At 53.5% G+C, this 61,847-nt stretch overlaps 5 protein-coding genes across 20 annotated transcripts; 3 read left to right on the forward strand and 2 right to left on the reverse strand.

Moving 5' to 3' along the window:
* Positions 1–422: 422 nt before the first annotated feature.
* CIMAP3 (ciliary microtubule associated protein 3) lies at positions 423–14,229 on the forward strand. 5 transcript variants are annotated; one of them, XM_065698267.1, is made up of 6 exons: positions 423–833; positions 10,589–10,731; positions 10,906–11,004; positions 11,502–11,635; positions 11,898–12,024; positions 13,293–14,229. In XM_065698267.1, the coding sequence occupies exons 2-6, from the start codon at positions 10,633–10,635 to the stop codon at positions 13,497–13,499; spliced, it is 666 nt and encodes a 221-aa protein (XP_065554339.1). In that variant the 5' UTR covers positions 423–833; positions 10,589–10,632; the 3' UTR covers positions 13,500–14,229. The 5 variants fall into 5 exon arrangements, with proteins under 5 accessions (XP_065554339.1, XP_065554338.1, XP_065554337.1 ...); XM_065698266.1 differs by lacking the exon at positions 13,293–14,229 and having other exon boundaries at positions 427–583; positions 684–833; positions 11,898–12,633; XM_065698269.1 differs by lacking the exon at positions 13,293–14,229 and adding an exon at positions 12,352–12,633 and having other exon boundaries at positions 439–833.
* Positions 13,390–20,377, reverse strand: TAF8 (TATA-box binding protein associated factor 8). 3 transcript variants are annotated; one of them, XM_065698251.1, is made up of 8 exons: positions 19,917–20,377; positions 18,193–18,349; positions 17,535–17,633; positions 17,232–17,294; positions 16,694–16,818; positions 16,358–16,505; positions 15,511–15,653; positions 13,390–15,087 (listed from the first exon to the last, which is right to left on the reverse strand). In XM_065698251.1, the coding sequence occupies exons 1-8, from the start codon at positions 19,974–19,976 to the stop codon at positions 14,944–14,946; spliced, it is 939 nt and encodes a 312-aa protein (XP_065554323.1). In that variant the 5' UTR covers positions 19,977–20,377; the 3' UTR covers positions 13,390–14,943. The 3 variants fall into 3 exon arrangements, with proteins under 3 accessions (XP_065554323.1, XP_065554325.1, XP_065554322.1); XM_065698253.1 differs by having other exon boundaries at positions 20,270–20,373; XM_065698250.1 differs by lacking the exon at positions 19,917–20,377 and having other exon boundaries at positions 18,193–18,553.
* On the forward strand, positions 19,798–54,466 carry CCND3 (cyclin D3). 10 transcript variants are annotated; one of them, XM_065698255.1, is made up of 8 exons: positions 19,813–19,898; positions 20,578–20,690; positions 28,076–28,165; positions 29,350–29,449; positions 45,231–45,446; positions 50,193–50,352; positions 50,573–50,715; positions 52,837–54,466. In XM_065698255.1, the coding sequence occupies exons 2-8, from the start codon at positions 20,605–20,607 to the stop codon at positions 52,996–52,998; spliced, it is 957 nt and encodes a 318-aa protein (XP_065554327.1). In that variant the 5' UTR covers positions 19,813–19,898; positions 20,578–20,604; the 3' UTR covers positions 52,999–54,466. The 10 variants fall into 10 exon arrangements, with proteins under 10 accessions (XP_065554334.1, XP_065554327.1, XP_065554332.1 ...); XM_065698254.1 differs by having other exon boundaries at positions 19,877–19,968; XM_065698256.1 differs by lacking the exon at positions 19,813–19,898 and adding an exon at positions 20,378–20,424.
* A 1,092-nt stretch (positions 54,467–55,558) lies between these two features.
* BYSL (bystin like) lies at positions 55,559–57,936 on the reverse strand. The gene is made up of 7 exons (XM_065698249.1): positions 57,618–57,936; positions 57,402–57,537; positions 57,193–57,331; positions 56,866–56,999; positions 56,594–56,754; positions 56,291–56,393; positions 55,559–56,153 (listed from the first exon to the last, which is right to left on the reverse strand). Exons 1-7 carry the CDS (start codon positions 57,865–57,867, stop codon positions 55,805–55,807), a joined length of 1,272 nt encoding a protein of 423 aa, XP_065554321.1. The 5' UTR covers positions 57,868–57,936; the 3' UTR covers positions 55,559–55,804.
* On the forward strand, positions 57,605–60,304 carry MED20 (mediator complex subunit 20). The gene is made up of 4 exons (XM_065698270.1): positions 57,605–57,992; positions 58,083–58,237; positions 58,546–58,799; positions 59,703–60,304. The coding sequence occupies exons 1-4, from the start codon at positions 57,979–57,981 to the stop codon at positions 59,916–59,918; spliced, it is 639 nt and encodes a 212-aa protein (XP_065554342.1). The 5' UTR covers positions 57,605–57,978; the 3' UTR covers positions 59,919–60,304.
* Positions 60,305–61,847: the final 1,543 nt, after the last annotated feature.

A 61,847-nucleotide genomic window follows, 5' to 3' on the forward strand; every position in this document is an offset into this window, starting at 1 on the left:
TGCTGAGACACTGGCACAGGGTGCCCAGAGAAGCTGTGGCTGCCCCATCCCTGGCAGTGCTCAAGGCCAGGTTGGACACAGGGGCTTGGAGCAAGCTGCTCCAGTGGAAGGGGTCCCTGTTGCGTCCAGTTGGAGCTGGATGAGCTTTAAGGTCCCTTCCAACCCAAACCAGGCTGGGATTCTATGAACACTGAGGTTCCAGTGCCCAGGCAGCTCTGCCTCCTGTATCGGTGGGTGCTGATGTGCAGTTACCAGCCAGCTCCTGGCTCCTGTTTCTCCTCATGAGGATAGAATGACACCAGATTGAGAGCCAAGATGAAGAGCAGGATACGGCTCGGGCAGAGAGGTCAGTGTCCAGGCAGTGAAGGGACACGATGGCTTGCAGGAGGCCAGGAAAGGGGTAGAAGAAAGCAGAGCGCTGCCTTTAGTCTCAAACCAACAGGAACTAAGGGAGGAACCTCCCGGTATGTGCAGAACTCCCATTCCCACCACTGCCAACAAAACACTCGGAGGAAGTTTTGTCACGTCAGCACCATCGGGAAGGTTTCTGGGAACCAGGCAGGAATTCCTCATCAAGAAGCAAGTGAGCATCTGCTTGGAGACCCCACGCTCCTCCATGGAGCTCTTGAGGTCGAGCCCTTCTTGTGGCGGCTCCCAGCTCACTGTGGGTCACTCGCATCCAGTCTCAGTTTCAGCCTGGTCAGAACAGAAACAAGACACAAAGCTCCTATTCCATAAGAAGGAAGAGAAGAAAGAGCCCTTCTCCATCCAGATGCGCCTCAGCAGGAGCAGAATGTGTCCCCTTCAAAGATGCCACCCCAGACACACCTAAGGTGAGTGCTTTAGAGGCATGTAAGCAGGTACATCATTTGAAGGGCCACCTTCGGCCCTAGAAACGCCCTTGGGGATGCTAAAACTTGGCCACAATTACTCTGTGGGGTGCTTACCGTCCATAATTGCCCTAATTACACAGGGCTGCCTAATGACACTTTATGCAGCTTTAACTATGCAAAGAAAAGGCCTCACACATGGGCTAGAAAAGCTTCTGACCAACAGGAGCCGAACACAAGTACTGCCCATGGAGCCACTTTGTGTCTCGCTCTAGGACCCTGCCAGGCAGGTTCCTATCGCCGCTGATAAGGTGAGAGATTAAAGAGCTGGGTGTGATGCTCACCTATGGCAACGCCGCCCTCCCGAGAGCTCTGGAACCTCTCAGCTTGGTTTTGTGAGTGGTTTATCCCTTTAACCCATCCCACATAGGCGCAGGACAGAGCTTATCTCCCGGTGAGGCCATTGTGGAGCCATGGAGCAGCCGTGCCAGAGGTGCTGCTGGGAAAGATGCCTGTCTATGGATGTGTCTAGCTTGGGAAAGGCACGAGATCCATAGAGGACAAAAGAATCCCAGAAGCCAAGGAGCAGTGAGGCAGGGATTGCATTCAAGCCTATCTAAAAGACTCCTTATAAACCATCCAGATATGTGTGCATATATATATATGCACACACATATATATTTATGCACACACATACATATATATGCACACACACACATATATATATGCACACACATATATATGTGCATACACACACACACACACACACATATATATATCAACCACCCTGAACTTCAAGTATGCTTTGATCCAGGTCTGGTTCATCCCTTTCCCAGGCGCTTGAAAGCTCTCAGGCTGAGCCAGAGCTATGGAATGGTTCTGCTTTGCCCCTCCAGTTCTCTTGCTCAGCAAACAGAGCCTTTATGAACCCCTAAAAGCTCCCCCCTTCAGGTGCTGCCTCGGGACATGAAACTGAGGTTTGTGGGTGCCAGATGCCTGTTTCTCTTCCTAAAAACACAACGATGCAGCTGCATGAGAGCAGCTGGAACGGGGGCTGCTGTCCGAGAAGGAAATGAGCTCTGGACCAGCATTACCAGCACTGAAATGATGCCTGTAAAGGGGAAAGGAAGCTCTTGTGAGGAGCTGAGAGGAAGAGGAGCTCTGCCAGGCCTGAAATTCATCTCTTGGAGCTGAATGAGCGCCAGAGCTCAGCTCTGCTCACGCTGAGCCCTCCCCTCCGCTCGGGCCAATAGACTCTGCTGTAGTCTGCACCCATAAAAGGTCCGTGCTTCCCTTTCCCTGACGTGGTGCGTTCTGCGCACGTCAGCCAGGATCAGCCCCGCAGCAGGATGCGGGCCAGAGCTGCTCGCAGAGGTGACGTGGGTGACGGGCACCCAGCACGGAGCCACGCTGCCAAAGAAGGCAGCACGGACGCTGCTTCCCTTGGGAGCAAAGGCAGGACCACAGCATCCCCAGCCTGCTGCAGGGCTTGTGGGGTCCAAGTGGGCGCCGGTGGGTTCTGAAGGCTTTATAGGGGTTGGGGCGGCACTAAAGGGCTCCTGAAGCACATTCAGGGGGCTGGATGCTTGGAAGAGTGAGCCCGTCCAGGCTGTGTCTGTGTTGGGAGGTGGCTGTGTCCCAGCCGTGGCTCTGTTCATCTCCCTGTGGGTGCAACCAAGGCTCAGCAAACCCAAGGGAAGTCCCTTCATCCCCCTCACCGTGCCTGATTGCTGCTACAAGAGACTCTGATGCAGGCGCTTCCGCTTCCTCCTCTACCCCCAAAACCACCCTGGCAGCGTTTCAAGGCTCTCTCTGCCCTAGATCAGCCCCAGGAAAGTCCCTGTGATGAAAGATATGAACACAAGACGCTGCCCTTCCTCCCAGTGCCCCATCCCACGCCCCAGTGAGCTGGGCCCTGGCGTTCCTCCCCTGCAGCATCGCCCTGGGCAAGTCAGTGAGTGCGGGTTGCTTTGATGCATTTCACTTTTGCCTCTTCCAAGTCCTCATCCTCCCTGGGCTCCCAGTCCCGGCTGCAGCAGGCAGAGCTATGTGCTGGATGCGCTCGGAGGGACACCGGCCAGCACAGAATGGAGCTGGATTCAGATAGGACAGGGCAGGAGGCAGCCGCTCCAGGGCTCTGCACTGAAGCACAGCTCCTGCCCTGCAAGCGCAAGTTGAGAGCACACCAAGCGACACAACCCCGGTGAGATGCTCTCCCATCCCCAGCACACAGGGGTTCTCCCATAACCTGCTGACAGCAGCGCTCCAACCCTTGGAGCAACCTGGTCTAGTGCAGGGGGATGGAAATGGATGAGCTTTGAGGTCCCTTCCACCCAAACCGGTCTGATTCTGTGCACCAGGGGCACTGGTACAATGTGCTTGTCCTCCATGTGTACATCCTCCAGTGTGTACATCCTCCGTCTGTACATGGGCCGTGCATGTACACCCTCCATGCGTGTTCACCCTCCATGCGTGCACACCCTCCACGCGTGCACCCTCGCTGTCCGTGCCCTACATGTGCATCATCGGCCGGCAGCAGGGCTCCATCCGTCGCTGATCCCATTGCAGACCCCAGCCCCACCATGGGGGGGGGGGATCCAGAGGGGGATCCGTGGTGGTTGTGGCTCCTCCTTGTGGCTCCGAGACGGAATTACCGGGAAGGGGCCGCCGAGCCCCCCCTTGTCCCCCGTGGGCCACAGCTCAGCCCTGGCTGCTGCGGGAGCAGGGGGGTCACCCTCTTCCTTCCTATGGCACCGTAAAGGGATTTAAGGTACGGCTCGACCCCTCTTGGTGCTAATGGGGCTGCATTGGAGAAGGCTTTTGCTCCCTGTGCTCCCCAGGGATGGAAACCTTGAATGAGGTAAACCCCGTCCTGGCGAGAGTTTGGAACAAAACTGCCCCTTCCAGGCACGGGCAGCAACCGATGAAGGCTGGGCACAAAGATAACGTCTGTGCCGTGAATTAAGGCCGCGTCTCCCCCCGCTGAGGAAAGCTGAGCAGGGGCCAGGCTGCTCTCTGGGCTATTTGAAGCAGCTGAGATTGAACGGGATCTAAAGCCGCTGCTCCAGCGCTGGATGCTTTATTTAAGGGCTATTTGGTTGCTAGAACCTGTAGGGGCTCTTGAATTCTTCCAACAGCCTTTATCACGCTGATGGAGCGAGAGCGGACGGCAGCGAGAGGAGCGCGGCCCCTTTGGGATGCGCTTAAGAGCCATCTGTTCTTCCCATTGGATTACAGCGTGGAGGCCGCTCCTCCCCGCCTGCATCGGCTCAGCAACAGTTGCTCAGCGCCCTCCTGGTCGGTGTTCCATGGGAGTTCATCTCCTCCCTGCACAGATGGCTCGGGATGGAGAGCTTGGGAATGGGGCTGGGGCAGATGCGGGCTCAGCAGGAGAGCTTAGGAAGGGATTAGAGGAGCGGAGGTGCTGAGCCCCCTATGGAGGGCTCAGGGGAACAAGGAGAAGCTGGAAAGGAAGGTCCTGTGTCCTGCTTGAGGTTAACGGTGATGACCATGTCTATGGCTCTGTGTTAGCACCCAATGCTCTCAGATAGGCTCAGCTCCCAGTCCGAGGCATCCGGGGCTTTCCTCATGGATAATGGGGACTGTTGGGGTGAAATAGATGGGGAAAACAGGTCCTGTTGCACGGAGCAGCATGATTGAACCTGCCAGTGGGAATCCTGACTGCAGGAAGGTCAAGATCGAGTGCTCGGTGCTGATGTTTCACTAAGGAATAGCTTAGGACACTTTAGGCATTGGCAATGTGAAGTGGGGTATTTGGAGATTATATCCTTAAATAAATCCATTTTTGAATGGATTTATTAAATTTATTAAATTTTATTAAATTAATTTTTTTAAATTTTATTAAATTTTATTTTATTAAATTTATTAAATAAATCCATTTTTTAATGGATTTATTAAATTCATGGATTTTATACGAAACCCACGTAAAATGCCTGTAAAAGGGCCACGTAACATAAAAACCGAGGCCGAAAACCCCAGAGCAGCCCCAACAAAGGGCTCTTCATGTGGTATCTCCTCAGCTAAAGGCACGCCTGGGTGCGTGCTCATCCCTCTAACCCGTTTGCAGCAGGCTTTGCCCACCTGCACACACCTGCAGTGGGGCAGGCAGGCGGTGAACCTGTCCCCTGTGCACACAAGCCCCTTTCCAGGGCCTGTCCTCACTTGCTCACCAGGAAAGAATTCCTGGGACCAACACCTGGATCCTGCGGGGCACGGAGCGCGCTCCCCACCGGCAAGGCTGAGCTCGCTGCCTCCATCCCGAGCGGCAGGGGACGTCAGCAGGATGCCTGCAGTGCCCAGTCAGGGGTTATTTGAGGCACGGGGCGGTCAGAAATCAAGTCTGAGCCTTTCACAACATCAGAGGAGCTTGAGATTTGTTTAGAGAGCCTAATTATAGCAGAGCGGTGCCAACGGCATAAGGAAGATGAAAGATGCGCTCGGAGGGAAGAATATGCAATGGGCGCTTGCAGTCGCTGCATCAAATCCCTCATAAAAGAGCATTGCGAGCCCTTGGAAAACATACCTGGGACCAGAGGTGAATCAGTGATGAGGCTCAGGAGAAGTAGCGGGGGAAATGGCTGCTGCGTTTCGTAACCAGGGTGAGTCAGAGATGGTATTTCTGGGAACGTACACGCAGAAGGCAAGAATTTCCCTGGGGAGGCAGGGACTGGCTGGGATCTGAGCATCGGCCCCGCTCCAGTTCCACTCGCCGAGCAGTGGGGAGAAGGGAGATCAAATGCCAAAGGGAGGATGGGGTGAAGCAGAACAGATCCAGGCTTTGTCCCAAGGAGTTAATGGTTAATACTGGGGAGCGCAGGCTGAAAACTAAAGACCTTTAAACAAATGAGCCAGGGGCACAGGAATCAAAGGGATCCAAGTCTCTCCTGGCTGTCCTGAACAGGCAGAGTGCCTGCCCGAGGCCTGCTGCTGGAGGAGGGAATCTGAGGAGCTCTGAAGCTCCTCATTTCTTGCCATGAATCCAAACACCAACCATTTCCTGCAGAGCCTGTGCTCCTGGATAGACCATGTTAGGCTGCAGGTAGCAGCACTGGCTCCGGCTGCACTTCCCAAGGGATGCTCCTCCTGGCAGCAGCATCAGGACCGAGGGATGTGTTCAGAACAGAAAGGGACTGGGACCAGCGACCTGCTCATGCCCAGGTCCTGTCACCCCAGGCACCGCCAGCTCTGGGTGCTGCACAGGGATACGTGACTTGGAGGCAGGAGAGACCCGTTTTCATTGCCCCGTTTACAGGCATCAGAGTACAGTGCAGTGAGTTCAGCAAGCGCACACAGACCAGACTGGAAGTGGAGCCCGACTGTCACACCTTTGGTCCATGCCATCGTGGGCATCATTCCTTAATGCTCCGTCACACTCCCAACCTAGGGATGTGCAGAGCAATAAAGCTGAGGCAAAGATGGTCCCAGTTATTCTTTTGGGTCCAAGACGAGCAGACTGCGGGTACCCTTCACCCCACTTTTGACGGGAAGAAACTTCACCATCCCTTTGTCTAGAACAGGAACCAGAGGAAGAACGGGTTATTTCCTGCCACCTTCCAAACTGGGCATTGGAAGCGGCACATCTCAAAGTAGCATCAGGGATTCCTTGCTATTCTTCCCTTAGAACTGAAGCCAAGTCAAGCAGGGAACCCTTCGCCAACAAGGCAAGGTAAGAGCTAAGACCTTGTAAGACATAAACCCACCCCTGAGTGAAGTGAAGATAAAGGATTACTGCTTGCTGCAGGCTTTTATGCACAAGAGAGTCGTTGGGTTTGTTCTGCCTGCTTTCAGCTGCTCCCAAAGGTTCAGTATTTAACACAGCACAGTTTAGGCAGTTTATAGGCCACTGACATGTGCTGGCATCAGCAGGACATTCCCTTCTCCAGGCATTGGAGCAGGAGCTGAACCCCAGAAGGCTCAAGCATTAGGGAGGAGTTTGAAGCTGTTGCTATGGCCGGGAAGGAGGTGGCTGCGTTCAGATGTAGTTTGCCAGGAAGGAGGAGATAACAGTGCTCTGATCTTCATGATAAAATGCTTATCAAGTACATTGAGCTCTGAGGCAAACCAGGCAGTGGTTAGGACCTGCTGAGCTGCAGTCAGGATGTGACATTCACCACTGCAGTGACTCATCCGTTGTGGCTGCTTTGTCTCATGTTCTGCCAGTGTGAAAACCAGGGCTTGCTCCACAGTGCCCAATAGAGAAAGGTTTGGGAACCATACACACAACAGAGGTGGTTCCAAATCCCCTTTTCCCAGCAGATTAATAAGGGACTTATGCCAAGGCCACACAGGATTTAGGCGTGCTTTACCCAAAGCCACTTGTATAGGCACATTACATGCACACACGTAACATGGAGCCAGGGAAATTAATGTTTCTAGCTATAAACTGACTATTCCAGCACATTTCCCCCTGTAGTAAATACTCACTGTGCTGGTAAGGAAAGGTGAAGGAGAAAGTAGCCTAAATCCTTTGTTAGAGATACAGGGAAACAAAGTTAAACATCTGCGATAGCCCAAAAGCATAGATTTAGCATCCCTCTGCAAGGCACTGGGATGCTCTTTTATAGGGGATGTGATTCCTGAGCTTATCAGCAAAATGACTGCTCAATAGCTCCTCTTTCACTCTAACCCACCCATGTCCTATGGAGGTTACGCAGCTCTGGAGGGATGAACTGAGCAAACCTTTATCCTGGTTGTTTCCCTGCACCCAGAATGAAGCATCCATTGTATTGGGAAGTGCCACCAATGGGCTGTGAGCCTCAGCTCTGTATTTGACATGGAACAGAGAGGAGCAGCTTTGTGGCCTGCAAGCCTATCGCTTCCCGAAATGCCAGCCGAAAGCTGCGAGGGGAGAATTCCAGCTGCAGGGAAGAGCGAGCAACATTGACACCTACCGTTGGGTGTTGTAATTGCTGAGAGTACCCAGCCGCTGAGCCTCGTGAAGCCGGAGGAAGATGCTCTCCTTAGTTAAAACGACATTAACGTTGCTTTTATTTGCCTCCTGCAGTGCTTTCGGGGTGAACTTCCCTGCTGCATGTGCAGGGAAACCTCTTCCTTTAACTCAGTTTCTTCATTGGATTCATGGAACGCTTCTCCCAAAAGGCAAAGAGTAGGAAGCCGCAGAAGGAGCTTACCTCTGTTTTCCCTTCAGGATTACACATTTCCCCCACAGAAGCTTTCAGCAAACAAGCTTCAGACATTCCATAATCCTGAATAGCTTCTTATGAACCATTTGGGAAAGAAATGAGAGAAAAAGGCTCCAGAGCTTTCATCATTAAGGGGGAAAACGTCTAACATAGGAGATAGCGATGCCCGTACTTGCTCCCAGGTTACTCCAACAAGTACGGCTTCTCCATGCCACTCCCAACACAGGCTGCATGTATATAGGTAGATGCAGGCATATCTGGAGTATAATCCCATAGGAAATTCCCAAGGAGTTTCCAGGAACACCACTCCACACTAAGGAGGACCATTCTGGCAGCAGAATGGTGGTAGCAAGGTGCCCTCCTGCAGTGAGCAACATGAGACCTAAACCAGGCACAGCTCTCCCCAGGTTTCCATTGGCAACATCCCAGAGCTTCTCCCATGCAAAACCTAAACCCAGGATACGTTTGTGATGGATAGCTCACTGACCTGCACATTTGTCCCCTCCACAGCAAGGGCAGGGAGAATAAAACAACCTCCCTAAAGCAGTGGCTTGTGCACACAAGGTTGGCAGGTCCAGGGTGGTTCAGGTTTTGGGGGGAAAACAGCAGGTTTTAGAGAGTTTGCTGAGAGCCAGCTAACAAATGCATCTCACAGGGGATGGGAGAGTGCCATGGGAAAGCTCTTTCATCATTCCCTATATATCACCCACTCCAGACCCAGAATCTCATCCTATGAACATCGTGCAAACAGCAAAATAAAACAAGCTGCTACAGGAGAAAAGGATCCTATAGAATATATGATATAGGATCCTATAGGATAGATATCCTATAGGATAAAAGACGGCTCAGGTCACAGGGACTCCTGGACCTGCAGCACCTGAGCCCAGTTCCTGTGTCCTCCCCGATTCTCTCATGATGCTCACACTTGTGCCCAGGGAAGGGCCTGTATCCACCAGCTGGTCTTAATTCCAGGATGGCATTTCCCAAGGGTTTCTTGGTGCCCTCAAATGAGAGCAAGGCAGAGGGATAAAGAGCAGCCAGCGGGGCAGAGGGGGCTGGATCACAAAGGAGAGCACAGAGAAGAGTGGATTGAAGGGAAGAAGGCAGAGAGTTGTGGTCAACGGGGCAGAATCTAGCTGGGGGTCTGTGACTAGTGGAGTCCCTCAGGGGTCGGTGCTGGGACCAGTGCTGTTTATTTTCATCAAGGACCTGGATGAGGGAACTGAGGGTACCCTCAGCAAGTTCGCTGATGATCCTAAGCTGGGAGGAGCGGCTGACGCACCAGAGGACTGTGCTGCCATTCAGCGAGACCTGGACAGGCTGCAGAGTTGGGCAGGGAGAAATTTGATGGAATTCAACAAGGGCAAGTGTAGAGTCTTGCATCCGGGGAAGAACAACCCCATGTACCAGTACAGGTTGGGGTTGACCTGCTGGAAAGTAGTGAAGGGGAAAGGGACCTGGGGGTCCTGGTGGATAGGAGGATGACCATGAGCCAGCAATGTGCTCTTGTGGCCAAGAAGGCAAATGGCATCTTAGGGTGCATTAGAAAGGGAGTGGTTAGTAGGTCAAGAGAGGTTCTCCTCCCCTTCTATTCTGCCTTGGTGAGGCCGCATCTGGAATCTTGCGTCCAGTTCTGGGCCCCTCTGTTCAAGAAGGACAGGGAATTGCTTGAAAGAGCCCAGCGCAGAGCCACAGAGATGATGAAGGGAGTGGAACATCTCCCTTATGAGGAGAGGCTGAGGGAGCTGGGTCGCTTTAGCTTGGACACTGAGGGGTGACCTCATCAGTGTTTACAAGTATGTAAAGGGTGGGTGTCAGGATGATGGAGCTGGGTTTTCTTCAGTGATGCCCAGTGACAGGACAAGGGGCAATGGGTGTAAACTGGAGCATAGGAGGTTCCACGTTAACATCAGGAAGAACATCTTACTCCGAGAGTGACGGAGCACTGGAACGGGTTGCCCAGGGGGGTTGTGGAGTCTCCTGCGTTGGAGATGTTCAAGGCCCGCCTGGACAAGGTCCTGTGTGATGTACTCTGGGTTACCCTGCTCTTGCAGGGGGGTTGGACTGGATGATCTTTTGAGGTCCCTTCCAACCCTTGGAGAAGGGTCCTGACTGCTTCCCCCCAAGACCTCTCCCCCATGACTTTACAGTGTGAAAACAGCAGCTCCTCAATGGAGTCATCACAGCACAACCCACAGGGACATCTTTCATCCTCTTTCCCCTGCACCCCTCAGGCGCTGCCATCACCGGCATTCCCTGCAGCACTCCCTGCTCCGTGCCTATAGCAACCGGAGAGTACACACAGGTCCTGAGCCCGGCAGCATGGCAGCAGGGGGGGGACGGAGAGGTGAGCCCTGCAGGCACCAGGGCTCCTTTATCCATGGTGGCATTGGGCTTTCCCACAACCAGGCTGCTAAGCTGCTCTTTGCTCAGGCTGGGATCCAAGGAAGCCTTTGGGGCAGGAGGGAACAGGCATCCAAAGGGTGCACTAACAGCTCAGGGGAAATTCCTATGTGGGAGATAAAGGGATGCTCAGCCTCAGGGACCTAAGAAGGGAATAAAAGCAGCGCATGGTTTTATCTCCTGGTCTCACAGACGCGCAGAAGCCGATCTCATTTGGAACATGCCAAGAGAGGAAAATGTTCCCTCTGCACGATGCTCCAGACAGACTGGGAATCCAACTGAAGTCCATCAGGGGAGAGCCTTCGCTCGGGCCAGGCTGCTACCTGAGCCAAGAGGTGAGTTCGGTTTTCCTGCTCGGAGCTTTTCCTTCATGGAAGACACCTAGGACAGGAGCACTAAGACCATGGCGAGGAGAGGAATCAATGGGAATAACGTCTGCTGCTCATGTCCTTCTGCCCTTCCCCTAATGGAAATGGTGTCAGCAAGACACTGGTGCTTTTGAATTGCAGGGAAGCAGCTTCAGGCACTCCTTGGAAAACAGACCTCTGAGCAACAGAGGCTATGTGATAGGAGCAAGGACAGCCCAGCGCTCCCAAATACAGCCACAGGTAAGAAAGGCACGGGGTGAAGTGGCAGAGCTGCAGCTTCGCAGGAGGCTGCTCCCAACACAGAGATCAGTTTTGGTCCCATTTGCTGGCATTGCCTCCAGTACAGTGGCTACACATCTCCTTACACAGTGTGGCGGTAGGTGTTGAGCCTAGGGACTGATCACTGAACACATGAGCTCCGGCAACATCCACACGTGCACTTGTATGAACACATTCCTTTGTATCACATACGCACACACCGAAGTGGACATATGGAGGCAAAATCAGCTCTCCTGCCTGAACAAACACTTGTCTTCTGGTCCAGCTTCCCTAAAATAACCATTTATTAGGAGAGACATCATAGGACACGCTGGGTAAGGGATAGGGAGTATAGAATTCATCTATTCTAGGGGGTTTATGCCATCAGAGCATGCACTGAACAGCAGGTCTGTGATGCCCAAGCTGCTGCTCACAGCATACAGGAATGATCTTCCCCATAGAAATCTTCTCTCTTGCAGACTGTGACTCCCAGCCCAGCAAAGTACCAGCCATTCTGGAAGAAAGAGAGGGAATGCCAGCCTGCCTATGCTCCGTTTTCCACCAAGACACCACGATTTCCACATAAGCCTTCAGATAGAGAATTGTTCCCTGGGTAAAGTAACTCATTTTCTTACGTTTTCCACAATAAGCAGAGAGAAATAGTAAGACATAAACGGGAGATGGGTTCCTGAGGTCCCAGAAATGCTCTTTTTAACTTCAAAAAGCTTCCCTGCTTTAGTCTTTAGTCTTCTGCATGACTGGAATACCACAACACGCATTTCTCCCATGGATCAAGGTAGGGTGGGTAACTTCTGGTACTGCAACCATCACATTCCAGCTCCAGAAACAAGCTACTTTGTGCCTGTTTTCTTTAGACCTGGAACTTACAAAGCAGACAAGCAATTACACAAAAGGGTCACTTGGCCAATGAAGTTTGGCTCCCCAGACTGGTCTTTAGTGCCAATGCCACCGAGGAGGATGCTAAAACTGGAGGTACAAAAGGTAAGGACAGGGATAAGGGGATGTTATTCCTTGCTTAATGCTTCTGACAGAGAAAATTGTATGGTTATATTGTGTTTGCACGGTGTTTCGGCATCATTTCCTCACTGGGCTGCTGGGTACATGGCTCTATTAGCCTGGGGCACAAGATATAAAGTGGTTTTCTATCTGAAAATGCTGGCCTGCGAAAACAATTACTGTCCTCCAAAATAAACCCCTTCCGTTAAGACATTTGCTCTGGAAGTTTCCATCCACAAAGAGAAGAAACCAGAGCACAGATTTATCCACGCAGCTCTACTGAAAACAAAACCTTTCCCATTCGAAACATAGGTTTAAGGTTCTCGACACCATCTCACACCTTCCTGTGCTGTTCTGAAGCACTTGGCATCGCCAATAGCTCATAGTTGTCTTTTAGATAACCATAGACAAAGAATTCAGGAGGCACCGGAACCGAGTGGCCTACCTAAGTTTATACTTCAGCTGAGGAGCCAGAGCTGCTGCCACGTCCCCCTCTTCCAGAGGGGCACCTCAGACCTCACTTTTGCTTCCCATCTCCCTCTGAAGACGCTCATCTGCACTACGCAGCCTCTCCAAATAAAAGCATTGCAGAAAGAGAGGTTTCTTGTCACTATTTGTGCTTACCTGGTGCTGCCACAGGTACGTTCAGGCTCTGTGCACAGCCAGCAGCTCTATTAATGAGCACTCATCCGGGGGGTAAGAGGATGGGAAGGGTCAGACCCTGTATGATGTGCTTCTGCATTACCAGCTTTTTCCTTCTTGACATGAAGATGCTCTCAAGCAACATGCTGCTAATTAAGCTAAATTTAGCCCGAAAGGTCCTGGCATTCATCATCATCTGTTTCTGTAATGTACAACTCAGACCCCAGGGATTGCTATAAACCTTTACAAACCTCCACACGCAGACTCGGGCTGTGTGATCACAGGCTTGATTCAACCTCAGGGGAAAGCTCAGGGCAGGCAGCATTCGTTCGCGTTATCACTCCCAGTCACGATGCAGGCTTTCAGCTATTTTGGGTCTATTTATGAGTTTCTGTAGCAAATTTTACCTGTAGTCCAGGTTCAGCTATAAAACCAAAATGTACTCTTCCCATTGCCCACTTCTGGTGTTCAAGTGCTCTCACATCTGCCCTGCAACAGCTGCTTGTCTTTCCTAGGCACGTTGGCCCCTTCACAACCACAAGAGACTGCTTTGTAGCAACAGCTGTCACAAAGGGATTTACTTGCTGATGTGCAGCTGCCATCTCTTGCAGGAAGGGGTACGATTCACTGGAGACTGCACTGTGTCAGACCTGGGGTTTATGCCATTCAGATGCTTTTCCACTCTGAAAGCTTCAAGGACTCAGCCAGTTTTGCTTGTAGGAGATAAAGTTTCTTTTATTATGAACATAGAAATCACAGGTTTCATTCTACACTCTCCCCCTCCCCGGAGGGGCTTTCCCGTTACCAAAAATGCTTAATCCAAGTAAAAAAAGATAAACATTTTTATATATACAAACATACACAACATCTCTTTACAACCAAGGCACCGCAGAAGTGACAATGGCACACGCAGGGCTTCTTTTGCTAGAGATCCAAGTCCAGAATGTTCCTCACTGAAACAATCGCTCCTTTTTATCTCCCTCCTCCATTGGTGGTGGGGAAGAGGGAGGCTTGGGAGGATGCCTTAACATGTACACACAGAACCCTGATCTCCCTGGGGGCTGCAAGAGGCTCCTTGCACTCAGCTACTCCTCTAGGAAAGCAAGAGCTGCCTGGAAGCCCCTGCTGCCTCTCCCTGCACCATGCTCTCATCCAGAAGAGATGCTCTGGAGACTGGACCAAACTACAGGAGTCTTCTGTCAAAGGAATTTAACTTCTATTTTGCCTAAGAAAAGGTTGAGGAAAATGAAAGCAAAGCCCTCCAGAAGGAGCTAACAATTACAATACTCCCATCACCAGTTATTTTCACTGCTGAAATAAAGTCTTCTGCTCCAGGGAAATAAAGAAGGGGGGAAAAAAAGAGCAACTCCTATTGATAAAAGCTTGTGTTTTGGACAAAATAAAGTGCCATCAATAGAATGGCCTTGTGGACTGCTTTATCCATGCAGCTTTATTCCATATTCCAAATTTTTTAGCACAACATCTTTCAAACCAACTGGTGGAGGCAGGAACTCTCCAAGGAGTTGTGCTGTGTTGAAACTAACAATAGAACTGAAAAATAGCCTGAAGCAGCTGTTGAATCCTGCCATTCACACTGCTGGAAAATAACCTCAAAGCAGAACAGGGTAAACACCACACTTAAGCACTTTGAAGTGCAGCTGCAGACAGAAAAGTGGGAATAAAATGCCATCCTCACTCTGTACACTCTCTTGCCGACGCGCCAGCCACCTTTAGTTTAGAAAGGAAAAGTCTGTTTGCTTTTACCTGCCAAGAATCCAAAGAAAGAAACCTCTCTGGGATTTTTGTGCCTCTCTTAATACATGCTCCTTAGATTATAGGGCCAGGCAGGGTTGCTTGCAGAAGTTGCTTTTCTAGCCTGCCAGCCAGCCACAAATGAATGATGCCTTTGTATCCTGCCGAGCCCATCAGGAAGCACTGAGCAGCAAGAACCTTCCATGTCCCCCATCTCTTCCAAGAGTAAATCCTATGACAGTGAGAACAAACCGAAGTAAACCAGAAAATTCCCATCTGGAACCCAATGGCCTTCAATGCTTTTATGGCAATTGACTGTTCCAAGTCAGCAGGAGAGCAGAGGGAGAAGAGGGAGCATTGTAGACCAGGATGAGAGCGCGGTTCACTAGGCAGAGAGAGCTCATTCTGCTTCTGCCTCTCCTGTCTTGCTCCACGCCTCTCACCCACTGCTGTGCAGGTGAAATCCCCTCCGGGTTTCTCTTCCTCTGAGCAGCCAACTGGCCACACACCTCACTTCTTTCTGCGGATCTTGGGCTTCTTCACTGGCCGGAGGTAGGGATTGTCGATCATGTTTTCCTCCCCGTTCCGACTGCCTGACAGGGAGGTGTTCTGCTGTAACACCGAAGCGTTCTCCTTCTCAGGTCCTGAATCATCCTGCCAACATATGTGTAAACAACCAAAGTTGGGTTAAACAAGACTTAGAAGTTCAAACCATATAACCTATGGGCAAACCAGATCAGCAACAGCAACAGCCAAGACAAACAGCAGCACACGGAGCTGCATTAAAGGTGAGGACTCGATTTCTACCACAAGAACCACCCTCTTCAGGAACAGTGTGGGACAATCATACTGAAACCAAGGTTGTACTGAAAGGTCATGATCCAAGCTCATTTTGCATTGCACCCTGCAGGAAGTTAACCATGACAGTGTTTTGCCATTTACACCTGGTAAAACACAACCCACGCTGCCCATTTCCACCCACTCTGCCCAGCTGCAAGGAAGACAGGCGATGAACCAGGTTTCATAAGCCGAAGAAAGTCAGGCCCCAGGGATCTCAACCTCTCCGGCTGAGCATACCGTGCTCATGTGCAGGGGCAGGTTCTCGGTGTCTGTCTGCTCGTCTTGCTCAGACGAATCTGTTTCTTCCATCTGCTGCATCTCCAGCTCAGAGGGGAGAAGAGCTGTCAGGTAGGGAACAGTGAAAGGCCTGGCGGCAATCACTAGGGTGAGGGCAAAAGACACAGTCAGCAAGTTGAGAGAAGACTCCTCAACACAGGCATCATGAAGCACAAAGCCAACCAATTACTTAGACCAAACACTGTCACTGGTTCTGGTTTTAAACACAGACACGCTCTTTTCCTGCTGCTCCCAAGGATCAGGCATGAAATATCCCTGTCCCTAAGAGATGGCAGCCTCTAATTTTCTCTTTTCTGAGGCCCCTTTATGATTCCAGCCAAGGACAAAGCATTATAGCAACCTAAAAAGTCCTTCCTGACCTTCGTATCGTAAGCATTACTTAGTTCCCCTTAAGATAACTTTGGAATCTGTGCCGCCAGTGAGCCTGGGAAAGTGGGAATTCTCATCTCTGCTTTATGGACAGAGAAACAGGAAAACCTTCACTGCCTACCACAAGAATGTGAGAGAGAAGAAATCACTTGTCCAGAAGTTACAGAGGAGCAGAGACAGGATTGGGATGAGCTTTGAGATTAGCACCTATCAATCAGCCACGAGAAGAAAGCGAGCCTTTGGTGAGGGTGGAAGCCTACCACTTGCCTTTGACTCTCTTGTTCCTCCCCATTTTAAATAGAGAATTCCTCATTTCCCAGCCTTCCTGTGCCTTGGAAGGGCAAACACAACATGAGCACTCACCTCCTGCAGCAGCAAGACCTTTAAGGGAGTTACGCTGTCATTTACAGGTACTCACGGGGGAACGTACTGACATCATCTTTGAAGAGACTCTGTGTTTCTCCTGTCTTAGCCATGAAGCGGGTCAGGGCTCGCTCCACATCGCGCCGCTGCGATGCTGCCTTCTCCCGCAGGACCTGATAATCAGACACAGGCTCCCGGTATGTCTGTGGAGGGAGGGAAAGGTAGAGAGCACCATTAGACAGCTGAGGTTCACACCACCACCAGCACTGACCTCCAGTGTGCATGGATTGCCAGCGAGCTACAGATGTCAGTCGGCCAGAAACCTAGAGCAAGTGCTGTCATTGACTTCAAACAGGCCCCAAGTGGCATAAAAATCTTTGTTTTCACTCACCGGTGTCTTGATGTAAGTGTGAGGATCCGGAAACTCCGGGAAATGGCTGGGAATGTGGGATGGATGTGGCTTGTTCTGCCCGGCTGTCAGGGCTTTGGGAGTCACGGGCTGGTTTGTCACAGGAGCTGCAGTAAAGCACACACACAGATCGGTGGCTTCACCCTGCCAAGAGAGAGGCATGAAATGCCAGCCCCCACCGAGCTATGACCTCCCCTACAGCACATCCCACAGGCAGTAATTCCCCATTGTGTTTCTCATTCCAGAAGGGAACATGCATTACTTGACCCCTCTCTCCTACGCAAGGAGAACAAAATCACCTTGGGGACTCTCATGTGCACTGAGAACACTAAAGCAAAGGCACTGACTCAGCAGAGGCTGCCTCCCTCCACCTGCAGGAGCTCTTAAACCAACCAGCACTTCCAGGAGCACCGGCCTGCATCCCCCACCAGGAAAGCTGGAGCTCTCTGGATGCCAACAGAGGGAAATGCCAAATTACTTCCAGTTTCCTGCATAAGAAAAGAAGGGATGTCCCACATACGGGCAGTGATGACCATCCTCTGGGAGCGCTTGGCATATGCGGGAAGCGTTTCAACATTGAACCCTAGGACACAAAAGAGGAAACAGGAATCACACCAGGAGTTTATCCTGCCTGGAATCACCCCTCTTGAGCTTCACCACGCTTATTTACAAGGGTTCCAAATTACATGAGAAAGAAGATGACGCACTCTGTATATATTCATACTGCATCCAGTTATAGGGAGCCCACAGACACCAGAATGGGGGGAACAGAGCTTCCTACCAGCGCAGCTACTGGAATCAGGGGGTGCCATCAACCACTCACCCATTTCCACCAGGGTAACCACGATATCAGAGAGCGTGGGCTGTGTCCGGGCTGTGTGTTCACAGTAGGACTTGGCGCTCCTTCCCATTTCGGAGATATCTGGAGGGGGGGGGAAGCCAACAAACCCCAGCAGAGCTTTGAGTCAGGGGCTGAGCACATGTTTATAGCTTCAGAGAAGTGAATCTTTGGCAAATTTAGCAAGGAATGAAAAACAGCTCCTAGAAACCAGTGTCTTACAGGATTTAAAATTAAAACATGAACAAAATCGAAGCAGGAAGACCTCCAGGCACCCTGTGCCAGCGCCTCAGCACCCTCACAGGGAAGAGCTTCTGCCTAAGAGCTCATCTCAGTCTCCCCTCGGGCAGGTTCAAGCCATTCCCCTTGGCCTGTCCCTACAGGCCCTTGTCCCAAGCCCCTCTCCAGGTTTCCTGCAGCCCCTTTAGGCACTGGAGCTGCTCTCAGGTCTCCCCTTCAGGAGCCTTCTCTTCTCCAGGCTGAAGCTGCTGCTCAGGCACTGAGGATGCAGCCCAGCACAGGGGTGATTTATTACACCAGGGAATAAAAACAGGGCGGAAAAATGACCCAAACGATGGAAGGGTGAGGAGGCAGTGGGACACCGGAGAAAGGAGGAGCCTCGGGCTGAGCTCCGGGCACTCACAGCTCTGCAGCATCTCCGTCAGCGTCTCCACCGCCGCCTTCTCGGCGCTCTCGAAGCCGGCCTCGGTGAGCAGGGAGCTGACCACCACCTGCAGCGTCCTCCTCCGAGCCAGGTAGTAGTTATCGGCCGGGGTGCTCGCCTGCTTCCCGCCCGCCCTCTGCGGCACCAACAGCCCCGTTGGGACAGCGCGCATGGAGCGGCCCCCCCGCCGCACCGCGCGCATGCATGTACATAAGCATACACACGTACATATACACAAGTACATGTGCACACACACGTATATATGCATACACACGTACATATACACAAGTACATGTGCACACACACGTATATATGCATACACACGTACATATACACAGGTACATGTGCACACACACATATATATGCATACACACATACATATACACAAGTACATGTGCACACACACGTATATATGCATACACACGTACATATACACAGGTACATGTGCACACACACATATATATGCATACACACATACATATACACAAGTACATGTGCACACACACGTATATATGCATACACACGTACATATACACAGGTACATGTGCACACACACATATATATGCATACACACATACATATACACAAGTACATGTGCACACACACGTATATATGCATACACACGTACATATACACATGTACATGTGCATACACACATATATACATGTATGTATGCACACAGATGTACATATACACAAGTACATGTGCATACACACATATATATACAGACACATGTACATATACATATGTACATGTGAATACACACATATATATACATGTATATATGCATAAACATCTACATATACACAAGTACATATGCATACACACATATATATACAGACACATGTACATATACATATGTACATGTGAATACACACATATATATACATGTATATATGCATAAACATCTACATATACACAAGTACATATGCATACACACATATATATACATATACACATATACTCACATATACACATGTGCATGCATGTACATATAGGTACTCATAGATATGTCTACAATCATACGTATACATACACAAACACACATATACATACACTCACACATATACATACCTATACAAATACATTAGCACTTACATATGCATACACATATACATCTGCACACAAATATGTATGCATGCACACAAATATACACACACTTATACATACACATGTACATATACACACACATATACACGTGTACATATAGGTACATATAGGTGCATGCATACATCTGCATACAATCATACGTATACATACTTCAAAACATGTGTATACGTACACTCATACATACACATACATATACAAATACATTCACACATACATGTACATACATACATACATACATACATACATACATACATACATACATACATACATACATACATACATACATACATACATACGCACTCATACATTCACACTGGGTGCCGCAGAACGCGGCCCCTTTAAAACACCCGCCCCGCGGCCACGCGCGCCTCGCGGCCCCTTCCTGGCCAATCAAATCTAGCTGCTGAGCCCCGCCTCCCTACGGTCAATCAGCCAATCAGCGCGCCCCTCTCCTCAGCCTCCGCCTCTTAGCCCCGCGGACAGGCCGCAGCCTCCTCAGCGCCGTGGAGGCACCGGTCTGTCGCCGCCCCGCCCGGTGCCGCGGGATCCTCCCTCCGCAGCCTCCCCGCTTCCCGGTGAGAATCCGCCGTTACCGTGCCGGAGCTACCGGTAGCTGTGTCGGCCATCTTGGAGCCATAGAGAGTTGTAAGCATGCGCGGGCTGAGGTTCGCATGCGCGCTGTGGGGTTCGCGCGGGGCATTGTGGGATCTGTAGTTTGTGAAGTAAGGGGGGGGGATGCGGCTTGGCCTTGAGGCTGGGCCTGTTCGTGTGGCCGGGACCCCCGGCTGCGCTTCGCCGTGCTCCGCGGGGCTGAGCCGCGGCCTGGGCTCTCACACCATGCGGGGCACCAGGGAGGGCACCCCGCGGAGCCCCTGCCCACGAGCAGCCGTGCCCCTGAGGAAAACATTCCCTATTAACGCTCCAGAAGCGCCCAGGGACCCCGTACCCATGTGTGGAGCAATACGTGCTCCAAGCCGGGCCTCGGCGTTCCAGCTCGTGTGCTGAGATCTCTTCGATCAACGCTGTGGTGTCCGTTGTTTTCAGCAAGAGAGAGCAGGAAACCACCGTGCTACAGCTGCCACCCCTCGCTTCCTGCTTTGGGTACGTGTGTGGGAGGGCAAGAACCTCGTGTGATGTTGCTGCATGTGAGAGGGGCGAAACAGCGATGTAAACAACATCTGCCCCCCTGGAAGTGAAAGGTGCTGCTGGGGTTTGGTTGGGGTGAGAACGCGGCTTCCACTGGTGTCTTAACAGCGACAGCGGCAAAACCTGCTCGCCCGTATGGGAGGCGAGGAGGCAGAGGAAGCGGGAGGCTGGATTCTTCGAAGCGAAGGTGCCTGCAGGAGGATCCTGCTTCATCATCAAAGGTAGGAGGAAACGGCGCTTCGGAGATTGAAAGTGTGATCTAGAGATCGCTCTGATGCGCGCACAGACGAGATGCTGTTGGAGAGGAACTGTGCTGAAGATCCTAACGTACCTTGAGGTGGTCATGAGGTTGCCCTGGGAGGCTGCTTCTCCATGCAGTTTCCCTGTGTGAATTCCCAAGGAATTGTGTGAATTCCCTGGTTTGTTCTACCAAGGTGGGAGGCAGCGCCTTTGCTATCCCTCAGCAGGAAGGTCCATCCCTGCCAGGGCTCTGTGGTGAAGGTAGGGCAGGATCTCAGCCCCTCACATTAGCAAGAGATGTACAGCTGCGTTAACAGATGCTGAGCCCTGCGGGCTTCCAGCTGAGGGACTTGTGGAGGTCTACATGCTAGGGAGTAGGATGCCATTGTAGATGAAGCTGGAAGGGGGGACATGCGAGTGCTTAACTGTAGTAGGTTGTAATTTACTGGGTAGCTCCTGAGAATTGTCAGCCCCTTGTTTGGATGGGAAGAAGTGAACTCTGGCAGATATGAACTGAAAACATCTGTGGGATGCTGCTGCAGGCTTGGGCTGAGCTTGAAGTGTCTGTAGGAGTCTCAGGCTGATTGGTGCTGTAGTACCGGGAGAAGCACCGTGACCTCGAATCTCAGCTTGCATCAAGTTAATTCAACCACTGTACAAGTTGCTCTTGTAGGGGATAAGTGGGGAAGAAAGTGGGGGCAGGTGCTTTGGTGGTCAGCATTGTGTCCATCAGATGCACTGAGTAAGGCAGCATCTCCTCCTTGTAACACACCAGCCACACTCAGCAGGTGATCAAAGATCATCAGGGATCAGTGCTGTGGAGCAGATCCTGAAGTGTTTGGGGCAGAAGATATCAAGGAGGGCCCAGTGCTCAGGGAGCACCATGCAGGTGTTTGAGATGTGCAGGTCAGGACTTTGCTCTGCTCTGGTCTCTGCTGGTCACTCTCCTCAGTCTCTTCTCTCCCCATCTGTGCAGTGGAGAGGATGATATTATTTACCTGTGTTACCTCACAGGTTGTGAAAGGTGCAGTATAAATACAGTACAAGATAACTGATCTATGACTCCTGGTTGCTTTATTGCTTGTGGACAGGCTCTTCTTGATCTCTTGTCTCCAGCACTTTGTAATGTCACTTTGTCAGTCAGTTATTTACAGCCCTTGTGTAGAATGAAGCAAACCTGGATTCGGTCCCTGCATTTGGGAGTGTTTCTGCACTGAACTGCTTCGTGTAAAGCACAGGCACGGTCCTGAAGGACTTGGACTGAGACTCAGCACCCTTCTGTGGAGAATCGACTCCTGATCTGTAGAGCCCCTCACCTCTCTCTGCCCCACTTGCTGCCTGTCCTGGCTTGTGCCTGCCCTCTAAAACCTTTTGCTGCTTCTCTCCCTATGTCCTGCATTACCCCATTTCCTCATGTGTGGGAGCTGTTGTGTAAATAACCCTTCACAGCCCTGCGCTTGTTTCCTGCTCTCTTGGGAATGTTCTTTTTGAATTCCTTCCCCAAACTTCATAGGTAAAGTTCAGAGACCCAAACTGTTCAAGTCTGTAACTCTTTGTACTCATGAAGCTTTGGTTTGGGAAGGGCATTGGGTGGGATGCTCGGGGGGTTGTGGTTAGTGGGGTAATGTGTTGTATTATTCTGAGCTCTAGTCATTTTCCCATCTGTAAGCACTGGAATTCCTTGTGAGCTGCTTTCCAGGCTGATCAAAAGCAGCATCTGACATCAAAATCTTCTTGTTGGTGATGCGGTACCCTGGGGAAGCTCTTCCTACACTCATCCCCATGTGCTTGTGTATCCTGTGCTTGTCCCCACATTCCTATGCCTGGCCCCATCTGTCCAACACTAAAACCCACTTTAACATTGGTATCAGACTGAGAAAGGAAAAAGCTCGTGTGTGTTTACTCTGATTCCCATGCAGAGGTAGGAGTTGGGATTCCCAGGTGTGTGACACTGAGTTGTGTCACCCCACACAACAGAAGAACATTAGCATTGAGATCCAGCCGAGCTGTTATTCTGGGTGTCCAGGCCCAGAGGGGAAGCTGGGAAGTTGCGGAAATTTATATATGAAAAGAACAGTGGGAAGTGATGACTCTGGGCCCTTTGGGTAGGGGAGGCTCAAGGCTGTGAGGGAGTTTGATGTAGGGGTTGGATTCTGCAGCATGTGTTCAACAACCCAAGGGTGATTCCCTGTTGTGTTCTTAAATGTCATAGTGCCATCACTGGCATGGTCTGGGTCTGCCCAAGCCACCCCAGTGCCATTGCCACCAGAGGGCACGTTGTGACCAGTCACAGATTGGTTTGGGTTGGAAGGGACCTTAAGCTCATCCAGTTCCATCCCCCTGCCACGGGCAGGGACCCCTTTCACTGGAGCACCTTGCTCCAAACCCCTGTGTCCAACCTGGTCTTGAGCACTGCCAGGGAGGGGGCATTTACCACGATGTTATTTCTGAGCAACTTGATTCAGAAACCAAAATCAGTGAGTTTCAATTCTTGCACCCCTGAGCTGTGAGGATGCCACTAAAATGCTCCCTGCACCCACTTGTTGCTACAAAGCTCCTGTGAGCCCCCAGATACCTTGAGCAACCAGCTCTGGGGGTTTCATCCTGCACTTTGACAGTGACACACACTTGATATGTGGAGGAAGCTGCTGGGCAGGCAGGGAATAAACTGCCCAGCTCAGAGTCTGGGTATTTTTTTCCCTGCAATGACATTGGTTTATGCCTTGCAGGAAGGAGAACTCAGCTGCAGAGATCTTGTAGCCATCTTCCTGCTGTTGTTTTAGTATTTTCCTTGCTGTTTTGAGAAATATTATTTCTTTGTTCTCCTCATCTCTAAAGCAGCAGAATTGCTGTTAACGTGGTTAAAGCCTCTTGAAGTAAACCCCTGGCACGTTTCTTACTGGATTTGTTGTTTGGTCTTGCCCCTGCCTTGGCTCCCAGTGAGGTGTGGGAGCTCTGGATAGTGCCCAGCGATTCCATCTGGAATTTACATTCACTTTCCAAACCCATGCAACGTGGGCAAGGGGTGGAGCAGAGTTTCCAGGATGCAACATGCACCTCGGTGTGTGAGCTGGGGCTGCACATTGTGAGTTTTCTGAGGGTAAAGCTTGAAGCTGTTGAGTCAAACCTATAAATAACCATGAGGGGAGGAGGTGGCTGGTGGGAGAGGGCTCTTTGATCTAACAGCAAGAGCCAGGGGTTTGAAGTGCAGGGCAGCAGGATTACAACAGGAGATAAAATGCATCTCTTCATAGGGGAGTGTGCTTCACAGGGCTCCTCAAGGGTGCAGCACACTCTCATGCATGGCAGGATTGGCTCTGAGCAGGTAGTACTGGGGTTCAGCTGCTGAGCTACGCAGACGTGATGTCTATAGCAGCTCTGAGCAGGCAGCAAAGCCAGCATCCTGCTGAGGTGATGCCATACAGCAGTGTCTGTGCTGGAAGTGGAGCCTGAAGGGTCTCTGGTGCTCCTCCCCTGCTACTCGGTGTCTCTTTTTGCTCCTTAGGGATGAGCCTGCAACAGTGTGGAGGTCCCGGAGCTCTGGCCAAACCAGAGTGTCAGAGCATCTTCACTGCTTCAGGCAGGCCCGGGGTAACTGATACCTGCTGGGCCTTTTATTTCAACACTGATGCAAAAGCCATTCCTTTCCATTCCCCCAGCTCATGCTGTGCTCCTGAGTCAGTGCCATGTCTCATCCACCAAACATGTAAACCCACACCTCCAGGCTGCCCAGAGGCAGCGCTGCCGAGAACTATTGCAGATCTCTGGTCAGCTCATCCTGCCTCATCGGTGACTCAGGGGATGATGCTCTCCATTCTGTCCCTGTTTGAAGCTTTAGGGTCCAGAAGTGATGAGGAGTGGGTTCAGCTGCTTTTGTGCAGCCCATTAGATGTGAACTTCACTTTCTGAGCAACAGCGGATCTTGGTTTGAGAAGACGGGCAGAGGGATGCTGCCAGGTGTCACATGGATGGAGCAGTCATGGGTTGGTATGTCTGACCTTGAACTCTCTTGAATCCCTCTCTTCTCATTCATCCTGGACCAAGAAATGGTAAATGCAATGTGTAATTGCAGCAAACCCACAATTATCCCTGTTTGCTGACCCCTGTATCCACATTTGGCATATCTTCCCTTGGGCCATGCGCCCATTCCCCACCTCAAGTATCTGCCTGACTTTTAAATGTCACCTTCAAGAGATTCAGACCTAAAGGCTGTGGGAGGAAGCACTGCACAGTAAGGTGGGCACTGTCTCTCTTGTACATCAGTTGTCAGCATTAAAGCTGGGCCAGGACAATCTCTCCTGCGTGTTTTTGCACCCTGTGGCTGACAGTTTGCCAGATGAAGCCAGCTCAGCTCTGAGCCAGAGCTGCCTCATATGTGCCTTTGATGCTTTGCAGCATGTGAGGTGTTGCTGCTGGCCCCACAGGGTGACAGCCTTACCCCAGAGCACCAGCACTGACAGAGCTCAGCTCAGAGGAGGCCACTTCCCACATATGGGTTCTTGCTGCCTTGACAAGTATCTCTGCTGTGTCAGGAAACCACACGGTGGGTGTTGTCTTTGCAGGGTAGAAGTGGGGGAAGGAATCCTGCTCCTCCGTGCCCAGGGATGGATGGTGGGATAGGGTACCTCTGCTAACCAAGATGAGCTGTGGTAGCTCTTCTATCAGAGCAGGGAGCAGCCAGGGCCAGCATGAGGGACTCCTGCAGCAGCTCACGGGCCATGCTGTGAGTGGGCTGCCCTGGCTGTGCTTCAGAGGAGAGCATGAAAGCTTGGAATACCTATCCCAGCTGGGCTTGGTGTGTTTTTGTGAGTGCTTCCAATTCCCAAAGGATGGGGAAGCTCTTTGGATGGGTTCTGAAGAGCCCACGTGCCTCAGCTAAGTCTTATGCATGGTATAACTTCTAGGTAGGACTGAGGGGTTTTACAAGCTCTTGGAGATGCTTCTCATCAGTGTTGGGTGATGTGGTACAAACTGGGCTGCTGCTGGGATGCAAGGACCAGGACACCAGCATCCAGAGCCTGGGTTTGGCTCTGCTGTTAGTCTTTGTGTGAAGCAATAAGCTTCCCTTTTGTACTTATGCTTTTTTTTCCCCATCTTTAAAATGGATCTGAGGAATAGCGGGAGACCCGGGAGTGATTTGAGTGGAAGAGTTGCAGAGTTGGGAGCTGCCCACTCTTGCAGGAGTGGGTGACAGTAACAGGGTTGAGCGGGTCTGCTGTCACCTTCATTTGCCCATTAAATCTGTCATTTGAAGCGTCAGAGTTTCTTAGCAAAGCACTTTGAGCAAGTGCCTGTAGCTGTAAATTTGAGCTGTCTGATGAAAGTCCCTTTTTTCTTCCCAGTGGGATGCTGCAGATACAGAAGCAGCAGCAATGGATGAAATGTAGGAACTTCTGTGAACTTATTGGACCTTCTCAGCAGGTTCGGGCTGTGTTTAGAGCTCGGGTTTGGGCTGATTCTTGTTTGATCAAATCCAGCTCCCTATTCCTACCTTCAGATGAAATGAAAACTGTCACTATCAGGCCAAGAAGCTGATAAAAGATTCTTCCTAAGAACAAAGTGTGAAGTTTATTCATCTGTGCTCAAAACAGGATTCTTGGGGGACAGGGAGGCTTCTTAGGAAGGAATTCGGAAATGGGCTGTTGGGAGAGGGAGGTTTGTTAAATAATTTGTCTTTCAAGGACTTCCACAAAGAACCTGCCTCTTTGAAGGCCTGCCTTGATTTCACAAGCTGCATTGCTTAGTCTCTAGAATCATACACCCCCCCAGAAAGCGTGGTTTTTGCTGGCCTGGAGACTTATTCCAACTGGGATTAGATGCTTAAGTGTCTCTGTGCAGATGGGTGGAGAGACCTGATTGTCCATGTCCATATGTACTTCCTTCTTCTACCCATGGCCATGGAAAAATCCCATTGCCCATGCTGGAGATACAGGTAATGCTGTCTTCATGCCAGTTGCTCCATGCCTTGGGTATTAAAACGGGTCTCTACCTTTTCTGAGAGGAAAAAGGGGTTCCACGTCATAGCCTGGAATAAGCCTGAGCTGGGAAAACTTGTTTTCTCCACACAGCTCTTCCCACGGGAGCACAGTTAGTTTATGGAAGCCTTGGATCAGCCACACATGATGGGAACCCCAAACTGAACCCTATCAGACAACCAGACGGCTCTGGATTTGTGGTGTAAGGTCTCTCCTCAAGGCCGCTGTGTTAGCAGCTTGTTCTCTGGAGCTGCAGCAGCAGCAGCACAAGGGGTGAGGCAGAGATAGGGGCTGGCAGCAGCTGTTCAGGATGTGCTGCTGATTCCAGGACATCTCCCACCCTTTTTGGAAATCGAGAGTTTGGAGCAAGACAGGCCCAAAGCAGAACCAGGAGCTGATAAAGGCTCACACAGATGACAGCACTGTCCCCACTGGCTCCAGGGAGCCGCACCAGCTGGGGGGCAGCGATAGGCTTCTTGTGTCTGTTCCCCCCTTGCTCTGGGCATGGGGATGGAGAGCATCTCCCTTCCTCCTCCCTCATGTCTCTTCTTCTCTAAGGCTGAAGCTTTCTCCATAAGCACTGTTAACTGGTCACGTTTCTGACTTGGCTCTGCTGCTGTCCCTCTGTTGTGCCCTGGTCTTCTGAGGGTCCAACCTAATGATGATGGGCTGGGAAATTCCAGAATATTCCCTGTCCCAGGAAATGGCAAAAACAAAATAGCGAAGAAAATGTTTGTGGGTAGAAACTGGTGGCACTGGATGATGCTCCTTGGATAGTGTCCTCCTCAGAGCAGGACTGTGTGGCACCTGGCTTTGTCTGTGAGGACCTCTATCAGGCCAAAAGGATGCTGGTGTCACCCTAAGAACTGATCTTCCCAGGGCTGGTGGCAATAAACACCTGCTGAAGTGTAATGGACAGGGGATTTGATGGAACTCAGGGTGACACTTGTGTGGCTGGGAGCAAGGGAGCCTGCCCTAGGGCAGATGCAAACCAAGCTTTCCATGGCTGTAGAACCATCTAGTTTGGCTGGAGGGAGGGGGATCTTTGAGGGCACCAAGGCTTATATTGGCCCATGGAGATGGAGAAGAGCAGGTCTGTGCTTAAAAGGCTCCCTGGCCACAGAGAACTGTGGTCTGCATTGACTTCCAAGGGAGGGTTGTACAGGAGGGCATGTGGGGTGAAAGGGTTCCTCACCCTCCCTGACAGCAGGGTCTATCTGGGGGTAAATCCGTAAGATCAGCTCTCTGAAGAGCTGATAAATTGAGTTCCCATGGCACAAGCAAGGATCCTGTGGCTGGGGTGTACACAGAGAGCTCCAGGCCCCATTTCACATGCAGACAGCTGTCACCATATGTGATTCTGATTCTTTGCTTTCTTCTAACACATGAAGGGGGTCCCCACATCTGGCTGTGGCAGTTGAACACGCTCCATTTCATCACAGACTGGTAGAGAAGAGGCAGCAAGAGAGGAGGGGAAGGGGGTGAGTATCACAGAGCTGGGTTAGTGCTTGGGACCTTCTGCAAAGGTTGTCTGCAACCTACAGCATCACAGGGACATTGCAAAGGGAACAGGCCTGATGGGGAGGGTTTGTGCTGCTCCAGCACGTGGCAGGAGGGTTCCAAAGGGGTGTTTGTGCGTGTTGAAGAGGCGAGACAAATCTGCTGCCTCCCAGGAACTAGGGAATCTCCTCCCCTGGGAGCAGGGTGCTTCCAATGTCCATTAAATTTATGTGTGTGGAGAAGAGCTGCTGAGCTGATGGTCCTCATGTTCTGGCTGCTGTGGGCCTCTGCTCTACACCCCCACCAGGGTCAGCACCATCCCTAGGCCAGAGCAGCAAAGGACATGGGCAAAACAACCTGAAAACTGGCCTCTTCTAGTGGTATTTTCTGTACTTAAGAGGATGCTGAATCTGTGACATGCCCAAGTGAAGTTCCCCCAGGCCTAGTCTTTTTAATCCAAAGAGCCATGTCAGTGTGGATCCTTGGAGCAAACACCAGGGCTCAGCCCTCTGGGATGTCTTGTGTGCCAAGTGTTTTCTTTAGCATGGATATGGGTGTTCTGAGACTCTGAATGGCACCTCTCCAGCCCTGGAGATCTATAGGTTGCTGTGTGTCTGTCCCTTGAGAAGGGATTCTCAAGCAGAAGGGTGCCAGCTGGGTGGAAAATCCACCTCCAAACAGAGGTGAAACTTGGCTCTTCTGGGAGTTGTCTTTTGGAATCAGGATTTTGGGGCTGGGAAAGCCCATGCAGCCACTGAGGAGCTGGATCTTCCCCCAGGAGCTAAGTGTTTTGCTGAGAGGGTTTTGCCATCCAGCCTAGCACTGGGCTTCTCTTTCCTCTCTGCTCCTTGCTTGCAGTGGGTGCACATGAACTGAGACAGCAGTTTTTCCTACCCTCCCCTTTCCTCCCTCCTCTCCAACCCCCATCCTGCTCATGGAGGAAGGCAGCTTTGCCATCTGATAGGTCCCAAGGTAAAAGCAGTGTTACAAGAGAATGTAAACAGCAGCTCAGGGAGGGGGAAAAGCCTCCAAAGGGTTGAGCAAGGCAAGACCAGGGTATCTGATGTCAGCCCCAGCTGCCTTCTGCAAAGGGTTAATGCCAGGGCTGCTGCAGGACTCTGAGCCCTTCTGACAGTGGTTTTGAAATCTGATTTTCTTCTTGCAGCCAAAAAGTGAGGGTTTTATCAACTTCCTATTTGAGAGCAGAAGTCGGAGCTGGTGCAGGAGTGCTGCCTTGTGTCCTTCTGCCCTTGCGTGTAGTTGAGGTAAGCAGTGTGCTGGCAGCGCAAGAACCACAGCTTGGGCAAGGGGGAGATGAAAGGAACATCAGCAGAACTGTTTGTGCCCCTGCCTGCAATGCCTGAGACCAGCACTGGTGCCTCAACACGAACATTTGACAAGGCCCAAAGCAGCTCTGCTGTGGGGTTTATCTGTCACCACCTCCTCACCATCAGCAGAGGTGAGAAGCAGCACATCCCTGCGCAGACAGCTCCATCCTGCATCCCTGTTTGCAGCTACCACAGAGCTCTCTCCAGGAGGCATTTTGGTGGCCCAAGGCAGGGAGGGGCTGGTCCCCTGCTCCACACAGATGGATGTAGGTCTGCTTGATCCCAATTAGGGTGATCCCACCCTAATTGTTCTTTGCACAATTCACCTTATTCCTTTCCATATGTGGCTGGGGCATTCTCTTGCAAAGGCTTTTCAGTTGAAAATGGCCTGTTCTAAACTAGAGCATTCAGGTACTTCTGCTCCTCAGGACAGCTCAGGTTTCTGTATGCACATGTTTTATGGGGGAGCTGGGCCCAGGCAAGCACAGATGGACTCCAGGCTTATGGAAAGCACCTTTCAAACCAGCTCTGTTTAGATTCCTGGCCTGAGCCAGGAAACTTATGACTAAATAAAGATGGGAGGTCTGCCTGATCTATTTACTTGCATTGACAGTCAGAGCCCAGCTCAGCCTCTCCATTGGAAATACCCCAGAGAGGCTCAGATTTTTGCAGAGATTCCCCCATATCCTTCATGTGGGGAGATGACGCCTCTCAGCTTTACCCAGTAACTCTCTCAGCAGCTTTCTGTTGCCCAAGAGAGAGCCCTGCCTGGCTTGGGTACGCATCTAGATCTGTGGCATGACTTGGTCAGTGCAGGGAAGGATCCAGCCCCATTATTGCTTGTGATGCAAGGGAAGGCTCAGCTCTGCTGGGTGTTGCATGGCATGCAAACAGGTAATGGAGTGTGAGAGCAGCAGTGACAGCACCAGAGCTGGGAAAACCTGATGTAATTCAAGCTGTGACAGTGTGTGCAGCGAAACTGCTGCTGAGATGTTGTGTAACGTCCCTGCTTCCATCTCTCCTCAAAGCTCTTGTGCCACATTCATGTTCTGCCCCTCTTGCAGCTGGTTTTCACTCTGATGCAACTGTTAAAGCTGTTTGAACCCATCAGCTTGCAAAGCTGACGGGTTAAATGTAGGGCACAGTGGGCATAAGTACAGCAAACCTTTGGGGGCTGAGGATTCAAGCATCATCTCTGTTCTCAATAACCATCCCTGCTCTAAAGCAGTGGTTTGCAGGTCTAGCTCAAAGCATCATCCACATGCTTTGTGATGTGGATGTGACCAGCTACATCTCCTTTGGGCACCTCACTGTGCCTGAGGGCTTGGCTGAGCCAGAGCTGCAGGTGCAAGAAGTGCCAAGAGGTGGGGAGTGGGAAGTGGTGTGTCTGTAGGGCAGCACTGCAGTGCTCAGCTGCGCAGCCAACCATCAGCCTCTGCAGGTGAGCAGAGATCGTTGCTCAGCATCTATTTTTTCCCCTTCTTAACTTTCACTGCAGGAAGTAAATAAACACTTGTGTATACTTCAAACATAGCTGTCAGGTAAAAATAAGTTTGCATGTTGTGGAGCTGGATGGGCTGAGAGGTGCTTTGTGCTGCACATGGGAGCCTGTTGAGGTCGAGGCGGGTCTCAAGGGGATAACTGAGGGCAAACATCAGCCCTGGCTTTAAACCTGCTGTATGTCACCATCTCAGCTGTTGGCTACAGGGATGGGACTCTGTAGCCATCACTGGTCACAGGCTGAGCTCCCTGCTCTTAGCAGGGGCTGAGGACTTGTGCTTGCATCAGGGAGGGAATCACTTGGGATTTTGATGGCTCTAACAGCAAAGGATATGAGTCTGGTCTTGGCCTAGCAGCAGCTCCTAACCCCATCTAGCAGGAGAGCCCTGTCAGGTTCAGAGAGCCAAATGCCCAGTCCCTGGTTTAGTTTATTCCTACCTTAGGATCAACTGTAATCTCCAGCAGTGTGTGCCTGAAAAAGGGAGATCTGCTGTTTCCATGGACATCAAGCTGGTATTCAGAGCTGAGTCCATCTACTGACCCAAGCAGGAGTTTCCAGGGTACACTGTTAGCTTCTGGTGTCTCTGGTTGATGTGTTCCCAGGAATAGCTGACACTTAGATGAATGTGTCTCTCCTCTTTCAGATAGATCACAAGCTCTGTCCTAAACCAAGTCATGCAGACACTTGGCATCACTTCATACCAAGGCAGTAGCAGGGGACAGTGATGGAGGAGGCTGTGGCTGGAGGAAGGAGCTGCCTTGGCAGGAGACTGAGGAGGTGCGAATATTAATCCTGGAGGTTACTGCAAGTCACTTATTAGCTGTAACAGCCCCAGGCCCAGCAGTGTGGCTCTCCCCAGCACTGCATATGCAGACAGTAAGGCAGAGTGGATTTACTGGGGGGAATGTTGGAATCTAAAGCCTTTGGCACCAGCCTTCCTGCTGGGAGCAAAAGGGAAGTGGGTGTCTCAGTGTTCCTATAGGCTGTGGTACAAGAGCTGTACACAGTGGTGGGGTGCTGTGTGCAGGTAGGATGTGGTCAGGCAGTACAACAGGACATCTAAATCTTATTCCGGTTATAAACTAAACAGGTATTCCATGGTCTTTCTTAATCCAGAAGCAGCATTTGCACTGCCTGCTTGGGAAATGTACAGCAGCAAAGCATTTTGCAGGTGTTAACTCATTCATCACTGCTAAACTGCAGGGATGGGAGTTCCCAGAGTGCTTACTATTGGCCTAAGCTGGGAGGAAACTCACAGCAGTTCTGATTGAATGAGGTAGGCTTAGAAAGGTGGGATTCGGTGCGATTGATCTTATTTCGCCATCCACCTTCTAACTTGTCACTGATGAAAAGCCAGAGGTTATTTTCACTTGGCTCAGGAATTGGTTCCCAGACCCTTCCAGTGCTGCCTGCCCAGTGACCTGACTGGGAATTCCTCTGTGCCTCAGCCTAGACACCAGCTCTGTGCTCAGCATCCTGGCCCTGGACCCATCGCCAGCCTCAGCTCGGGCTGTGGAGGGAAGTCTGAGGCTTTGTGCTGGCTGCCAGCAGTGGCATCAATCTCACCCTCTTTAAATGCTCCCAGGCTTCCCTGCCAGGCTGCAGCAGCTGGAGGACACTGGTGCATCTCTACCTCTTCTAGGCCATGAGTGGATTCAGTTGTATCTGTACATCTCTTCTTGCTGCTCTTATGCTTCTCTGTGTGTAGGAATATGAGCCTGCTGATACCTTAGGGCAGCCTCTCCCTCCTGCCTGGGCATTAAAAGACGGTTCAGGGCACTTAGGGAAGTGCTATCAGTCTACATCCCCATGCAGTTGTTTGTCATCTGCCTCTCTTTGAGGGCAGCTCGATTCTAAGAAGCCCAGGCATGGAGACAGGAGCACAAAAGGACCTTTTGCTTATCTCTGACCTGTCTGGCATGGCGGCTGGTCCAGGGTGGCCTCAGGGCCCAGATAACACAGGAGCTGGGATGCACGATTAGGTATTGAGGCAGTGAAGAGCTGTGAGGTGGCAGCAAGGGGATGAGAGCTAAAGGGAAGTGTCCTCTGCAGAGCGTGGTGAGGAGCTGGGGGGTGGAGGGATGTGTGTGACGTGGTGGGTGCTTTGCTGAAGGGTCAAGGCAAAAGCTACTCCCAGTTTCTTGCTGATGAAGGGTGCAACAAGGCGGATGCGGGAGACATCTGATGCCCTGTGCTGGAGCTGAAAGTCCCCATGTCTGTTAGAACAGGGAATGTGTGACCCTGCTGCACTGGCTGGAGCTACCTTGGGTCCAGAGAATCCTGGACAAGAGGAAGAAAGTCTTGCACTTGGGTTTATCATCCCACATCCAGGTCGTGCCGTGGTGCAGCACATCTTTCCAGACACTTTCTGTGGGCAGCAAGGTCAGGCAGAACTCAAGCTCATGTGTCTGTTACCCAGGGTCTGCAAAGGACTGAGTCTGTTTCTCAGTGGAAGTGTGATTTGGGTCTCTCCTGCTTGTAGGAGGCTCATGGGGATACAACACCAGTGGCAGCTTTACCTGATCAAGTTGGTCCAGCTTGGTTGAAACCGACTGAAGGACTAAGAGTTGATGGGAAAGAGAACACAGCCACAGGCAGCAGCGTTGTATGGGGCTTGTTTCTTTAGCAAACAAGGCTATAGAAGCACTGAGAGGTCTTGGGTTCATCCTGCTGCGGAACAGGAAGATGTTTGTGGGATGGGAGGAATGAATGTTTCCTGCCCAGCTCGGGCTGTGCTGCAGCGCAGGGGACCCGCTGTGGTGAGGCTTGGGCTGCAGCACTGAGGCTGGGGCAGGCAAGGGCCCACAGCGTGTGTCTGTGTCCAGCAGACTCAGGAAAAATTCCCCTTTATGGTCTCAGGGCCAAATCCTGCTGCTTCCACTCCACAAAGAACCAGAGGATGGTTTGGGCTGGAAAGGACCTTAAGATCACCCAGTTCCAGCCCTCTGCCATGGGCATGGATGCCTCGCAGTAGGCCATGTCACCCAAGGCTCTGTCCAACCTGGCCTTGAACACTGACAGGGATGGAGCATTTACTGCTTCTTTGACCAGCCTGTTCCAGGGCCTCACCATCCTCACAGGGAAGAACCTCTTCCTTATCTCCAGCCTGAACTTCCCATTGCAGCACGGCAAGGACAGAGATTGACTGGACAGAATGGAACGATGGATGGATTTGTTTTCAGGTAGAAAAATCAACCACTTTCCCAGCTTTGTTGGAGAAAAACATCCTCTGAAGGCTCTTGTTTTGCTGAGTGAGGCTCCTCATGCCCAGGGCGGGCAGGGGGCCAGAGCTGGTGCAGATGCTGACAGCTCCACCCTGTCAGAGCTGAGCTTTGGGTACCGGGATGCCCTGGGGCCAGCAGGGGTGTAGCCCTTGATAGTGATCTCTGTAGGCCTTGAGAACATCAGTAGTAGTAGTATTATTTCCCCGTATTTTGGTTAATTTCCCCCCCACACCCCTTTCCATCTTTAGACCCAGCTCTGATTTCCTTCGGTAACTGCAGTAGTCTCTGTGTTTCACCCAGTAAGGAGCATTTCCTTCAGTACAACCATCACTTCTATACATATCTGCCTGCCCCACAAACCACTGGGGCTCAGAAGATGTAGGTCTGGTCCGTGCTTCGCCACTGTCACTTGTTCTTGAGCTGTGGGAGGTTTATTTGCCAGCAGAGGTAGAGCAATCAATGCTCTTATGCAAACATGGTTACACTTTGCTTTGGCTGAGAATAATCCAGACCCTGCTTCTTCCACCACCTGCACAACAAGTATCTGCTGGCTACTGAAAATCCAGTCCTTGATCCTTGATTCAGCTTTTCCTTTCCTTATCTTCCCTTTCCTTTCTGGCTCGAAGGGTGCCTCTTCCCAGCTCCTGTCTCTGTCTGGGCTGACAAGTCAAAATCTCGTGCCAATTTGACATTTGCCTTGTCTGAATGCAAGAAGCCCTTCAGGTGGGAGGAGAAACAACTCACTCTGCTCTCCATCGTGTGCTGCTCAGAGCTCAGCCTGGGAAATGGAAGCCCTTTGGCTGTGTCAGACCAGCATCTCTCCTGTCACTTGCCAGCTGAGCCACACATTTGTCACAGATTGAGCAGAGCAGTGCAGTTCATCTTCCTCCCTTTGCCTGGTTCTCTGCATGCTTCGTAGAATCATGGAATGGTTTGTGTTGGAAGGGACCTTAAAGCTCATCCAGTCCAAGCCCCTTGCCACGGGCAGGGACCCCTTCCACTGAAGCCTCTTGCTCCAAGCCCCTGTGTCCAACCTGGCCTTGAACACTGCCAGGGATGGGGCAGCCACAGCTTCTCTGGGCACCCTGTGCCAGCGCCTCAGCACCCCCACAGGTAACAACTTCTGCCTTATCTCCAACCTGAACTTCCCCTGTTCCAGTTTAAACCCATCACCCCTTGTCCTGTCACTGCAGTCCCTGTTGAAGAGTCTCTTTCCTCCTCTTGCTGTTTGCAGCCCTCCTCCCAGAGACCAGGTTGGTCCAACACACAGAAGGAGAAGGCAAAAGGGAGACTGCAGAGATCTCAGTTCCAAAGTCACACTTAGGGAGCAGAGACAGGGGCATTCCAGGGCAAGGAGCAGCAAAGCTGCGCCTGCTAGGCCGTGATGACCGATGTGTCCTTGTCCCTGTGTTCCTTGTGTGTTCATCTGTCACATGCTCCTCCATTCCCTCATAGGCTTCCAGCAGGGCCATGGCTTCCCAGAGAGGTCACATCCGCTGGCAGAGCTCAGTAATCCCTGCAGTGCCCCAGTGACAGCCACTTACCTGGCAGCATAACACCTTTATGGGTCCAAACCAGCATCTCAAGCTCCAACATCTCCAGCTGCTTCTAAAGCTGCTGGGCCAGCATCCATCAGCTGCCTGCAATGGGCTTTGGCTCAGCTGTATTAGGAAGGAGGAGGTATTGTTATGGCACTGGCAGTTCCTGGTAGGGCTGACAAGCTGTGTGCTCCTGACCCGAGCTGTGCAGATAGCAGCAGCTCCGATGATGAGGCTGTGCAGCAGTTCTGCACTTATCATTGCCCTGGGCCTGCACGGGCACTGGCAAGGTGGCTGTGCAGCAGGGAGTCTCCCCCACTATGGAGGTGAAGAGCCAGCAACAGTTGTATGATCCCCTTGTCTGCTGTGGAAGATCATCAGGGAGGTGATGGCTCCCTGTCAAGGCCTGGCCTTCATCTGCTGAGAGCAAGGCGCAAGTCGTTCCAGTGCCCTCATTGGTAAGCATGGATGCTCCTGCTTTCCTCTGCTGCCATCCCTTCATCTTTTGTCCATCCCCAGCAGGTTATGGTGTGTAGTTCCGAAATACAGGTAGCACCAGAGTGTTCTTCAGTGTGAAGCAGATACCAGGGATCAGCCCTGTGGCAGCAGCCAGGGCAGAGCTTATCCAGCTGGATTTCACTCTGAAAGCGGTCTGGCTCAGCCCCTGGCACAGGCTGTTCGCTGCCCAGATGTCAGCACTTGTTCTGGGGCCATGGTCTGCCAGCTCACCTTCTAAATCATGCTCAAGAGCTACTGAAACAAACTCAGAAGCACTCATGCCTGATTGCAGGAACCCTTTTGTTTGTCAGCTCGCAGTGGGAAGGAAGTTCCTGTTTGAATTGCTACAGAGAGTATCCTGGTGGGAGGCTGACTGTGGTAGCACACTGCAGTGGATCTGATGCTCTTCTGCTCAGGCTCTAGGAGCGCAGTGAGGATGGGGTTTCTGCTCACCAGTACATGGCAGGAGTACAAGCTGTGGACTTGCTTTTGGGGTTCCTGAAGCCTGGTTGTAGTAGCAATAGTTGAATAAGACACAATACCACTTTTTCTAACTCAGCCAGCCATAGAAACCTCTGATTTCAGCTTAGGATAGTCTATTAATATATTATATATCATAATATATATATTAGGATATATTATTAGGATATAATATTAGGATATTATGATGTTCAGGAGACATCTTTTGTCACTGTGGTGCTTAGGAGAGGGCAGAGGGGGCAGGAGCAGCAACTCCTGGGCTCAGAGCAGATATGAGTGTTGGAAGAAATGGTTCATGTATTGAGCAACCACTGGAATCACTTCAGCAAAGACCTGCCTCAGTACAGTGGGAATGCTCCTTGCCCGGTGCTGTGTGTGTGTTCACAGAGCGTATTGCATGAGTGTGTTGTTAATGGCAGTAATTACTGATGACATGGATGCAGAAGCATATGTAGATGATATCCAGCCACCAGAACTGCTGGGAGAAATGCATCCAGATTTTATTACAGCATCTCAGGGAATGTGATCTGTCTGCATCCATATACAGAGATACCAGGGATATACAGAGGTACCTGGCAGTGACAGTCACAAGAAATACAGCCACATTTGTGCCTTCAGGGAAGGGTGTTCTGCCAGCACTGTCGTATTTACAGCAGGAGACCTGTCTTCAAAGCTGCAGGTGATGCTGTGTGGATTGTACCTCCATTTATTAACACAGGGCTGTGACATTACTCTTCCCTTCTACTTGATCATTATGGTTTGTAGGTCCTGAACATCTCCCCTTTTGGCTTTGCAGTTTGAAGCGGTGGGATGAGCATCCTTCCTTCGCTGCCTGGGGAGGACACGTGTGCTGTGCACGGTAAAGCCAGCCTGGCAACAGAGGTGGTGGCTTTGGGATGGTCCCGGGGGTCTGCCACCACACACAGCTGCAGGGCTGGAGGTGAGAGCGGCTCAGCTCGGTGCCGGCTGCTGCACAGGCACGCTCTGGCTGCTGTGGCCTTGGTACAAGATGTTTCCTTTCAGTTATACCAGAGGCGAACCGAGCGCCAGCAGCCAGCTCTTGGTAAAGGCTTCTCGCCTTCAAGGTCTGCCTCTAGTTCAAAGTCCCCAAGCCTGTGCTGAAGCAAATACAATCAGGTGCACCCCAACTGGGGGGAGTCCCTGGGGTAGCAGTCGTTTTCTTTCTACCCCCAAAACGACTCCCATGCACACAGCACGTCCTCCCTCCGAGGAGCCGCATCCAGCACAGGCTCAACTCACCTACTGAGATGTTGCCTGCCCATTTCTGGCACCCCTCTGAGCCTGCCCTCTGCCCTGTCCTGATGCACTCCCAGAGGTAAAGGATTTTCCTTTCACCCTGCTCCTGTTCCAGCTGGGCCAGTCCCCCCTTCATAGAATCATAGAACCATGGAATGGTTTGGGTTGGAAGGGACCTTAAAGCTCATCCGGCTCCAACCCCTGCCACGGGCAGGGACCCCTTCCACTGGAGCAGCTTGCTCCAAGCCCCTGTGTCCAACGTGGCCTTGAGCACTGCCAGGGATGGGGCAGCCACAGCTTCTCTGGGCACCCTGTGCCAGCGCCTCAGCACCCTCACAGGGAAGAGCTTCTGCCTAAGAGCTCAGCTCAGTCTCCCCTCTGGCAGGTTCAAGCCATTCCCCTTGGCCTGTCCCTACAGGCCCTTGTCCAAAGCCCCCTCTCTATTTCTTGTAGAGCCCCTTTAGCTATTGGCAAACTGTTCTATTATATTTTACATCCAATTTTCCCTAAAGGGGAGAGATTTTTGCAACTATTCCCAGCAGGACCAAGGGCCGTGGCACACAAGGGCTGGTGAGGATGGAGCAGAGGAGCAGGTCAGGCCGGGGTGCTCATGAGTTGCAGCCTATGGGCATGGGGAGCTGAGGGTTTCCTGCACTTGGTCCCATGCTCAAACACAAGCCTGCTTTCTGCCCCCAGAGCTTTCCTCATCTTACTCATTCCTAACATAGAAAAAATGCTTTCACTGAGCTGAAGGGAAGTTTGGTTGAGTTCAAGTTTAACATCTGACCCCAGGGATGTGTTTCCTAATACCTTTCCCATTACTGGCAACCACTGCATTCCCTTTCCTCTGACTTGGTCAGGCTTTTGAGTGTAACTAATCACTTTGGGGTGATATCATCTGAAAACCCAGCCCCAGCCATGCTTAGATAGATCCGGTGATGATGAGGATTCTGAAGAAGATAAAACTTGCTGCTTCAAAGGCCAAAGTGCAGCTTTTCCATTGACTGAAAGCCCCATCTTGGCCCAATTGCCTCTTTAAACAAAACTAAAACTGGGACTGTTGATGCTGTTGGGGTTTCTGCTCTGTTCCTGCACCTGAGCATGCCTGTTCTTGGGCTATAGATCAGTTTAATCTGAGATTTGGCTCCAAATGAGCCAGCCCAGTTTCCCTCAGCGAACCATTGAGGCCAGCAGAGATTTCAGTGTAGTTTCAGCTGATGTTTTATGGGAAGCATTAGGACAGCTTTGCTTTCATCTGTCATTTCAGCAGCCGGTTTCTGCCTTAGTTCCTTTTCCTATCAAAATCTAAATGAAGTCACCTTTTCATTGCTTCAAACTCATGAGGCACCCCCAGGTGAAGGCTCAGTTTTGCTCCCAAAAGGCACATTTCAGACACCAGCCAAATTCAGCTGGTAGAGATTGAAAGAAAGAGCAGAGAAGAAACATGCAAAGCTGAAACCAATCAATTTCAGAAGGCAAATGGGGCCTGGAAAGCCCCCGGGGGGGGGATATATTTAGTTCATTTCAGGGGATTATCTGTGGCTGCCAAATATGCAAATTGTTATAAAACACTGCCCTGCAATTTTACATCTCCAACACATCTCTGTTACAACACCCTGCCCTTGTCCATCCTTCCTGCCTTCCCCTGCCCTGAACTCATCTCCCTGCCCACGTCTTGCACAGATCAGATGGGTTTGGCTTTCTCTAAGAGGTTTTGCTTGCACGACACTGTGCAGTTGCTGTGGCAGGAACGGGGCCTCTCTGCCAGCACAAAGTGCCAGGCAGCAGGGCTGGGCCAGCTTCAAGCTTCCCAGCGGTGCAGGGGGAAAGGGGATGTGCTGTGGCTGTCCTGGAGAAAGAACCAGTCCTGCCTGGGGAAGTGAGGAGGAAGAGGAGACCTTAGAGCAGCTCCCATTGCCTAAAGGGGCTACAGGAAACGTGGAGGGGGGCTTTGGACTGCTTGAGCAGTGCTCAAGGCCAGGTTGGACACAGGGGCTTGGAGCAAGCTGCTCCAGTGGAAGGGGTCCCTGCCCGCGGCAGGGGTTGGAGCTGGAGGCGCTTTAAGGTCCCTTCCAACCCAACCCAGGCTGGGATTCTGTGTTTGAAGTGCGAAATACCATCTTCACCCTTTCTCACACATTCACAAAATGGTACCTGGTTTTCATTCTCTTTGGGGGATTTCCTCTAGCAAATGATATAGTTATTTGCTCATTGGATTTGGTTTTCAAGTCCTTGGTATATGTTAAGTAGTTTCATTTCACTGTCACCGATGATACCATAGTCACAATATGACCCAGGAGGAAGAGCGCTCAGCTCTTGGTAGATCAAAATTAGGCTGAAGGTAGATATAAAAGACATAGAAACCAGTGAAGAAAAGGTGCAAATCCTGCTGGCTGGACAGCCTGCATGGCCAGACAATGACATGGATCAAAACCTCCTGGAGCAAAGACGTTATGGATGTGTTCTTGTTGAATGGCCATCCCAACAAATGACACCAGCAGCCCCTCAGAATCAGCCCAGCATCCTCACTGTCCCCTTTAAAAGCTCCAGTTGCTGGTCCCTCTTTTAAATTCATCATCAACATACCCCAAAAATGCCCTCCCTTATGACTCAGCGAAGAACAACGTTGCTGGTTGGAGATCCTGGAAGTCTGGAGCCCATCAGGGGTTTTCAAGTTCGCTCGGAAGGAATTTCCTTTCCTGATGTCGCCAAAGCCAGGAAGCTGCCTATCTCTGCACAGCAGCCACCAAAATTGGGCTTTCCTGGAATTTTCTCTTTTCCCTCCGCACACCCACACAAGAGGCTTTTTGGGACACCCACAGGCTGTAATTTGCCCTTTCCAGCCTGATCCTGCGGCTTGCAGAGGCCTCGCTTTTGCCAAGTCATCATCTGGAGGGAACACTTCCTTGTGCAACGGGCCCTGTTGTGCCGCTGTGTGCGCCGTGGCCACCGAGCCCGATGGTGTCGCAGGCACTGGGACAACGACCATCAAGTCTGGGAAAAGGCCTAGAACTTTCAATTTCAACAGGCACAGCCCCAAAACCAGAAGGACCAAGAACCCAAGTGCTGTGGTTTCCCTTTGCCTGACTAAAGCAAATAGCTGCTATTTTTACTATAAATGTGGGCCATGGGGCCCTTTTCTTCCCCTCACAAGTGGGGGATGCTGCTCACAATGAAAGAGCCCGGGGTGGGGTGGGGGGGGGCTCATCCCAGATTAAAAGCAGCTGACTGGTCCACAGACATGTATCCCATAGCTTCTTCAGATGTTTCTTGCCCACACCACTGAAGATTTATTTGTAAGGTGAAAGGAAGTGGGGAAAGGGATGGGAGAATCTGCTCTCAAATTCCTCTTTTTCATTTTAAGCAGCAGGGATGGGATCAATCTGTTCACCCCCTCTCCTTCCTCCCGTTCCCATCGCCGTGCTGGATGTTCTCAGGCAGTGTCACATCCCTTGCAGAAAACCAAAGCCATGTGTAGAAAGGGGATTCTGGTGTGTGTTCTGTGTGTGACCTGTGTTCACTGTCACCAGTGGAACCTTGCAACCTCTGATCAAAAAGATGTTTTCCATTTGCAACAACAACAGAAATCCTGAGGAGGGAGAACAAAGGCTTCAGTCTTGTTTTACTTAATGCTTATTAATTTGGTGTGTTTGTTCTGCATTAAGAGACTCTTTTGAGATGCCTGAAAATGCAGGGAAAGTACTGTATGTATCAAAATGACACCCAGAGAAGTGACTTGTGGGAGGGGGAATGGCTGTTGTGGCACATCACTTCTTTGGTGCTTTGGTCCTTGGCTTAAAACCATGTTACATGTGTATATAGTGAGGGATACCCCAGCAGAACGAGTCCGGTGTTCCACTGAGTCCCCTTTGTATGGTGCTGCATCCCAAAAGTCCTTCCTTGTTCCAAATCCTGTTGCTCCATTTTCTTTCTGAACAGGAGCACTCTGCTCCCCAAGGGCTGCAGGATCCCTGCTGTTGAGTTTGGGCTTGTGTCCATCCCATTCCCTGTGCCCAGGAATCCTGTGCTGGGAACTGATGGACAGGGCCTTGCACGATGGAACCACTGCTGGGTGGGCAGCCAGGAGTGGCTGTGGGAGCCCAGAGCAGGAGCTGCTGCTGGTCCCACCTCTCACATTTGTGATTAGAATCATTTGGTTCCAGCTGCTGCTGTGAATGCTGCCTTGTGGCACCATCCCAGTGCCAACGAGGCTTATTCAGGCTGGTTATTCCATCAGGCAGGTTGCTTTTGGAGCTGGAGCTCACATTAAAAACAGACCCCAGAGCTAATCTGAGGAGGTTTTAATTTGCAGGTTTGAAGGCAGTCCATTCCCCTTTCCAGTTAGAGAATTGTTGTATGGTGTAAACTATATCAGAGCAATGTGTCCTGAGTGACAGCCTTCACCTTCTCAGCCTAGAAAGCAATTACTGCTGGGTCAACCAGCACCAAACTGAGGTACCAGAACAGAGCAAATCCTGCACTGTGGAAGTCAGTGCAAACTGACCCCAAAGACTTTGAAATTCCCAGAGGAATGGCTGCTCAGTGTACAGTTTGCAAAGGCATTTCCAAACAATTGTTAATTATTCGGAAAAACGCAGCCAAGCCTGACAAAGCCTTATCTGGGCAGACACTGAGGTCGCTATCTCCTGTGGAGCTGCACCAGGAGTAACATGAGGGGAACTTGTGGAAGCCTTTGTAGGGACCGGCTCCAAGTATGTACACAGCTGATTGTTTTCATAGCCTTGAAGGACTTGGGGCAGACACACGGAAAAAAAGATACAGGAGTAAATACGGAATTAACTGCTTTTAGACCTGCGGAGGTTGAGTTGACAGCGGCCTCACCGCAGCCCCCGGGCTGTCTGTCTGCAGCCTGCCTGCCCTGCGCAGAGCGGGCAGCGGCCCCTGCAAGCAAAGGGGGTGCCGGGGGGGGGGAAACTGGTGCCGCCGCGGAGGGATGGGGCGATCCCCGGGGACTCCCGGTCCCGGTGCCTGCTCCCCCTCCGCTCCAACATGGCAGCAGCGGCCCCGCCGCCGCCCCACGTGCTGTCAGCCCGCCGGCGCGCCTTTCGCCCCGCCCCGGGAGGCGTGGCCACCTCCCGCTTTCGGCGCGTTGCCGCCGCTCGGCTCGCTGATTGGCTGGAGGCCGCGGTGGCTCCGCCCCTCGGGTTGCGCGGGTCGGAACGGGCTGGGCGGTGGCTCCGCCCTTTGCGAGCGCCGCCAGTTCCCGGCGTCCGCGGAGCCGGTGGGGAGGCAGCCCCTGCGTTCGTCCCGTTCCGTCCGTTCCGTTCTATTCCGTTCCGTTCCGTTCTATTCCGTTCCCTGCCGTTCCCTGCCCGCCGCGCCCATGGAGCTGCTGTGCGTGGAAGCCGTCCCTCGCGTTCCCCGCGCCGAGCACGACCCGCAGCTCCTGGGGGACCGGCGGGTGCTGCAGAACCTGCTGAGCCTGGAGGAGCGGTACAGTCCCCGCGCCTCCTACTTCCACTGCGTGCAGCGGGAGATCAAGCCCTACATGCGGAAGATGCTGGCTTTCTGGATGCTGGAGGTACGGGCACCCCCCCCTCCACGCTGCCCCACTCCAGCCGCAGCGCGGGGCAGGAGCATCCCCCCTGTTTGCTGGGGGCTCGGGGTGCGAGGGACAACCCAAGGGACAGGAAAGCCCCGAAGCCTCAGGGCTCGGGGTGCGCCGGAGGTCGGGTCTCCGGTATTGGGGAGTTGCTGGGTGAGGAAGGAGCCTGCAGCACGGCGGTATCTGTGCGCCGGCTGCTGCTGGAATCACAGCCCCAGCTCCGTTGGAAAAGCCCTTTAAGCTCCTCCAGTCCAACCGTTCCCCAGCAGTGCCAAGGCCACCCCTAACCCATGGCACTGAGGCCTCGTCTCCACGCTGTGTGAACGCTTGCAGGGCCGGTGCCTGCAGCCCTGCCCTGGGCAGCCTGTTCCAATGCTGAGCACCCTCTGGGGCAGGAATTGTTCCTCAGCTCCATCTAAACCTGCCCTGGGGCAGCTTGAGGCCGGTTCCTCTTGTCCCATCCCTTGTTCCTTGGGAGCAGAGCCCAGCCCCTCCTGGCTCCATCCTCCTGTCAGGCACTTGCAGGGAGCCATCAGGTCCCCCCTGAGCCTTCTCTTCTCCATCTGAACCCCCCAGGTCCCTCAGCCCTTCCCCATCACACTTGGGCTCCAGGCCCTTCACGAGCCCTTTTCCCCACTCCTGGAGCGTTGCATGGAGTTGTTGTGGCCCAAGTACCATTGCTGCCATGCTGCTGGCACCCCCCTTCCCTTCCTGCTCCCCAAGACTGGGCAGAGCTCAGCAGTGCTTGGGCAGGGCTGAAAGTGCCTGCTCAAAGGGGGAAAACAGCACCACTACCATTTACTTCCCTAAATCCAATCTGAATGGGGCTCTCTGCGGGATGCAGTTCTGGGGGGTCAGGGAGGGAATCTCATGGGCCTCTCCATGAGGTGGCCAGAGCTTCAATAGAGAAAGAACAGAGCTGCAAAGGACAAATGACATGGGATAGAGCCTGCCTGCTCCCCACCCCGCTGCTGCTGCAAAAGCTGCTTCTGTCAAAGGAAATAATGACCATCTTGCTTTTAAAGTTGGTTTTTTTCCCTTTCCCTGCTATTATTGTTCTGTTTCTGCAATTCCCTTTCTGAGAGGGGTGGTTGAGGGAGTGGTGCTTTGGAGCCTGTTCCTGTGAAGCCCTGTGGGCAGTCAAGAGGCAGATGACACTTGGCAGTGATGGTGACCGTGCATGTCAGCGTCCTCGGTGCTGCTGGAAGGAGAATGGTGGCACTGGCTGGTGTGTGAGGAGAAACCACAGTGTTTTTTATGGTTGCATTGAAAGAAGGAAGTAAAATATGACAAGTGTTTTGATACTGGTTGAGAAATAAGAGCAGAGGATGAAATGCAGGGCTCCTGCATTCTGGTCATGGCTGTGGTACAAGTGGCCAAGGGAGGAGGACTTTGGGGCTTTGCCATTGATTCTTCTTGTGTCTCTGCACCATTTCAGGTGGAATTGCCCTGTTCCATCTCCAGCTGGGTGTAATCCCACCAAAATCATGGGCTTAACACCTGCAGCTAATTTACTCCTTAGCTCTAAGGTGCCTTTGAAGCCCTGCAGATACAGTGTGAAACTCCATCGCAACCAGAAGCTTTGAAGCTGTGGTGCAGGCAGGCTCTGGGGAGTCCTGTGCTCATTCAAACCTCCTTTCCTTGCTGTCCTTAGGTGTGTGAGGAGCAGAAGTGTGAAGAAGAGGTCTTCCCCTTGGCCATGAACTACGTGGATCGCTACCTGTCCTCAGTCCCCGTGCGGAAGAGCCACTTACAGCTCCTGGGAGCAGTCTGCATGCTCCTGGCCTCCAAGCTGCGAGAAACCATGCCCCTGACCGTGGAGAAGCTCTGCATCTACACAGACAACTCCATCACGCCTCAGCAGCTCGTGGTAACCACCCCTATCTCCAAGAGCCCTCTCCCTCCTCCCAGCTCTCTTATCTCCTGCATCCTGCTGCTTGGCAGCATCCCTGCCTCCATGCCTCCTCCTCTTCTCCTTTCCCCACTTCTTCACCTTGCTCTGCGTTCCCCAAGCAACCTTTCCTCTTCCTTGCCCTGCTGCGTGTGATGTCTGTTGGTGAAGACCTTTCCCTCCTCCTCTCTGCCATGGGAAGCTGCGATGGGACAGACTCCTGTGCAAACAGCAGGGCGGAAAATGAAGCTGTAAGTGGAAAGTTAACCGGTAAAATCAGTCTCAAGGCTGATACAAGTTTAAAGCAAAGATACAGAGCTCTTGAGTTCAGCTTTGTCAGGCAGGGTGGAAATTGCAGAACCCCTTTCCTGGGGGCCTTTTGTGCCGGTAGCTGAGGAGGAAGCGGCCGCCCCGCTCCGAGTGACAAACACCCTGGAGACCGTTTGCCTACGAGAGGTTCTCGGGGTTAGTCAGAGCCTTCTGAAGCACCTCTTGGGGGGGCTGGGGTGGGTGAGATGATCCCCGGGGTGGGAGGGAACCCGCAACACTTTCAGGGGTGAATCGGAAGCCAGTTCTGGTAACTGGGGAACTCTGCTGTGAGCGTGGGTTTTCCAAGTGCCAGAGAAGGCTGGGAACCCCGCTCAGCTCCACACCTCTCCCTGTGCTTCGTTCCGATGTCTTTGGTGCTTTATTCTCAGTGAGGTTGGTTTTATTCGGTTGAACCTTGAGCTGTGTTCGTAGCTTCCAAAAGAGAGCAATGAGGAGATGCAGGGCAGGCAGAGCCCATGCAACATCTCCGGAGCCTTTCCTTTGCTCTTGCTCCAGAATTAATAAGCAGTAGAGATGGACAAGAATGGCGTCATTTTGGGGTCAAGAGTACCCTCTTGGGATGGCCAAAGAGAGCTTTTCCAGGCACATAGGATCCCTTTTCTCTTCCCCAAGGGGAAAGCACAGGTTTATTCCCAGTGTTCGGCAAAGGCACCACGAGGAGCCACAGCCCGGAGGTGTTTGTGGATGTCTGGGCAGGAGATGCTGCATAGCCCAGGATCATCCTTCCCTGCCCACCCTGTTTGTTTAACCCTCTTTGGAGCAGATCTTGCTCCAATCTCCCACTGCGCCCCATTGTAGAGAGGGAGTGGAAGTAATATGTGAAGATCCATGAAGGGTTTGTCTTTGCCTTGGGACCTGACAAGAGTTAATACCGCGATTACAAAACCCGGGTGAGCTGCTCTTTTCCTCCTCTGTGCTAATGTCACTTCTCTTTCACAGTCTTGTAGTGGAAAAGGGTAGGGAGAGGAAGGGGAGCTTCTTCATCAGGGTTTGGACAATGGTGCATCCTGGCCTCTTCTCATGGATCGCTGCCATTCCGGCTTCCAGCGCATCCTCCCGGCCTTGCAGAGGAAGCTGCCTCCCATTCCCAGTGGTTTGCTTCCTCCTCCTCTTGCCGGGATGCTTGACACCAGCTCAGCGCTTTAGAAGGGCCACATCTGAAAGAAAATCTTGGTGAAGTTATTCTAGGGAGAAGGAAATGATGCAACGAGGGACTTGTCCAGTTGGAGGAAGTTGGGTTTCCGTCGAGGGCGTTATCTAACCCACCTCTCTATTCGTATAAAGGCTTTCCTGGCTTCTGCAAGAGGCTGTTGAGCTGCTGTAAGGTTGGGAGAGCAGCTGTAGGTCACCTTCATCTCTGCTTTGCTCCTAGTACATTGGCTTGCTGCTGAAAGCCTTCACCTAAGGGCCCGTTTGCAACCTGCCAGGTATTGCCTGGCAAAGAGGTCAGGATCCAGCCACGGGGTAGGTAATGAAGGTTGCAGCAGTGGCAGCAGGAGTGAAGGAGCCAAAAGCTGAGTGGGAAGGGATGTTCGCTTGTGATGGAGCACTTCCCATCGCACTCACGTTCCACTGCTTTACCTTCTGCTCGGATGGATGTGGCTGTTCTGCACCTGATGTTGGCACCTGCTCAGACTCCAACACTGGAAGCCAACATTTGCCCCACATTAAATACTTGGAAGTGGACTTTCATGGTGGCTTGTTTCTAGAGCTGCGTCTCAGCACTGGCTTGGGTGGGTGCCAAAGAGCACCAGCAGCATCTTCCAGCCTCTTTGAGTCAGCTGGAGAGCACATCAGGCAGTGTCTCATTGAGCCTGGGCTCATGTGAGGTGGCACCTTATCAACTGGGGTGACGAACTCGAGCACAACTTCCTTTTCTCCTGCAGGCAGTGCTGCTGCAGGGGGGAGCTGGGCTTGACCAGAGGGCTTGTCACAGGCTTCCTGTAGGCACAGGGGTGTGAGGGGTGAACACAGCAACTGTCACTGCATGAGGAGAGGCCGCTGCGCCTGTCACAGCCCAGGCTGGGTTTGCAGAGCTCTAAATGGAGTGACCCGGTCTCTGCTTGGGACTTGAACCTGTCAGCGAGAGGGTGCAGCAGCAACCGGGGCTTGAGGCTGTTGGGCTGCAGCAGGGCAGTGCTCCGAGATCCCCTTGGAAATGGTCACTGCTTTCCTCCTCTTGTTTGTGTGCCTTGTGGGATGCAGCCAGGAGGCTCGGGGCAGCGAGCCCGCAGAGGGGAGCTTGGCTGCTGTGCAGTTCCAGCTTGGAGATGCTGGCCAGGCCTGGGGAGCTTCGCCCGGGGAACTGGTGCATTCCCAGCTCTGGGATGCTCCGTGGGCAGCCTGCAGCCCTTCCATGAGGAGGATGGGCTCTGCGGGCCACAGAAACAAAGGGACATTTCCCACTTTTCCTCTGCTCTCCCATTAGCTGGGCAGAGACTGATTCACTTGGTGCGAAACAGAATGCCAGGAAGAGGATGTTTGCAGGCGCAGACCTGTCTCCTGCAGCTTTTGTTCTGCTGCTTCCACAGATGAAGGGATTCAGGGATAAGGACACGCTGCTGGGAAAGCGGGAAGTCCCCGGGGATAGCTGGAGACGAGCAGGGTGGTTTGGCAGGAGAGAGGCTTCCCTGAGCTCCGCATGGCCGAGCTGCTCTGCACCCTGGACCTTCTCCTTAGGGCAGAATGTGTCCCAGCAGGCCGAGAGCTCTGCCACACCAGTGTGGGCACCGCATGCTGTGGGAGGATAGGCCTAAAGAGCAAGAGCCCAGATGGTGCTGGGTTGGTGCTGCCTCTGCTCAGAGGCTCTCCTCTAGGGTGTGGTGATCCCCTTTGGCATTGCTTTGGGAGCAGCCATCTCCAAGTCCTCCTTTTGTCCTTCTCTATGGAGCTGCCTCCACCTCTCCCCCTTGGGCAGTGATGCTGAAGGTGTCAGCAGTGTCCTGGGCCCCTTCCCAGGAAACTGGGCTGATGCAGGAGCCAGCAGCCACCTTTCCTTGCCATTGATGAGTTCCAATGAGTGACAGGGACAACACATGGAGCTCTCCATCTCCAGGGGCTCTGTCCTTGCTGTGTTCCTCACTGGTGTGTTCTCCCCAAGCTCTATCCCTGTTCCAGCCCCTGTGTTCCGATCCCTCTGTTCCCATCCCCAGGCTGAACCAGGCACTCAGTGACCTGTGCTGTGATCCTCAGGTTCTGGAGCTCATCACCAGGTTTCTTCTTGCTTTTATCCTGTGGATTGGGCCTGGCAGGCTGGCCTCCATGTGGGAGAGCAGCGTGTCCTGGTGGGAACAGTGCAGGGAGGGCAATGGCACCCGGCACGTTTGGCCTCGCAGGGGGTTGAGCAGGTTGAGCAATGCTGCAGTTTGAGCAACTCCAAAGGGTGCTGTTGTGTAAGGGGGAAACGTGGGTTTAAGTAATAAAAGGGAGAAAATGAAGCTGTGCCCTTAGGAAAATCTCACTTCTTCAACCCCATCTGTTGTGCGGCCCCTGGTGAGCAGCACTGCCCTTGTAACCCTAAACTGCTGGGGGAAGAATAGCTGCTCTGCTGGGGAGGACCAGGGCCTGAAATGGAGATACCTGATACAAATCCCAGTTCAGCTCTGGCCTCCCAGACCTGGAGCTGCAGCTCCTGCAGGGCCACTGTCCCTGCTGGCAAGGGGGACACACATGGGGTGTCTGAGCTGGGTTCAGCTGCTGCTGTAGCTGAGTCACATAGACCTTGACACTGGTGGCAGAGCAGGGAGCTGAATGCTGGCACCCACATCTGGTGCTAAGGCTCTAATCGTGGGGTTGCCCTGGCTGGATGGGTGCTTTGGTACCACTGTGGTACCACCAGGATTTGCTGGGTGATGCTGCTGCCAAGTGCTTGGTGTTGGGTCTAATGCCCAGCACTGGAAGAGATGAGAGGAGCAGCTGAAATCCATGGGGGCACTCGGCTTTCCCATCATCTCTTCCCAGCTTGCGCATTGCTCAGGAAGGATGCTGCAGAATTCTCTGCTCAGGTGCTTAGAGAGGGCATCACAACATGAATGGAGACAATGGCAGCACGCAGCACCTAACAGGGAGTGATGAAGGAATATGGGAATGGTGCCTACTGCTCCTTGCTCTGGTTCCTCCTCTGTGGGCAAAGCAGAGGAGTGTTAAAGACTAACCCACTGCTCCTTGGGAAGCAGAAGCCAGATCTATCGCTTCCTCTGCTGATCTTTACTCCTGGCTTTGCAACAGCTCAAGGCTGGGTTTGTGCCGTAGCAGGGATGTTCCCTCTTTGCTGCCCTGTCTCCTGGATTGCACTGCTCTACTGTGCCTTCCCCAAGCCCTGGTCCTGTCTGCCCTTGAACCCACTGAGCCTGCCCCAGCCCCACTGTATAACGTGCTGTCCATCTGATCCCGCAGGATTGGGAGATTCTGGTCCTGGAGAAGCTAAAGTGGGACCTGGTCTCGGTGATCGCCAATGATTTCCTGGCTTACATCCTCTATCGCCTCCCACTGCCAAAGGACAAGATGGAGCTGGTGAAGAAACACGCACAGACCTTCATCGCCCTGTGTGCTACAGGTGGGTGCCTGCTCCTGCTGGAGCCACCCTGGGGTGCTGTGGGCAGGGAGCTTGGATGTCCCTTCCAACCCAAAGCATTCTGTGCTCCTGTGGTTTCTGTGCTAAGTGGGAGAGGCACCTTGGTCTGGGCCCTCTGGTTTCCCAGGTAAACTGCAGGCCCCTATGCATCCTTACTAACTGCTGCTTCTTCCCACCCCTTGTGTCCCTGTCCTGGCTCTAGACTACACTTTTGCCATGTACCCCCCTTCCATGATCGCTACGGGCAGCATCGGAGCCGCCATCCACGGCCTCACGGTCTCTGTGAGCGACTTCAGCAGCGAGGCCATGACCGAGCTCCTGGCCAGCATCACCGGCACCGAGGTGGTGAGTGCCCAGGGAAACCCTGCCTCCTCCTGCCGCCTGCTCCTCTTAGACGGATGGGACAAGAGGAACCGGCCTCAAGCTGCACCAGGGCAGGTTTAGATGGAGCTGAGGAACAATTCCTGCCCCAGAGGGTGCTCAGCATTGGAACAGGCTGCTCAGGGCAGGGCTGCAGGCACCGGCCCTGCAAGCGTTCACACACCATGGAGACAAGGCCTCAGTGCCATGGGTCAGTGGTGGCCTTGGCAGTGCTGGGGAATGGTTGGACTTAAAGGTCTTTTCCAACCTGGTTGATCCTGTGAAGTCAGGCTCTTCCTAATGAAGCTGATCTTGGTTTGAGGAGTGCCCAGAGCTGAGTGAGCATCTCTAAACGCAGCCATCACCCTCGGTCCTGTGGCAAGCACAGAGCCTTTGAAAAGCAGCACAAAGGGGAAGGTCTGTTCCCCGCACAGGCAGGTGTTGGTGGGATCAGGTTGACGAGGAGGGATGGGGCAGAGGGAGAAGCTGGGCTCAGCATCTGCTCACCTCCACCGGTGTCTGGTTGCAGGTGCCCAGGCTCACATGGGAAGGGGGTCAGGAGCATGGTGGGGGGGGAACATGTCAGGATGCAGGGGCTTTGCTGGGGATATTGGGGTGGTGGGAGCCATCCCTTCCGCTGCCCTTTGGATGGGGCAGGGGGACCCCACCGGGCTCCCCGTTTCCAGCTCACTCCCACTGCAGGATTTGATCCAGAGCCTTTCTCCTGCCAGGGGCCCCTTTTGATCAATCCTGCCCCAGCCCTGAGGCAGCAGCCGGGCGCGGGGTCGGTTTCAGTCCCCTGACACCAGCGCCGGGAGCTGGAAGGTGCCGGTGGCTGTGCTGAGGCTTTGTCCATGCAGGGAGGGATGGGCAGGGGGGGGGTCCTGAGCCCTGTGTGCAGCTTTAAGCTGTTTTGTTCGCCGGAGCCTTTCAAAGCAGGCAGCAGAGCCACCGGCTGCTCCCAAGCTGCTGTTGTGGTGAATGGGGCAGGGGCTGGGGCACGGGACAGGTGGGAAGCAGGGAAGGCACCGAGGTGAGAGCTGGAATGGAGCCCAGCAGCATCCCTGCTGCGCTCCCTGCTCACTGGAGAGGGCCCAGGCAGCTCCAGCCTTGGCTGTGCACAGCCGAGGGGCTGCCCCATCCCTGGCAGTGCTCAAGGCCAGGTTGGACACAGGGGCTTGGAGCAAGCTGCTCCAGTGGAAGGGGTCCCTGCCCGTGGCAGGGGTTGGAGCTGGGTGAGCTCTAAGGTCCCTTCCCACCCAAACCAGGCTGTGTTTGTGTGCTATTGCCCGGGCCTGGGGGTGCCGGGAAGCGGGGCAGGGAGGAGGCAGTTGCTATTTTCACTCACCACATCCTCTGTCAGTTTCTAAGAACCGCCGGTGATTCCTGGTAAGAGATTTCGGGGGGTGATGATCCCCAACGGGCGCCCCTGTGTCCAGCTCCAGCCCTGGGGTGTGAAACGTCCCCTCGTGCCCCTCGGTGGGTCCAGGAGCCGGGCTGCGATGGCTCCTATGGCTCCTGGTATCCAAGGGAAGGAGTTTCCTCCTGGTTCCAGCTTGTGGGGAGAAAACGGCAGGGGGAGGGGTGGGGGTGATTTAATTCTATTACTTATTAATTATAATAAATTGATTTGTAATAAAACCCCCTGCTCGCAGCCCCCCACACCTTCCTGTTTGGGGTGTCCCCAGTGCTGGGGGCCGGTCTCAGAGGGGCAGAGCAGGAGGGTAAAAACCTCATGAGAAGCTACGTGGCCACTGCTTTGTTGTAGGAAGGACCCAGGTGCGTGGTGCTGTGGCTGCTGGGTGCCTGTAAAGGCTGGCACCCGCCTGCCACGGGGCCGTTGTACACAGGATGGAGCAGATCAGGCATGAGCACGAATCCTCTTGGAAGCTCTGATGGGCACAATGTCTGCTCCTCAAGGAGGTGTTCAAGCAGGGAGAAGGCAACCAGAACATGGGGCCTAAAGCACAGATAAGCCGGAGATGCCCCTTGTTGGAGAAAGGCTTCTTTGCTTTGTGTTTAGACGCTCCATGGGGCAGACGTGAAGCCCAGAGCTACTTGGAAGGCAGAGAACTGAGGCCTCTCGTGTCGCTCCCTCTCCCGCAGGACTGCCTGAAGGCCTGTCAGGAGCAGATCGAGGCAGCCTTAGCCGAGAGCCTGAAGCAGGCATCCCAAACCCCGCAGGAGCTCCGGGCCTCCAAGAGCGCCGCGTACCCGGGCAGCCAGCCCACCGGCACGCCGACAGACGTCACGGACGTCAACCTGTGACCACGTCCCCAGAGCCCAGCCCCGCTGCATCGGGCCCCGCACACCCAAAGGTCGCTGCATCCCCCATCCCTGCGCACCCGGCTGCTGAGGATGTGCTCCACTCGCGGGCAGTGTGGAGCTGGATGCTGGTTCTCAGTGCTGCAGGTAGCTGGGGTGAAGCGAGCGTTGTTGGGTGATGCCAGGGCCCAGGAATTGTTGGGAAGGGGCAGCGGGCCCCAACATGAAGTTGTAAAGTGTTCCTCAGTTCACGTTCCTGTTCGCCACCTCCGGGGGGGGGGGGATTTGCTGTGATGCATTCCAGCCCTGTGTGGGCCATCGATGACGGCGAGCCTCCGACCCTGGATACCTGACCTGACTCCTTGTAGCCTTCAGCTCCCTCCCCAGGCTGCAGCCCCGCATGGCTTGAGGGAGAGAACTGAGGGCCTGGAGGAGGGAGCAGGGGCTCAGTGTCCCTTGGTCCCCATTGCTTCGTGCCAGGGGGGCTCTGGCTCTAGGGGGGGTGGCATGGCTGCTTCTGCTTGGAGGGCAAAACGTGGGGCTTGTTTCTTGTTGCCGTTAGGTTTGGGGTTTGGGGGGGGGTTTGTCTTGCTTGGGGATGGCAGGAGCAAAGCCCTTGCCTTGGGCAGCAGCCTCAGGTGAGGTTTGGGCCTGCTTGAGGCTGCTTAATTTATTGTTAACTGCCGGGAATGGGGAGGGAAGAGTTGGAGTTCCCTCTTGCAGGGCTTTGCTGCTCTCCTCTCCTTCCCCTTTGAGTGCCTTCACCCTTCATCCCCTTCCCGAGCTCCCTGCGCAGTGGGAGCCGCACTTGAAGGCCGGTTGGTGGTTCGGGTAGCTTAGATCAGACTAGGGTTGAAGAAATACATTTGCTGCTACAGTCTGAGCTGCATCTCCACGCCTCGGGGCTGGGAGCTGAGCAAATCCCACACGGATCCCAGCGGGAAGGTGGAGATTTTGCTGCGCACTTGAGAAGCGATTCCTGCTTTTTGTGTATTGTTGATCCTGTCTGTTAGTTCGGATAAAGTGTTCCTATAAAAAAGAAAACCCAGCAAAAACTAATGCTGCTTTCCTAAGAGAGACCCCTTCAAGACTGGAATTGTATTGACCAGGAGAAACCAGAGAGACCCTTTAGGGCTGAGGCAGGCTGGTTGGTGCTGCTCCGTGGCCGATGTCCCTGGGGGATGTGGAAAAGGAGGTAGAACTCTTCCTATATGGATGCCACTAGAAACAAAGAGTCTTTTTCCAGGTGGGAAATGGGCTGCCATTCCTTGGGATGAGGAGAACCAACTCCTGCGAGCTGGGGCCCGGAGCCTGTCTGTCCACAGAGAAAATGTCCCTTTTTTTATACATATATATATATAAATGAGTTTTAATTTAAGAGTAAAGTGGGTTTGGTGTTCACAGGCGCGATTCCCGCTGCTGGGAGCATCAGAGGAGTGTCTGGGATTTGCAATAAAGTATTTTAAACAAGTGTGGAGGCCTCAGGGGTTTCCCTTCATGACCCGGGGCTGTGCTTGGCCTCCTCTTCCCTTATAGAGCCCCTGCCTCGAGTCACCCCATGGGGTAACCCTGGCAGTGAAGGTGTGTGTGTGGGGGGGTCCCTGTGGGTTCCAGCCCCGTGTTTCCTGGGGCCACAGGATGAAGCAGGGAGCAGGAGCCAGCTCCAGCCAGGCTGGGGTGTAGGGGGATCGCACTGTGCTTGATGAGGCCCTGGAGCAGCTCAGGGGTGCTGGTGGGTGAATGCGGACCCAAACCCATGGAGCAGCACTGGAGCAGCAGCTGCAGGATGGTGACAACTCGCTGGATGCACAGCACGAGCCCGGGGCTATCGCTCGTGCTCATCAGCTTCTGGCTGCTGTAAAGGAGATAAAGCTCAGGAAGCCGAGGAGCAGGCACTCAAGGGTGCAAGCAGCCCCTGTCGCTTCCTGCACTGAGCTGCTGCTGCTGCCATGGGAGAAGGTACCAGCACTGGAGAGCAGCGACAGGAAGCAGCAGAACCCGGTGCGGGTTGTGTCTGTGGGAGCCTGTGCTGGCTCTGGGGTACCTGGCGTGCATAAACCCCTGCAGTGTCACTGGTGGTGGATCCCCGGGGGAAGCGCAGCACTGGTGATGGAGTCAGCAGGAAGGAAGGTGCAGGCCGTGGATGGGAGGGGATCAAAGGCCAAGCCCTCAGGAAACCCTCAGGCTCTAAGAGGAGGGGCTGCTTTTCCCCATCATAGAATAGTCAGGGTTGGAAAGGACCTTAAGATCATCCAGTTCCAACCCCTCTGCCATCATGAGGGGTTCTGGGCTCTGAGAACAGTGTGGGGGTCCCAGCCCTGTCCCCCCAACCACGCAGGGGCTGCCCAGGGCAGCACAGAGGGAACAGCCCACAGCCAGGGCCTGGGCAGGGAAGAGGAGGGCACAGGAGTCCCTTCTCCCTCCTTGATTTGGGGACAGCACCAGCAGTGCCTGAGGCTGCAGCTCTGCAGTACCTGGGGTTGGTGGCTTTGCTCTGCCTCCTGCTGGGGACAGGATGGGGTAGGGGAGGACAGGGGAGGACCACGCAGGATGCAGCCCTGGATCCGGAGCCATGGACACTGCACCGGGTTTATTTTCCAACCCAGGAACAAGCCAAACCCTCCCTGGCACTGATGGCACCAGGTTCTGCCATAGGTCCAGCTCTTTGGGCACAGCACTCGGGGCAGCAGGATCCTGGCTGGATGCTCCTGCCCAGCTCCTCACGGCTTCACTCACACCCTGAGAACTGCATCCAGCAGCATCCCGGGAGCAGCTCAGGCTGCGGCTTTCCCCCCAGCCCCGTCCCTGCTCACTCCATGGCTGCAGGCTGCTGATCCTCCACATCCCGAGTCTTGGAGTTCATCAGCTCCCTCCGGATCTCCGGTGAGATCTGCGGGTGGCTGTGGAACTTGAGCAGCTCGAGCAAAGCCTCCTTCTGCTCCGAGGACAGGTCCTCCTTGTAGCGCTGGGCCAAGGCCAGGAAGCTCTGGTGCCACAGCACGGGCAGGACGCGCTGATCCGTGCGGAAGGCCAGGAAGTGGAAGACGAGGGCATCCACCACGCGGAAGGGCAGCGCGTACTTCTTGTCGATGAGCAGGCGCAGGAAGATGCTGTTGGCGCCGTTGTAGGGCATCTCGGCGAGCTTCAGCATGGCCGCGCTGCGGGGACACGGGGGGGCAGAGATGGCAAAGGTGAATGCGGAGCCCTGGATCCCAATCCGAGATGCCGAAGGGGAGACCCGAGGTGTCGCGCCGGGGTCCCTAAGGAGAAGCTCTGCCCCCCCCCAGCACCTTACCTGGAGTGGAGGACGGGGATGGAGCACTTGGTGAGGATGCTGCCGATGATGATGGCCTCCCGCAGCGTGCAGGTCCCCGACTCGCACAGCGGGATGAGGATCCCTGTGGAAGGGAAGGGTCAGGCAGCTCCTGTCCTTCACCGTCACCCTGTAATATTGCCCCTTCTCCCAGCCTGGGACACGTCTGAACCCTGGAAAGAACAGCTCCTCCAGCAGCTCCCCCCAGCCCTGACCCTCAGGTTGCACAGATCAGAGCCAAGACAGTTCCTAACCTGGCACCGACCGCCCGGAGAACCCAAGTACCTTTGAACCAAGCTGCTGGCTTGAACAGAGCCTTCTTCAGAGCCATGTAGAGGTGAAAATTGAGGCGCTTGTACTCTGCAATGTCGTCCCTGACCCGCGGCAGCAGCACCAGGTTGTAGAACCGCTGGGCCATCCTCTCCTTCAGGTTGGATGAGAATATCCTGGGAAAAGCAAAGCACGGAGTGAGGCTGGAGCCAGGCACGGCACAGGTTCTGCAAACCTGGTGCCAGCTATGGAAAGAAACAGGGAAAAGGTCGCAGAGACCACCTCACCTGGTGGCCTGGTACATGGCAGCCGCTGTCCATGCCTCCGGCTCGGTGATGTAGAGGATCTGCTCCCAGTTGGACAAGGCAGGAATGATTTTAAATGCCTTGGGGAGCTTCCCGCTCCTGTATTTGGACAGCACCTAAAAAGACGCAGATAAAAGACTCAAGCCGTGACGTTTGGACACCAAGCCCAGGCCCTGTTTCACAACCACGCCAAAGCACCTCCAGTAGGGACAAGCCACCCCGGTATCACACCATGCCCACAGCATCACTCGGCAGCAGCCTGGCTGCTCAGTGACCAGCCCTGATGGGACCGAGCTGCTGCGGCCTCACCTCTCGCACCCCCCTGTAGACCTCCAGGACGCGGGGGTCGAGCTGGGGCATGGGGCAGCCGGAGCCCTCGGACAGCGCCGTGTCCACCTCCGTCTGCTTCTCGGTGATCTTCCCCAGGATGATGTCCGCCAGCGTGCGCCTGCGGCAGGGCGCGGGTCGGGGCCGTGCTCAGCATCCCCCGGCCCGAGCCCTCCTGCGCCCGCACTCACCTCAGCGGCGGGTTCTTGTTCATGAACCGCTCCATGGCCGCCTCGTCCTCGGGGTCCACCGCCACCTCCCCGCCGCGCCCCGCCGCCGCCTCCAGCGCCGGCCACTCCTCATCGTCCTCCGAGTCGGAACCGGGGCCTGCGGATGGGGGGGGACCGGCCGCTGGCTGAGCCCGGGGCCTCGCGCGTTGGGGACCGGGGCCGGGACCGGGGGCTCACCCAGGGCCGCGCTGCGCTGCTGGGGCGCGCCGGGGCCGTGCTCGGCCTCCAGCTCCTCCTGCTGCCGCCGCGCCTGCTGCAGGATGCGCCGGGACAGCCGCGCGTCCACGTAGCCCGGCTCGGGCTCGGGCTCGTCCTCGTCCTGCGCCCCCGCCCGCCGCGCCCGCGGCGCCGCTTCCTGCAGGATCTGCTCCGCCAGCGGCAGAACCGGGCCGGGGCCGGGGCCCCGCGCCCGCCGCACCTTGGGCATGGCGCTGCGGAGCGGAGCACCGGGACGGCGGCCACGCGTCTGCGGCCGGACCCGCCTCTTCCGCCGCCGCCGCCCTTCGGCCCCTTCCGGCGCTGGCTCCGTGCGGGAGGGATGGGGGTGACCTGGTACCGGGGCCGGGGGCCGGTGGGGCGCGGGGGGGGGGGCCGCGGAGCCGCTGCCGGGTCTCTCATCCCCCCCCTCTCGGCCCGTTGCAGCGTGTCGCAGGTGCCGGTGGCGGAGGGGAAGAGCGTGCAGCAGACGGTGGAGCTCCTGACGCGGAAGCTGGAGGTGCTGGGGGCTGAGAAGCAGGGCACGTTCTGCGTGGACTGCGAGACCTACCACACGGCAGCGTCCACCATCGGCACCCAGGGTCAGTGATGGGCAGCGGGGCTTCTCCTCTCCTCTCTGCTGACCTGGGGTCTCGGGTCCAGCGCATCCTGCGGGCTCCCGGGGGTGCTGGTGTGTTATCCCCGAGCTGCAGGTTGGGGTTATTTCCCCCTCTTTAACTTCCAGTCTTCAGCCCCAAATCACTCTGCTCACTGCTAACACCGCGCATGTGAGCGGCACCCTGGGATGGAAGGCGCACGGAGGACAAGGTTAAACGCGATGCTGCTCTAAAGCACCTCCAAGCACAGGAGTGGTGGTTTCCCAGCCCAAATCCCGCTGGTTTCCTTGCAGGGCAGACGGGGAAGCTGATGTATGTGATGCACAACTCCGAGTACCCGCTCAGCTGCTTCGCGCTCTTCGAGAGCGGCCCCTGCCTCATCGCGGACGCCAACTTCGACATCCTCATGGTGAAGCTCAAAGGCTTCTTCCAGAACGCCAAAGCCAACAAGATAGAGACCAGGGGCACCCGCTACCAGTACTGCGACTTCCTGGTGAAGGTGGGCACCGTCACCATGGGCCCCAGCGCCCGTGGGATATCTGTGGAGGTGAGAAGCTGAATGTGAAGGGCCTGAAGCACAGCTACAGGCAGGGAAGTGCCATGTTGGTGAGATGAGAAATGCCCTGTGCCTTCTGCATCGCTGCAGTATCAGTAACCAAACGAAACCAGGCTAAAAAGCTCCCTAAAGTCTCAATGTGCAGCATTAGGAGCACACTTCAGGTTGATCAGGCCTGCCGCTTTACTGGTACCCAAGAGTCCTTAAGATAGCTGGGAATTAGGTGCTGAAAAGTCCTTCAAAACCAGCTTTTCTAACCACACACATCCCGTTACCTGATCCACAGCTGATGATCCCGCTGCTCCTGCACGTTCCTGGTCAGCAGGGAGAGCGCTGGGGAATGACTCCTTCCTCTGCTGCACTGAACACCCGTGTCGCAGCGTTAGTGCTGCTGTTGAGCCGGGCTTGAACAGAACCTGGTTTACCCTAAACTCAAGTTGAGGGTGGGATTTGCAGGCAGTTTGGGTGCTGCTCTGAGGAGTTCCTCCAGGATCTGCATTTGCAGCTACTCCTGGTTTGGGACCAGACTCAGAAAACCACTGAAGTCCTTTAAATCCCAAGGCTGGGATTGCCCAGAGTTGCTTCTCAGGCTGCCCAGAGAAGCTGTGGCTGCCCCATCCCTGGCAGTGCTCAAGGCCAGGTTGGACACAGGGGCTTGGAGCAAGCTGCTCCGGTGGAAGGGGTCCCTGCCCGTGGCAGGGGTTGGAGCTGGAGGAGCTTTAAGGTCCCTTCCAACCCAAACCATTCCGTGATTCTATGATCCCAGCATGTCCTGTTCATGTCTATTTGTCCGTCCTTGTTAAATGCTAAATATCCCTAAGTGATTTTGTGGGAAGCATTCTCTGGGGAGGTGGAGAGGAGGAAGAGGTTCAGGGCTGTGGTTTCCATTGCCAGGTGGAGTACTGCCCGTGTGTGATAGCCAACGACTGCTGGAGCCTGCTCATGGAGTTCATGCAGAGCTTCATGGGGAGCCACGCTCCCGGCCTCCCCTCCGTGTTTGGCACCAAGCACGACAGCATCTACAGCCCCTCGGACACCATGGTGCAGTACATGGAGCTGTTCAACAAGATCCGCAAGCAGCAGCAGGTGCCTGTGGCTGGGATGAGGTGAAGGGATCCCCGGGAGCCCGCTTTGGAATGATGGCATCCTGTTTTCCACGGGATCAGGACCCTCCAAAAGGCAGCACTGGAGCAGCCCAAGGTGCTGTGTTTCTTCTCAGTCTCTTTCCCACTGTTTCAGAGCAAAGGGCTTGAATTCTCCGCGTGTTTCTTGGCCTCCTTCGTGGTTTTGAGCGTGTCTGGGATGGGGCTTGTGATGCTGATGGTTCTTCATCTTCATGTGGGGCATTAGTGCTCAGCAGGAAAAGGAGCAATTCCAGCCAAATCCATGCCCAGATTGGCCGAGCTCCTTGCAGGCACCGAATCAGAGATTTTCCTGAACTCTTTAGGATATCCACGTCTTTATTTTCCATGGAAATAAAAAGCTGTGTTTTGCGAGGAGGTGGAGTCTTTCAGCACAGCAAGCCTGGGGCTGGGTTGGAGGGTTTATTGCCAGCTTTTGACATCTTCTCTTGCAGAGCTTTCTCTCTGATGTGGTTCGAGGGGTTTATACCCTTGAAACAGACTCATTCCCCTGTGGCAAAGCTGAATTCTTGCATCCCTGTTGCATCCTCAGCTTACCTTTTATATCTGATGGGAGCGTTAAAATCTGCCTCTTTGCTATTGATGGAGCCTCGTGATCAATGCATGGATCAGCCTGGAAGTGGGTGATAACCATCCTGTCCCTGCACACCACTGCTCATCTGAGACATCCCAGGGACTTCAGCAGGTTTAATGGGGTAAGGAGGGATCTTGAGGAGTGTGATGAGCAAGTAAAACAGAAAGAGATTTCTCCTAAAGAGCCTTCTCCCTTCTGAAGCAGCGCAGTGGGGAAAGAAGCTGTAAGGAGTTCTTTAGTTAGGACTTCTCTGTGGTTATCATCATAGCTGTGAACCCAAATCACTGTTAAAGAGCCTCAAGCTCTTAGCGTGGGCATTTACTACATTGAAGCAGCGCTGGGTCCAGACGGATCTGGTTAATGCTCAATGCCACAGTGTCCTGTGAGCGTGTCAGGGATTCCAACCTGCCGAATCCACTGCGGTGTTGCAGCTCTTAGCTCAAGTTCCTGCTGCGTCTGCTGCCTTTGTTCATTTGCAGGGGAGGCCATGGAGTGAGGATGCGCCCTGCTGTCGTTCCACATGGTGAAGTGGGGCTGGGGAAACAAAGTGCAGTCTTGGGGGGATGCCTCTTTCTGTCCTGTCTCCCATTTTAAGGCTGAAGGTTAAGAAAATAGTGCCTTTAAATGATAAGATTGGATACGCTGAGGATTGCTGCTGCTTCATTCATGCCTGAGCCATGCATTCTGGAACCAGAGATGGCAAAACTCTGGTCACACCATAAAAACATCCAATCTCTGGGGACTTTATGCTCTCACTAACGCATTGTACTGCTCCTAGAGCAATAAACCCGGCCCCCTTGAGCTACATCCTGCCTTCAGTTACCCCTCACAGCCATGGGCATCAGCACGCATGGAGGGTGGGTAGGACCGAGCCCTTTATGTCTTAGCACAAGTGCCTGTTGCTGGCTGCAGTCGTGAGCAAAGGGATCAGCCCCCACCCCCGAGGTGCTGCACTTATTGCAGGGCTTTTTGCTTTCTTGATGGACAAAATTACTTGGGTTTTCAATAAGTAATCCTCGGCCTGCCCCCCACCCCAGCATCCCTATGGCAGGTTAACGTGGTTCCAGCGCACTGGTGTGCATCTTAACGGGTCTTCAGGGGGCTTTCAGTGGTGTTACGTTAACAGATTGAGCCCGTGTGATTGAAAACCACCTTCATTTTGCCTGTCAAACACAGCCTCTAAGGTTGTTTTCCTGTTGCTCCCCGGTGTTTTCTCGGAGACCGCAGATCCAGAGGTGGCCAAGCTGCAGTCCTGCATCACTGTGCAGCCCTTGTTCTGCTTCTGCACCCTTCACTGGCAGTGTTGTTGCTTGCCATGAGTTG

The sequence above is a fragment of the Lathamus discolor genome, chromosome 19, assembly GCF_037157495.1.
Source record: "Lathamus discolor isolate bLatDis1 chromosome 19, bLatDis1.hap1, whole genome shotgun sequence".
Taxonomy (NCBI): domain Eukaryota; kingdom Metazoa; phylum Chordata; class Aves; order Psittaciformes; family Psittacidae; genus Lathamus; species Lathamus discolor.

Coding starts and splice junctions, on each gene's coding strand:
- CIMAP3 (XM_065698265.1), top strand. CDS start 10,633: ATGTTCCCTCTGCACGATGCTCCAGACAGACTGGGAATCCAACTGAAG. Junction 11,005..11,501: donor GCTCCCAAATACAGCCACAG/GTAAGAAAGGCA, acceptor TCTCTCTTGCAG/ACTGTGACTCCCAGCCCAGC. Junction 11,636..11,897: donor GATAGAGAATTGTTCCCTGG/GTAAAGTAACTC, acceptor TGTTTTCTTTAG/ACCTGGAACTTACAAAGCAG.
- TAF8 (XM_065698250.1), bottom strand. CDS start 18,493: ATGTACGTGTGTATGCATATATACGTGTGTGTGCACATGTACTTGTGT. Junction 17,634..18,192: donor GACGGAGATGCTGCAGAGCT/GTGAGTGCCCGG, acceptor CCCCCCCTCCAG/ATATCTCCGAAATGGGAAGG. Junction 16,819..17,231: donor GAGGATGGTCATCACTGCCC/GTATGTGGGACA, acceptor GCTTTACTGCAG/CTCCTGTGACAAACCAGCCC.
- CCND3 (XM_065698255.1), top strand. CDS start 20,605: ATGGGAGGCGAGGAGGCAGAGGAAGCGGGAGGCTGGATTCTTCGAAGC. Junction 20,691..28,075: donor ATCCTGCTTCATCATCAAAG/GTAGGAGGAAAC, acceptor TAACACATGAAG/GGGGTCCCCACATCTGGCTG. Junction 45,447..50,192: donor TCACGCCTCAGCAGCTCGTG/GTAACCACCCCT, acceptor CTGATCCCGCAG/GATTGGGAGATTCTGGTCCT.
- BYSL (XM_065698249.1), bottom strand. CDS start 57,867: ATGCCCAAGGTGCGGCGGGCGCGGGGCCCCGGCCCCGGCCCGGTTCTG. Junction 57,000..57,192: donor TCTACAGGGGGGTGCGAGAG/GTGAGGCCGCAG, acceptor GCGTCTTTTTAG/GTGCTGTCCAAATACAGGAG. Junction 56,755..56,865: donor GCCATGTACCAGGCCACCAG/GTGAGGTGGTCT, acceptor TGCTTTTCCCAG/GATATTCTCATCCAACCTGA.
- MED20 (XM_065698270.1), top strand. Junction 58,238..58,545: donor GTCCACCATCGGCACCCAGG/GTCAGTGATGGG, acceptor GTTTCCTTGCAG/GGCAGACGGGGAAGCTGATG. Junction 58,800..59,702: donor CCCGTGGGATATCTGTGGAG/GTGAGAAGCTGA, acceptor TTCCATTGCCAG/GTGGAGTACTGCCCGTGTGT.